The following is a 72,089-nucleotide window of genomic DNA, read 5'->3' as shown; positions in this document are numbered from 1 at the left end:
TGTCAGAGAATTGGTAGAAGACAAACAAGTGAAGTTGGAATACATTCACACAAAGGAAAAAACTACAGATATCTTCACCAAACCATTGCCCAAGGATGCTTATGAATATCTTAGAGACAAGTTGGGGGTAATACCCCTAACTCAAGCAGTTTAAACCAACAAGGATGCTGCCCTGTATCAACAAAAACAAATCATTGAAATATCAAAAGAGTGATGCAGAAGATGATAGCAGGAGCAGAAACTCCAAATTAGTCACAAGCATGGTGACAAAGGGAGAAAACAACAAGAAGCCAAAGCTCATATTCAGCATGATAAAGATGATACATCTTTGGCATTTATGTCAAAGAGGGAGAAATGTGTAGAAACCTGATAAATATATAAGAAAGAGGGAGATATATATAAAAGAGGGAGATATATGAGATCAGTAGTAAAAGATGTAGCAGCAAAGAAATATAGCAAACAATGTATACAATCTTGGTGGTAACTAAGTTGATCAATTGATCAGTTTGGTTTGCCATCAATGCCAAAGAGGGAGATTGTTGGAAATGATTGAAATGATCATAAGAAAAGCTGTTGGAATGATATATGGAACTAGTAAAGAATGTTCTCAATCATTTTTTGGTCATTGATGTCAAACTTGCTACTTGCAGGAATGACAATTGCTTTAGTGATCCAAATACTATCAATTAGTTGATTGTCAAGGAGGAGGCAATCAATAAGATGTAACTAGAACACCTAGAGAAAGGTTGAAGTTCTAATGTTGTAATGAAGTACAAGGATCAACTAATCCATTGATGAAAAAGTGTATTTGATGACATACTATAAGATACAGAGAATGGGCACACTGAAATATATCAAAGATGTAAGGTTTTAGCTAAGACATTTGTAAAGCTCAACTAAGTTCATTAGAGAGAAGGAGTCGAGCAAACTAGTATGTGCTGAGCAAATTCCTAGTAAGTGCTGAGTAAACTTCAAGTGCCAAGCAGAGATAGGTGCCAAGTAACACAGAGATGCCGAGCACCAGTAAAACCAATAGTGCCAAGTAACACAGAGATATCGAGCACCAGTAAAACCAATAGTGTTGAGTAACACAGAGATGCTGAGCACTAGTAAAACCAATAGTGTCGAGTAACACAGAGATGTCGAGCACCAATAAATCAATAATGCCGAGTTACTACATTATTTTGAAAACTGAAGATTCACCATATCTAAGCTGACAAGGTTGTTATCTAGAAGTTTGTGAATTAAAATGGAAGATAAGAATGATGAGCTGGTGGCATAGAACACCATGTAAAATGTTTTAAGGATACAACTGATGAAGTTTGAAGATAAAACAAGATATGAGGTAGATACATTGTATCCTACCTAATCCATTCAAAACCCTAAAATTGGAGAGGGAGAAATGAGCGGCAAAGGAAAATCAGATTTCTATTTAAGGAGTCATAAGTCAATGAAAAAGAGAGAGAGAGAGAGAGGCGGTCAAGCATGAAAGCATGAAATGCTGAAGGAGGTGCTAAGCAGATAAGAGAGAATAGTGACTCTATTTTAGTAAGAATACCCCTGATATGGATGCATTAGTACAATGAGTTAGAAGACTCAAGGAGATGAAGCTTGAGAAGTCAAGCAGTCAGAGCTGAAGTGATTGAAGCCAAGCATTAGGATTGAACTGAAAGTGTGATCTAAAATTTGCAAAGTATGTTGTAAGTTATATCAGATCAAAAGACCATTACCGTTACTTTCTAGCAATAGTAACAGTAAATTTTAAATCCTATGGACTTAGGTTGGTTTAATAGCCATGAGATAAATCCTTTAACAGGGTGACATTCCAAGTGAATGTTCTAAAGTCCTTTAACCATGCCCATTCCTAACAGTTTGGTGAAATCTTCTAACAAGGTCACATTTAACAGTGTGTTGTAATCCTTTAACAGGGCATCACTTTAGAAGAGTGAGAATCAAGTAGCATGTTACTGGTGGTTTTTCCCAAATTGGGTTTCCACGTAAATCATTGTGTCATGTGTTGATCTTGCATGTTTTATCTTTGCATGTTGATTTACTGTAACTTGTTAATATGATGGATGAAAAGTGTATGGATTCATTAAAAGTAGTGAAAAATTATTAATAGGGCATTTGGACCTTGGATAACTAATTCACCCCCCCCCCCCCCCCCTCTCAGTTATTCTAAAGAATTCTAACAAGACGTACTCAAGGTTTAAGTGTCGAACAATGTTATTTAAGGCTTAAATCAGTAATCAGTAATATGCCTTTTCATTGTAGACCTGAGGAATCTTCCCTACCTAGTATCTTCCTTGATGTTCTAGTACCTGATTTAGTCAATTGGCCAGCACCTATAAGGTTACAAATAATTTTGCAAATTGAAAGGTTCATTCAGGAGATGGAAAGTGGTGATTATAGATCTCATAAAATATCTTCTGATGAGAATGAGTATGCTAAAAGCCAAGGTAGTAATGAATACAATGAGTCCATAGAGATAGATAATCTGTCTTCCGAATGTGAAGAGAAGGATTCAAATGCAAGTGAATCAGGTAATTGCAATCAGCATAAGGAAGATGGATATGAAAGTGAAAATAAATTTTGTTACAGTGAATATGAAGTTGAAGAAATTTGTAATAGCGGTATGGGGAATTATTGCTATGATAAGAATGAATGTTGTAATAATTTTGATTTTCTAGATTGTTATACTAATGATCTTGCTGTTGTAAATTCTTCATGCCATCTGGATGATAATCACAATTGGAAGAAGATTTGTGAGGCAGTCTTCTTGAACTCTGATGAAATCTCTATTTTGTTGGCTCATGATTTTGAAAAGCAAGTATTTCTAAGGATCTTCATATTTTCCGTCATAATGTTTCTTCATTTAGTCAAGTTACTTCTCCAAAGTTTGATGTAGAAATAGATGTGGAATCCAAACAATTCTTATCAGATTTTGGAGGTGTAAATGATAATACCTCAAATGTCTTTGCACATGACAATTTGTTGAATGTTGATTATGTTAGTGAAGGGAAGTTTAATTTGTTTCAGATTCTTTTCATGCTGTCTATGCTACAATAAGTTTTGATATTTCATGTGATGAAGAGGAAAATAGTGAAGGTTGTGAATCAGATTATAGATTTTCTTCATGTGCTGATAAGTCTTGTAAAGATAAGTTCAAGGTTCATTCTAACATTCAGTTAGAGGAAGAAAATGATAGTGATCAGCATAGTTTAGATCAACACTTTCAGAATGAGTTTTCATGTTTGGTAACTAATCAATTGTTTGAAGAGTGTGAAGAGGTTTCAGTGAAAGATGAATATGATTTAGTGAATGATATGACTACAAATAGGCAACAATCAGATTCCAAACACTCTTTGCAGCCGGAGACACGAGGTGAGTTGCAAGTTTTTGGTGTTTGTAACTTGGTGAATGATGTAGATTATGAAGTTTTTGTGTTTCCAATCAGCATGCATGAATCATCATTGGATTTTGATTCTTAGTTTAGTTTGTGTAGTCATGAGCATGCTGATGCTTTTTCTCATAGTGAGCGTGAAGATGAAATAGTCTTTGAATTTTATATGCACTATGAGAATGAAGGAAGTTGTTTTGTTTTGTCAAGTAATTTGTTTCAATATGTTGATCTAATTGGTGAAACAAGGGAGAATGAGAATCACACTTTACCTCATGAAGGCGTAAATGAAAATCAAGTATATGACAGAGGTAAAAGTTTTTGCTAAGTTCGAGGGCACTGTTTGTACATAGTATAGTAGTTTCCTATTTTTTTAATAAAGTTGTTCAAGAGAAGTTTTGAAGTCAAGTGTGTGGTCTGCTTCTCCTAGAGATCTAAAATCTTACCATGCCTACAAGGGGCATGCATCCCCAGACAGAGCCACTGTTGGTGCTCAAAATTGTAGCCCAAAGTTTGAGCGCCATTGAGAAATTTGAGGCCTATAAATGCTTTGTGAAGCCTATGTACCCAACTATATCTTTGAACCCCATGAAGTGTTTTATGCTTCTAGCACCTTTCATTTAGTGCATCTAAGTGTTCCACGAAGTTAAAACATCATTCTGACCTATTCTGTCAAGTCTCATTTTGAGCAAGTTTCAAATCTACATTTTACCCTAAGTGTCGAACAGTGATAGGAGGCTGTGTTTTCCATTGAATATCTCGCACCCAGAAAGGTTTTATGACTTTCTACTTTGAGAGTGTCTAGTGTCCATACCTGAGAACCTATGTTTCAAATTTTGAGTTGTTTTGAATCACTCAAAGTTGGTAGTTTACTATTTTCATGCTAGTGCACTTTGCACACATTTCTAGGAAGCCCTGTTTGACGTTCTATAACTTTGACCCAATTGACCAAAATGCTAAAATTCCTTTTCTATTGCATTGTAAACATTAGAGACTTATTATGTTTCAATTTTCAAGTCTTGAGAAATCTATTTGATCAGTTTTCAAATGTGATTCCAAACGCAATTTTTAAATTTTTACTGGTGTCAGCAAGTGCAGATTGTTTGGTACCCCTGTTCGGGGTGTCATAACTTGAGATCTATGATTGGTAAGATCGAATGGATTATAGCCCTATGTTGTCCTCTAAAAATGCTTCAAGTGTGTCAGTTTGTAAGCTTTGAGGAATCTGTCTACACACTTTTCCAGGGTCATTCCATTTGTAAAAAATGACATTTTACTGGTGTCCACTATCCATCAAATCCAGATAGCCAACTTCAGATGCTTTCCAAATTCGACCTGTGATTTTTCATGAGCCCAAATCACACAATCATATTCTCCTTATGACAAAGTACCAGTGCCCCAGTTTTTAGAATCTCATGTACCCATTTGCCTAGTTTTCAGAGCTCAAACCAAACATACTTTTCAATTTTCTAACATGTTTATCTGCAGGTGTTTCTGAGAAGGCAACTTTGACATTGAATATCTTTTGACTAGGAATTAATTATGAGACAATATTTGGCAAGGTAGAAGTGTGCGGAACAGAGAATTAGTATCCTTGATTTCAAAGCCCAGTTATTTGTTTAGATCAATTTTTAAGGACAATCAACAGACCTTCTGGCACCAATTTGACAGTTTGCAGATAAGTGATAAAATGAGGTTTTAGTGATCAATCAATGGTCAAATTTTTATTCTAGCCAATTTCAAAAATTTAATGGATCACTTCACCAGATTAGTTGTTTGGAAACAAAAAAAAATTTAGCCAGACCCTTTTTGGGGTCCGACTAATTACTTTACAATAAAAAATTGATTTGAAATCTTGGTGCAATAGATTAAGAGGGAAATCATTGAATCACAAGGCCAAGGAGTCAAAGGCCCTTATGAAAGGATTGAAGGGTGAAGAAGTAGACTATGGTGGAAAGATTAATGAGTCCCAGAGATGTTTTAATGGATAGAAGGTTAAACAGTCAAAGGATGATAATGATTCTTTCTTGTTCTAGGCATTAGAAAGCTAGTAGTGTTGCTTATTATTTATTTCTGATGGATTAGGACAACGGTGATATTTTCCAATCTTCTTCTTATTCTTGAGGAATCATTTGGAAGCATTTCTTAAAACTAAAAAGAAATGTTAGTGAATAGGATTATTGCATGAAAGATGCAAGAGTAAACCTCTATGAAGCTTTCTCACAAAATTTGTATGATTCTATTGGGCTTTAAGGGTGTGCTCCTTCAATGATTCAGGTAAGCCGCTTTCTTTTAGAGCTTGAAGTGATGCTGCAGTTTTTGGTCCTTGAGCTTGATTCTCTGGAAGAATTGGTGGCTATTCATTTCATGGTTGTGATCTTACCTGTGTCTAGCCAACTCTAACTAGCTACACTCATCCATTAAACACACTGAATCCTCATTGCAAGTTGGAGCAGAAAGTGTTTGGTTTTACACAACCCACACCCTCAAAAAACAAAGAGAGACTCTTCACGCCATTAGTAAGGCAACCTGTGCAACATTAAAAGAAGATGCCAGCAGTTGATTCACAAAATTAGGAGACATATGAGTCACAGAAGGCCTCACGCTAGTCAAGGAAGCTACCCAAGCTGGAGATTGCAAGCTTCATGCAAAGAAATAGAGCAGGCAAGGCATCAACATACCAGAAATAGAGAGGCATATTTTTAAGAGAATTTATGCATTAAAGAACAAGATAGAAAAATCAATGAGGAAATTCATGAGAGAAGCCACAGCCTTAAAAGAACCCTCTCCATGACAACAGAAGCACCAACATTCACATAAAAAGAAAAAGCCACAAGGTCAAAGAAGAGCATGTAAGTAACAGAAGAGAAGCCCCTTTCCTTCCCCTCGACTCCGATTACTTTTTCAAGAAAGTATAAGTTAAACAAGCACAAATTGCATTTGCATTTGCATCATAGTTGCTCGAATGGCTAGCACTCGCATAGTGCCACTTCAATATTGTTGTACTTTTGGGATTTGATTTTATATGAAATGGAAAGTTTGGCATTGGTACGAGGGTTTGGATGGTTCTCAACTTTTATATCTCCCTCTTCATCTTATCAATAGAAAAAGAGTGAGCAAGGGAAGAGGACCATTTAGAGGATACCATGTGGTCAGAGGCAAGATAGATCCACACCATGAGCAGGGTATCAAGACACATTGTCCCACATTCATACACAAGCAGACCTTCTAGGTTTTTAAATACATTTCCACATAGTGAATATACTGTCTTAAGGAATGAGCATTTTTGAAGTGCAAGCTTTCATTGTGGGTCTCGGGTGATGTTAGAAAAACATAAGAAAATTTTAAAATGAAAGTACAACCATGATGAGATGGCCCCAAAAGATGGAGATTGAACGAGATTTTGAAATGTGGCTAAAATTAATGGTATCCACAATTTTGCAATATGAAGTTGCAAGGTAGATGAAAAATTGTGGGAATGTGGATTTTTGCCATGTGGTAGCACGGGCCTAGTTGATGATGAGGTGGCATAGATGACTAGTTCAGATGCGACGCATAGGATGCTGCCACATGGGAAATCTGATGGATAGCGCATTTTTGCAAAATGAAGATGCGCATCGGTTAAATGATGTGGGATTGCAGAATGGTGACACATGGCATGGGTCTTACAAATGATGATGTGGCATATGAGGAGAAGTGGTCAGCCAGTCAGAGGCTGCCACATGGTAGAAAGGCTCAGTCAAAGCTTGTTGACTCAAATTTAAAGGCAGAGGGAAAAATAAAATGTTTTTTTTTAAATTGAAAAATTTAATATTTTTGCTTAAAAAATGAAGTCACGTTCAAAATTTTTAATTCTAAAAGGGCTTTATAATAAAGTTTCAACTTTAGAATTTTTTATTTTTTGAATTTTCAAAGGTGCATCAGACCTGAACTTTCTAACTAAGGGGACAATTTTCAAATTGATATTTAGAGGGTTTTCGGTAAGAAAAATAGGCAATATCATATATCGTCAGAATCAGCAAAATCCAAATTTTACAATTCTGTAGTCAATTTTTGCACAGGAATCAGTTTGTTCGAGCAGTGTGAGGTTTTCTATCAGGTTCCCTTTTTGCAAATGTATTCAAGTATGGAAGTTCAAAATTGATTCCTAGCATAATGACGACCTGGGTATGGTTAAAAGGTAGTGGAAATGCAGTTAGGGTCAAATTTGTTTAGATTGATTTAGTAAAATTTGAGATTTCATTGGCATTTCATGAGGCAAATCAAATATTTTGAATGACTCAACAAGTTTTCATCATCGAACAAGGATATTTTGAAATCAATAACAGAACAATGATGAAATCAAATTAGATCAATGGTAGAAAGAAGAAAGAGGTTTTTTAGTTGCCAGAAGATTGAATTTCAAGTGGGCACTTGTCAAGTAAAGATCAGATCCAAGAATTCATTCATCCTATATCATTCTTTCTTTTTCTCATTGTAAGGGTTCTAATCTTTGGAGAAAAACCAACCATTACTGAGGTACTAGATGTTGGATCCAATTTTGATGTGTTCCCGTACTATGATACCATATATTTTTTAGCATTTGTCTATTGTATTGAGTAGCATGTATGTTTTATGCAAATAGTTCTATTCTATTAGGTGATCTATGAGTTATTTTCTATACGTCTTTCATGTATATGATTTCAAGGAAAACAAATAAAGTGCAGCAAAGGGTTTCAAATTCAGTCTGAATCTTGTCTCCAGTTCATGAATGTGTAATTTCTTCTAATTTGTGAACCAAGAGCATGAATTAGGTTGCATTTTTTTTTGGAATGTATGTGGTTAAAATTTCTTGTAGATGGAACAAAGAGCCATGTAATTGCTTGGTGTTTATCACAGGGTTTGCAGATTTCATGATGGGATAATTTGAGTATGAGATTCAAATCTGAAGCAGATGTATGTTCACAAGGTGAAGGATAGATCAGGGATCTGGATGTAGTAATATGTATGAGATTTCTAGAAGATGTATGGTTATAATTCATTTAATCTCCCAATAGGTAAGGCACTGATTAGAGATAGGATCACTAGATTTTGTTGCTTATATTTGGGTCTTGCTAATATCAACATTATTAATCAAACGCTTTTCCCTTTCATGTTGAAGAGCTATCATAGAATGCCCTCACTCAGCTTATGAGATTCATAGCTTTGCACTTAAATACTATAGATTGATGTTATTTCATGAGTTATCAGGAGAAATAAGGGTTTTATCTACATCATATTAGATTCAATGTATGCTTTGATAACTGGTACCATATAAAGAATCTAAAGGTCCACCTGCCTAGGTTTTGCAGAGCCTAAAGAAAGAAGAAGGGTCTAGCCTTATGGTTGGCTTGGTGTCTAAATGGGCATGTTTAAAATGGGAGTTAGCTTCCCCTAGATGTGTTTTACTCATCAGGGTAATTGGAAACTGGTAGCATTTTCAAAAACCAACACATTGCATAGTATAGTGAAAGAATCAAAGCTAGTGTGAGTGCAATCAGAGTCTTAGGTGGGAAAATTGATGATGTATTAGTGGTTAGAAAGGTACTCAAAACTCTTCTTCCTATTTATGTAATTAGAGTTTTAGCTATTCAAGAAATGAGATGTGAACCTAAGAATGATATAACTTTGGATGCACTAGTAGGAAGGTTAATAGCCTTTGAGTTAGATAACTTTGATAACTATGTTCCTAACTCTGGTAACATTGAATTTTCATTTCAAGATAACATATCACTCAAAAATAAAACTAAAAAATCTAAAATCTAAAGGTTTGACAGTGGAGATAAAGATGGTTCTAATGATGATCTTGAAGTCATTAGAGCATTTCTTACAAAAAGATTTCCCAAAGGCAAGAAAGATTTCAAAAGCTATAAAGACTACAAAGATAAAGGTAAGAAATCTTGTTACATGGCTAAAGATTTTGATAGTAGTGATGAAGATGAAATGATTTATATTATTGTTAAGGATAAATCAGATGATGAAAATGATAAGGTGGTCCTCATTTCTCATGTTAGCAAGAATCTAGTGGTTGTTCTCACCAAATGACTGGTGATAAATTTAAATTTGAGCACTTGAAACACTATGATGGTGGGAGTGTTGGATTTGGAAATGATCAATCTTGTTATGTGAAAGGAAAAGGTTGTATTTTACTAACCAATGAACTTAGATGTGACAATTCTTATTGGATTGAAGGACTAAAACATAATCTACATAGTGTGGCACAATTGAATAACATTGGATTCAAGGTAGAAATCATGAATAGGAAAGCCAAGTTGCTAGATGGAAAAGGAAATCTAGAAACATACAAGAGGTAATCTATTTTACAAAAATATAAATGAAAATTACATATTTCCTAGCTTAAGTATAAAAAATATGGATGGCATAAAAGGTTGGGTCATGTGAATTTTGATAACCTAGTCAACATAAGAAAGAATAAAAGGGTTAGAGGCATTCCAAGCCTAAAAAAACCTAATATGGGCTTGTGTAAAAATTGTAAAATTGGAAAGATGGAAAAGACAAGTTTCAAAAGTAGGAATTATCATTCTACAGAAGTTTTGGATCTAGTTCATACAAATCTTTGTGGACCTATATGAATACAATGCTACTACAAAGATAAGTACTTTATGTTGTTTGTTGATTATTATTCTAAGATTATGACAGTTATGTATTTAAAGGATAAATCAAAAGCTTTTCAAAAGTTCAAGTGGTATATGGCTAGAGTTGAGAAAGAAAGAGGAAAGAAACTAAAATGTTTAAGTTCAAATAGAGGAGGTGAATTTGTCTCAAATGAATTCAATAAAAATTGTAATAAAAAAGGAATCAAAAGATAGGTATCTACACTTGATACACCTCAATAGAATGGCATAGTAGAGAGAAGGAATAGATAAATTATGGATTATGCAAGGACATTGATGATAGAGAAGAATTTTTCTATCAAACATTGGAAGGAACAATCAACATAGTAGTTCATACCTTGAACCAAGTTCAGCTAAAGAAGAACTCAAATCAAACTCCTTATGAATTATGGTATGGTTATAAACCTAATATTTTTTATTTCAAAGTATGCAAAAGAAAATGTTATATCTTGAAGGAGTCAAGAAAAGGAAATTTTGATGTGAAAAGTGATGAAGGCATATTCCTAGGGTACTCCAATAAGAGAAAAGCATACAAATATTTGAATCTATATACTCATAAAAATATAGAGAGTATACATGTAAAGATTGATGAATTTGCAGAAGAGTGTGAAGAACAAAGCAGAAAATAACCTAAAAATTATAGAAACTTTGTCTACTGTGAACCTAATATATTGCTAGATGTTCACACCAATACAATTGGAAATTAGAAATCTTCACCATTTGAGTCCCAAAAGTCCCCAGTACAGCCCAAGTTGCAGCCACTGCAACCCAAGTCATAGTCTAAAGGACCCAAGTCTTAATCAAAAGGACCCGAGTATCAACCAATACAAATTGATTCATCTTATGGACCTGATTCATAGATAGTGGGACTTGAGCATTTTTCAAAAGATCATTTTGAGCAAGGTGGACCGAGTGAAATAATTTCAAAATTCAAAAAGAAGGAGCCTATGTTGGAAATCTTATTAAAAAGCTCATTGTTGTAAAAGATTGTTTTCAATCATTATTTTTCCATTGATGTCAAACCTGCTATATGTAGGGATGATATTCGCTTATAAGATTCATGCACTTTCACTTAGTTGATTGATGAAGAGGATTTGATCAACAAGATGTAACAAGAGAACCTAAAAGAAAGGTTGAGTTATGATATTGTAATGAAGTGCAAGGATCAATTAAGACAATGGTTAAGTAATGTATTGATGACATACTCAAAGATATAGAGGTTGGTCACACTTAGATACAGGAAGAAGAAGTTGTAACAAGGTTGATTGCAAAGCTTTAATTTTTATCATCAAAAGGTGTCAAGAAAGTTAGTTGAAGTCGAGAAAATTCTTAATAGAAGCCAAGTAATAGACATTTTTAGTTGGTGTTGAGTGATCTTCAAGTGTCGAGAAAAAGATCAGGTGTTGAGCATTAGGAAAAAATTTAGTTAGTGTTGAGTGATCTTCAAGTGTCGAGCATCAAGAAAAACATAGTTGATGTCGAGTAACATAGTATGTGTCAAGCATCAGTATTTCAATAGTGTCGAGCTACTGCATTATTTCAAATGATGAAGATTCACCAAATTTGAGCTGACATAGTGGTTGCATTGAATTTTTTGAACAAGTTGGAAGATGACGACGATGAGTTGTTGGCACAAAATCATATGTAAACCATTTTTGGGTGAATTCTAAAGGATTATTCAAGAAGTTTTTAGAGGAAATAGAATATGGGATAGATACAATGTATCCTACCTAATCCATGTGAATTGAAATTGAAAAATGGAAGAATCGAGCAGGAAAAGGAACTCCAAGACTTCTATTTAAGAGGTCATAGACCAAGAAGCAAGGAGCTATATATACTGTTGCTACAGAAGTGTCAAATCTATGGAGTGATTGAAAGAGTGTCAAGAAGAGATGATTGTACTGTTACATTGTACTTATATAAGTGGTCATGAAGAGATGATTGTACTGTTACATTGAGTATGGAGACTCAAAAAGATAAAGCTTGAAAGAAAAGACAAGCAGTTAAGAGTTACAGAGATAGAAGGCCAGGCAAGTATATGAGTAGAGAAGTGGTCTGAAATTTGCAAGATAAGTTGTATGTTATAGTGAGGTCAAGATTTTTTAATACTCTCTAGAAATTGTATTAGATCTGAAAATCCTATGGACTTAGGTTGGTCTAACAGCCATTAGTAAATCCTTTAACAAGGTGACATTCCAAGTGAATGTTCTAAAGTCCTTTTACTAGGCCCACTTCTAACAGGGTGGTCAATTCCTCTAACAACATCACATTTAACAGTGTGTGTTGTAAGCCTTTAACAGGGTAGGCCTTTCATAGGGCATCACTTCAAAAGCATGAGAATTGAGTAGCATGTTACTGTTGGTTTTTCCCAAATTGGGTTTCCACATAAAATCATTGTGTCATGTGTTGATTTCTTGTGTGTTGTACTTGCATGTTGATTTACAATAACTTGCTAATTAGACAAGTTAAAGTTTGCATGAATGAATGATTGAATGGATTTATCACACTTAGTGAATTTTTTGAAAGGGACATCTAGACCTTGAATAATTGATTCATCCCCCCTCTCAGTTATTCTAAAGTAATTCTAACAATTGGTATCAAAGCCTTCCGTTGATTTAGTTTCAAGGTACTAGAAGTAGGTAGATCAAGATGTCAAAGAGAGAAGTTCCCAAGATTAACAAAGACAACTTTGCTACATGGTAGAGTTTGATGAAATTGCACCTTGGATCAATAGGTGACTATGCACAAACTTAAATTAGAATAGAACATGTAACTCTAGCAGGACCTCTTACTGTAGATGATTTGAACAAAAAGAGGAGCAAAATCAAGCAATGTTGGAGATTGCCTATGCACTTAGCTATGTTGAATATGATGATGTCAAAGACTATGACACTGAATTCAAAATGTGGAAAACCCTATCAAAAATCTATGGAGGAGATCAAAATGTCTAGAGAGAAAAGAGAGAAATCCTAAGAGGGAAGTTTGATGACATAAAGATGGAGGAAGGTGAAAATGCTGCTAAGTATGTTGCAAGAATAAAAGAAGTGGTGAGTGCAATAAGAAGTCTAGGTGGTCAACTAGAAGAAGAAACATCCATCAGCAAATACTTGAGAACTCTGCTCCCTATCTATGCTATAAGAGTTTCAGCCATTCAAGAGCTAAGGTGTGTACAAGGAAACACACTAACTTTTGAAGGAATAGTTGGAAGACTGACTGCATTTGAGCTATCCAATTTTGACAATTACAGACTTGAGAACCTTGAATCTTCTTTCAAGTCCAAAATGACAATAAAAGATATTGAGGAGGACACATCAAGCAAAAGAAGAAGAAAAGGAAAACATGCATCCAGTGATAGTAGCATAGATAAGGAAGATGTGGAATAGTTAGAAGCACTACTCATGAGGAAATTTCATAGAGGGAAAAGCAAATTCAAAGGTAAGCTTCCTATCATATGTTTCAATTGTAATGAAGTAGGTCATATAGCTGCAAGATGCTCACAGAAGAAAATTTTTAAAGAAGGAAGCAAGTTCAAGAACAAAAGAGAAGATAATAACAAAGATTACAAGGAGAAAGGAAAGAGATGCTATATTGTTGAAGAAGATTCTAATGAAAATGATGATGAAGTAGTCTATGTAGCCATGAAGGATGAATCAAATAAAGATGAAGATGAAGCAACAACATTGGTTACCTATGTGAAAAAGAATGACAAGTGGATCATAGATAGTGGATGCTCACATCACATGATGGGAGATAAAAATAAGCTCATTACCTTTACTTAATATGATGGAAATAGCATTAGATTTGGTAATAATGCCCCATATCAAATCAAAAGAAATGGCTCTATCAAACTTACAAAGAAAATTTCATGTGAAAATGCATACTATGTTGAAGGATTTTACTACAACTTGTTGAGTGTATCTTAGTTAGGCAATGTAGGTTGGAAAGTGGAATTTGGAAAGAAAACTGCCAAGATCTATGATATTGATGGAAATCTAATAGGGAAAGGTGAACAAACTAGGAGCAATCTATTTTACCTAGATACAAAAGATGCAAAATGTCTTATTGTTAGACTTGATGATGTGTGGTTGTGGCATAAGAGGCTATGTCATGTTAATGTTGATAATCTAATCAACATTAGTAGAAAGAACAAAGTCAAAGGATTGCCCAAGTTAAAGAAACCTAAAAACATAGTGTGTAAACAATGACAACTAGGGAAGATGACTCAATCTAGTTTCAAAAGAAAAGCAGACACTTCCAATGAAGTTCTAGAGTTAGTTCATACACATTTATGCAGCCCAATAGAAGTATAAAGCTACCTAGTAGATAGATACATAATGCTATTTGTAGATGATTATTCCAAAATCATGACTACTGTGTTCTTAAAATAAAAATCTAATGCATTTCAAATGTTCAAGTGGTATTTGGCTAGAGTTGAGAAGGAAACAAGAAAGAACCTGAAATGCCTAAGGTCAGATAGAGAAGGTGAGTTCACATCAAGAGAATTTAAAGTATTTTGCAATGACAGAGGTATCAAAAGGAAAATGTCAACACCAAGAACTCCATCATAGAATGGTATTGCTGAAAGGAGAAATAGGTCAGTGATAGACTGTGTCAGAACCTTGATGATGGAGAAAAATGTTGCACTTAAGTACTGGAGGGAAGCTGTAAGTACTATAGTCTACACACTGAATAGGGTTCAAGTCAAGAAAGGTACAAATGCAACACCCTTTGAATTATTGTATGATCATTCACCTAATGTTAAAAATTTCAAAGTGTTTGATTTTAAATGCTATATTCTAAAAGACACTAGAAATGGAAAGTTTGATGCAAAAAGTGATAAAGGAATATTTCTTGGGTACTCCACTAAAAGTAAGGCATATAAGTGTTTGAATACTAACACCAACAGAGTTGTGGAGAGTGCAAATGTAAATTTTGATGAGCATGCAAAAGTTCAGGATGGAGAGTCAAAGAAAATAGATGATTATAGATCCTTTGTATACTTCTATGAAGGAATGACAGCTAAAGACAATGTTGCAAATCAAGTTAGGAATCAGCAAAGAACTTTAGTATTTGCCGAGTCTTAGCCTATGAATGTTGAGTTACATTTAGAAGCTGAGCTACAGAATGTAGATAATGAAAAAACTCATTCTGAAAGTATTATACATGAAAGGAATGATGAATTATCTGATGAAGAAGAATGAAATGACTCTAAAGCTAAAGGATCAAATGTGGAAAGGACTGAACCCAGATTAGCTAAGTATGTAAGAAGACATCACCCTATAGATCAAATCATTGGTGATAAGGATACTAGAGAAATGAAAAGGAATAGACTTAAAAATGAATCATGTCTATTGAGCAAGGTTGAACCCAAAATAGTCAAAGATGCACTACAAGATGATGACTGGTATAAGGCCATGAAAGAAGAGATAGATCAGATTGAGAAGAACAAAACTTGGTCTCTAGTCCCTAGACTAGATGATAAGAATGTTATTGGTACCAAGTGGGTATTCAGAAACAAACTTGATGAGAATGGTGAAATAACAAGAAACAAAGCCAGACTAGTTTGCAAAGACTATGCCCAAGAAGAAGGACTAGATTATGGAGAAACATTTGCTCCTGTTGCAAGAATGGAAGAAGTAAGAACATTACTTGCATATGCTGCATATATAAAGGTTTCAAAGTTTACCAAATAGATGTGAAGTCAGCTTTTCTGAATGGTATACTAGAAGAGGAAGTCTACATAGAACAACCAAAGATGTTTATTGATGAAAAGAACAAGAACATGGTATGATCACTACACAAAGCACTTTATGGACTGAAGCAAGCACTAAGAGCATGGTATGAAAGGTTGTACAAATATCTTTTAAAAATAGGATTTGAAAGAACAGATGACAATAGAAATTTGTACATCAAATTTGAGGAAAGTAAAGACATTTTGATTTTAGAAATCTTTGTTGATGACATAATATTTGGAGGAAAAGATTTTTTATGCAAAGATTTTGCAAATCAAATGAAGCATGAATTTGAGATGTCAATATTTGGAGAAATCAAATTCTTTTTCAGATTACAAGTACATCAGTTGAAGCATGGCATATTTGTGACTCGATCCAAATACATCAAGGAACTACTCAAAACATTTGGGCTAGAAGACTCAAAACCAGTCAACACACCAATGGCAACTAGACATAAGCTATCCAAGAATGATGAATCCACTAAAGTAAATCAGACGTTATATAGGTCAATGATTGGAAAGCTACAATATATTGTACATAGTAGACCAGAAATTGCATTAGCTATTTCAATAGTAGCTAGATTTTATGCCAATCCAAGAGAAAACCACTTAATGGCAGTAAAGAGAATATTGAGATATTTGAAAGGAACTGATGACTTTGGTTTGTACTACAGAAAGAATAAGAAATTTGAACTGAGAGCTTATACTAATGTAGATTGGGGAAGTAACATTGATGATAGAAAAATCACCAGTGGAGGAGCACTTTTCTTAGGAAAGAGGTTGATTACATGGACAAGCAAAAAATGAAGTTGCACCTCACAGTCTGCTGCTGAAGTTGAATATGCGGCAGCTACTATAAACAATGAAGGAAGAGGTAATTAAACCTGTGACACTTTATTGTGATACTACAAGTACTATCAATATATCAAAGAATCGAGTAATGCATGATAAAACCAAGCATATTGCAATTAAGTATCACTATGTAAGAGAGCTAGTGAAAGATAAACAATTGAAGATGGAATATATTAGCTCAAAGGAATAGATTGCTGATATCTTCACAAAAGCACTACTTAAAGATGCTTTTGAGTATCTTAGAGGTAAGTTAGGGGTGATACCCCTAGCTAAAGCTACTTAAAGAAAAAGAAAGAATGCCCTGCATCAAATAAGCCAAATTTTGAAGATTTTACACATTGATGTGGAGGATGTTCAATTTGCAATCCATGCCTAAAGTAATAGAAGTCATGAAAACTTCAAATCAGTCACAAGCAAGGTCATAGAGGGAGATTAACTAAATTTGTAAAAGCCACATCTGCATATTAAATATGCTAATACATCTTTGGCATTGTTGTCAAAGAGGGAGTAGTGAACAACTGATCAACAAGACTCTTAAAAATAAAGGATCAAAGAAGTAGAGGGAGATTTTAGAGGTTGATCAGAACAATAGAAGATGAAGAAAGATAAAGATAAAGGATATAGTAGAAAAGAGGGAGAAGTGAAATGAATCAATCATAATAGTAGTAGGAGATGTGATGTTACAAATTACTTTTTGGCACTTGACTTAATATTCTAACCTAGTAAGTTTTTTATGGAATAATTTAGTCTGATGGTTGATTAGTTTTGTTTGCCATCAATGCCAAAGAGGGAGATTGTTGGAAATCTAATTAAAAAGCTCATTGTTGTTGAAGATCAAAGAGGGATATTGTTGTAAAAGATTGTTTTCAATCATTATTTTTCCATTGATGTCAAACTTTCTATATGTAGGGATGATATTCACTTATAAGATTCATGCACTATCACTTAGTTGATTGATGAAGAGGATTTGATCAACAAGATGTAACAAGAGCACCTAAAGGGAAGGTTGAGTTATGATATCATAATAAATTGCAAGGATCAGTTAAGACAATGGTTAAGTAATGTAATGATGACATACTCAAAGATATAGAGGTTGGTCACACTTAGATATAGGAAGAAGAAGTTGTAACAAGGTTGACTACAAAGATTTAATTTTGATCATTAGAAGGTGCCGAGCAAGTCAGTTAAAGTCGAGAAAATTCTTAATAGAAGCTAGGTAATAGACATTTTTAGTCAGTTCTGAGTGATCTTCAAGTGTCAAGTAAAAGATCAAGTTCCAAGAATCAAGAAAAAAATTAGTTAGTACAGAGTGGTCTTCAGGTGCCAGGCATCAAGAAAAACATAGTTGATGTTGAGTAACATAGTATGTACTAAACACTAGTATTTCAATAGTGCTAAGCTATTGCATTATTTCAAATGATGAAGATTTGTGAAATTTGAGCCAACATAGTGATTGCATTGAATTTTGTGAACAAGTTGGAAGATAAGGATGATGAATTATTAGCACAGAATCTTATGTAAACCATTTTTCGGTGAATTCTAAAGGATTATTCAATAAGTTTCTAGAGGAAATAGAATATGGGATAGATACAATGTATCCTACCAAATCCATGTGAATTGAAATTGAAAAATGGAAGAATCAATTGGGAAAAGGAACTCCAAGACTTCTATTTAAGAATTCATAGACCAAGAAGCAACGAGTTGTTGATACTGTTGCTGTAGAAGTGTCAAATCTATGGAGTGATTGAAAGAGTGTCAAGAAGGAGAAGGAATAGCATAGAGGCTCTACTTCTACAAGTGGTCATGAAGAGATGATTGTACTAGTACATTGAGTATGGAGACTCAAAAAGACAAAGCTTGAAAGAAAAGACAAGCAGTTAAGAGTTGCAGAGATAGAAGGTCGAGCAAGGATATAAGCAGAGAAGTGATCTAAAATATGTAAGATAAGTTGTATGTTATAGTCAAGTCAAGATTTTCTAATACTCTTTAGCAATTTTATTAGATCTAAAAATTCTATGGACTTAGGTTGGTCTAACAGCCATTAGTAAATCCTTTAGTAGGGCGGCATTCCAAGTGAATGTTCTAAAGTCCTTTTACTAGGCCCACTTCTAATAGGGTGGTCAAATCCTCTAACGAGGTCACATTTAATAGTGTGTGTTGTAAGCCTTTAATAGGGTAAGCCTTTCATAGGACATCACTTCAAAAGGGTGATAATTGAGTAGCATTTTACTGGTGGTTTTTCCCAAATTGGTTTTCCACATAAAATCACTATGTCATGTGTCAATTTCTTGTGTGTTATACTTGCATATTGATTTACAATAACTTGCTAATTAGACAAGTTAAGAAATTCTTACATCCTAGAGATAGGGACCCACATGAGGACATTCCAGGAAATCTCCTAAAGCATTGGACCTCACTCTTTGGTGTCAAGCCATTTGGTAAGTCCTCTTTTCCTTCGGTTAAGGTTGTGTCAGGACTGGAAAAGGGATCTTGCATGATTTCTATTCCAGACGAGATTTTTGATCACAGCATTGCCTCAATGTTCTCAACACTCGTCAAGAAGTTTATTGACCCAAGACCAAATATTGATGTGCTTCGGGCCTACACTTTGAAAAAATGGAGCTTGAAAGGTTAGGTCAGTGTCACAGCAATAGCTAAGGGTTTTCTCTCTTTTGAGTTCACTAGTCAAGAGGACATCGTTGACATTCTATGTGAAAGTCCTTGGAGCTTTGGAAGGGCCACCCTGATGCTTCAAAAATGGTTGTCTCAATTGGACTTAAATGAATCATTCCTTTAGCAAGCTCCTATATGGGTCAGACTCCCGGAGCTGCCATTGGAGTTCTAGAATGAGGATGTCTTTAAGGGAGTGGCCAGCTCTTTCAAAGAGCTTCTCTCTATCGACCCTATCATAGCTTCTAAGAGTAGGCTAATTCATGCAAGGATCTATGTTGGTGTGAGGGAAGGGGATGATATGCCTAAAGTGGTTTGTTTTCAGTCCAAACTTGGCACTCATATCTAGCAGTTGGACTTTGAGAGTGTCCCTTTTGGGTGTTTTTATTATCTAAAAATAGGTCATAAAGCTTTTTAGTGCCCAAAATCTAAGACTGCTAGGAAGAAGAATCCCCCTTCTTCTTCTCAATCGAGGATGAAGAAATTTTGGAAAAAGAAGACCACAGTACAAAGCCAGAAGAGCCTTTCTATGGAGACCTAGAATGTAGCAAATGCTCCTAAGATGACAAACCAAGAGCCTCAGGGAAAGACAAGCAAAGAAGGAGAGTTACTCAAGTCAAGACCCAATTCCTCTCTACCTTTAAATGATTCCCAATAGTTTTGGGATGAACAGGTCAAGGAAAGGACTCTCAAGCCTAGAGAAGAGGAAGGTAAGGCTATCTCACAAAAAGGTTTTCAAGAGGCTAGTTTGGACCTTTTCCCCAGCAAGGAAGAGCCGGTTTTGGGCTCCATAGAAGAGGTAAAGGAAAGAGAAAATAAGGAAATTATCATCTTTTAGGACCTAGAGGAAAACTTGGTTCCCACCAAAGAAGCAGTGACTAGAATAGGAAAAAGGAGGACTTGTTGAAAGATCAGGACCAAAGGGTTGATCTTCTCAGCACCCCAAGGAACAACAATAAGGCTTCTAGATCCTTGAAGTTCAAAAATAAGGGAGAGATACCTAGGAAGAATCAAATTAGAGATCCATCCAAGGCTTCTCTTGTGGTGACTAGGAGCAGTTGCAAACTAGATGTGGGCTCTACAACCAAAGCAGGCAAAAAATTAGAAAGGGAGTCTAGAGAAGAGGAGACCAGAAGGTGCTTGGCGAATGGGCCCCAAAGCATCCTGAAGGATTTTTCTAAGAGTAAAAAATGAAGATCATCTCATGGAATATTAGGGGCCTAAATGGTGCCCATAAATAGGAAATTATTAGGAATCTAATTAGAGACCAGAGACCAGACATTTTGATGATCCAAGAAAAAAAAATGAAAAAGGATTCTTTGAGAAATATAAAGTTTAGTAACATGATGAGCGGGGAGGCTTCAGACTCTAATGGAGCCTTTGGGGGCCTGCTGACTTTATACAAGATAAAAAATTTCAAGGTGGAATTAGTTTTCAATGAAGATAATATTCTTTTTTTTAAAGTGTTCCATATCCATTCCAAATAATTTTGGTTCTTGCTCAATATTTATGCCCCCAACAACAAGAGAGATAGAAAATCCTACTAGTTTAGAGTAGAAGGTCTAGTATAGAATAGTAACACAAATAAAGGCATCATTATGGGAGACTTCAATACCCCTCTTCTACAAAAGGATAAGAAGGGTGGTCTGCCTTAGGACTGGGATAGAAAGTATGACCTTTCTGACTTCATCAATGGATTGGCTTTTCTAGATCTGGACCTAATGGGAGGTGACTTTACTTGGTCCAATAAATGCTTAGGCAAGGAGTGTATTCAGGTTAGACTAGATAGAGCCCTCATTTCTTCTGAATGGCTACAGTCCTCCTCTTGCAAGTTAGCTCTTTTGCCTAGAGTTGGGTCCAACCACTCCCCCATCTCCCTCTCAATTATTCATTTTGATCCTTGTAGACCTCCTCCCTTCCATTTTGAGAAAATGTGGACCTCCCACCCTGACCTTTTAGAGAGAATTAAGGGTTGGTGGAGCATATATGTGGAAGGCACTGCAATGTTCAAGGTAGCTAGAAAACTCAGTAATGTTAAAAGGATGGTAAAAGCTTGGAATAAGTCAAATTTCAATCATTTATTCACTCTAAAAGAGGATCTCTCTACTAATCTCTCTTCTATCCAAGCCTCCATTCAGGAAAATGGGTATGATGCCTCGAGTAGGGAAGAAGAGTTGTCCATCCTATCTAATTTACATGATATCATTAGCAAAGAGGAAAAGCTTTGGAGGCAAAGATCTAGAATCAATTGGCTCAAGGAAGGAGACCAGAACACAAAGTTCTTCCATTTATCCACTCTTAAGCATAGAGCTAATAATAGGATTTCTGGCTTGAAGAAAGATCAGGGTGAGCTAACTAAGGAAGAAGATATTTCACTTGAAGTAGTTTCTTTTTTCTCCTCCCTTCTTTCTTGGGATCCTTTTCTCTCTAAAGTGGACTAGGATGACATTATCTCTTGTACCCCTCAAATCCTCCAACTGCACCATAATAATCTACTCCGAGCCATTCCTTCTGATTCTAAAGTGAGAGAAGCTCTTTTTTCTCTTCTGGCGAATAAATCGCCTGGACTTGATGGTTTTTCCACCTTCTTTTTCCAAATGTACTAGCTTGTCATTATGAAGGATGTTGTTAAGGTAGATCAAGAGTTCTTTGGAGCCAAAAGTATTATGAAGGAAATTAACTCCACATTCTTAGTTCTTATTCCCAAAGTGCCAGGAGCTGACACTCTAGATAAGTTCAGACCCATCAGCTTATGCAACTTGTTTTATAAGATCATCTCGAAGGTGCTCACTTCAAGGATGCTTAAGCTTCTCCCCTAGATTATTTCTCAACAACAATCTAGTTTTGTCCTAGGTAGATAGATTTTAGATTTGATTATCATGGTGCATGAAGTAATTCACTCTATGGAAGCTAGAAAGAGAGAAGAGATGTTACTCAAACTTGACATGTCCAAAGCTTATGATCAGGTGGATTGGTCTTTTTTGGATTTGGTGTTGAAGGCTTTTGGCTTTGATGTCAAATCATGCAAGCTAATCTCCCAGTTAGGCACCACCCCCTCTCTAGCTATTTTAGTGAATGGACCCCCCTCTAATTTCTTCAAACCTACTAGAGGCCTACATCAGGGGGATCCTCTATCACAAATACTCTTTATCATCTCAGCAAAATTTATTGCCAAACTCATGGAGAAGAAAAAGAAAGAAGGGAGGATCAAAGGTTTTAAACCTTCTTCCAAATGCACCCCCTTTACACATAAACAATTTGTTGATGGATACTATTATGGGTGGAGAGGCCTCAGTTAGGGAGTCCAAGGCTATGAAAGACACTTTGGACACCTATTTTAGAGGGTTGGGGCAGCTCATCAATTGGGAAAAAAGCTCTATTTTCTTTATCAACACTCTGGAGGAAAGACAGTAGAGAATCTCCAGAATCTTGGGATGTCAGGTGGGGAAGCTTCCTTTTACCTACCTTGGTCTCCCCTTGGGAATGACCCCTTATAATTCCTTCTGGAATGGCATAATGGATAGGTTCAGTAAGAAGTTGGCTAGCTAGAAAGGAGTCATTCTTAGCCCAACTGGAAAATGTCAACTAGTTAAATCCATCCTCCAAAACTTGCCAATATATGCCATTAGCCTTTTCACCATACCAGTGAAAAATGTTGAGAAGATGGAGAAAATCCAAAGGGATTTTTTATGGATGGGAACTAAAAGGAATAAAAGGTACCCCCTTGTTTCTTGGGACAAAGTTTACCTCCCTAAGAAGAATGGAGGTCTGAGAATCAGGAAGTTCACTCACATTAACAAGGCCCTCCTGGCAAAGAAAATTTGGTGCATCTTTAGTAGCATGGGGGAATGGAGAGACACTGTGGTAAATAAGTATATAAAAAGGCCCTCTATTTAGTTCACTCTATTCATTGAGGATATCCCAAGAAGCTCAGTTGTTTGGAATGGTTTCTTAAAAGCCAGGGACTTGGCTAATTCTAAAGTCTCCTTGAAGCTGGGTAATGGGGAGAATATTCTATTCTGGTCTGACTGATGGCTTTCTTAGGGCCCCTCTCATAAATAACCCCAGCTATGGAGTATGGGCTAATGATTGCATCAACCTTTTTGGGCACAAAGTCAGCAATTATAGGATCGAACAGGGATGGAAGGACCTTTCCATTATCTTAGAGGACCTCAAACCAATCATGATCATGCTTAATTCCTTATCCCTTAGCAACAATAAGGATGAATTGGTTTGGAGGGATAATTCCAATGGGCTTTATTCGGTCACCTCTAGGTTCTCTGCTTTATGGAGCTTAAAAGAGTCTCCCCCTTGGTTGAGGGCCTGGCTCTTGGGCCTAATGCCAAAAGTCAACATGTTTTTTTGGTTGGCTCTTCAGGAAAAAACTCTCACCCAAGAAAATCTCATTAAAAGAGGTCATGTCATGCCTCGTAGATGTGTTTCGTGCAAAGAAGAGTCACAGATAGGTAATCATTTGTTCATTCTATGCTCTTACTCCAACATAGTTTGGGGCTTCCTCACCTAGGACCTTGGCCACAGTTGGTGCTTTCCTTCTAACCTTTTTGACTTTTTCTATCAATGGCATGGCATGTTCAATGGGTTTTCCTTGCAAGAAGTTAGCTCCTAGCTTTTGCCCCATTTTTGTTGGAGCATATGGAAGGAGAGAAACAATTGGATTTTTAGAGATAGGGAGGTGCTGGCTTTAGTTGTTGGAAAGAAGATCTTCAGTAACATAAAGGAAAAATTTTCCATGAGGAAGGGAGGATTTTTTGAGATAGGAGGCAAGAAAAAGGAGAAGGTAAAAGACAAAGTGAGGAAAAGATAGGAAACCAAGTGGCTCCTCCCCCCTAAAGGTTGGCACAAAGACAACTTCGATGGAGCCTCCACGAGAAACCCTAGATCCTCGAGTAGTGGAGGTGTGGTAATGAATGAAAATGGAGATAGTATTGTGGCTTTTTCTCTCCCATTGGGTTTCCAAACAAATCATTTTGTGAAAGCCAACACAGTGTGCAATGTTGTAAAAATGGCTTTTGAAATAGGGGTCACCAATTTATGGCTTGAAGGGGACTCAAATAACATTATAAAGTGCATCAATGGAAATTTGTATCCATCTTGGATGATTGCAAATCTTATTGATGAGACTAGAGAGACCCTTGCCAAATTTAATAAATTCCACGTCACCCATACTTTCCAAGAAGCAAACCCAGTTGCTGACAGGTTTGCGAATATAGGGGTTGGCATAGACCAAAAAATGACTTGGCTTCCAAGAACTTGTTTGCCGACGGATGTGAAAAGTCTGATTGACTTGGATAAAATCCAAAGAAGTACGGAGGAAATCAAGTTTTAATTATGAATATGAAAGGGATAAGAAATAAGGGTACTTTTCATAATAGAAGCATGGGAAATCCTTAATGCAGTAATCCTTTATTGGTTTATCGCCATGCTTTGTGGGTTATTTATCGCAATCATTTTAGGGGCAATAGTAGGGTTATTTTTCTTTGTTCTTTGCTTACTCACTGTGGTCCATTTTAGTCATAGGGTGAAGGGCACATGAGTAAAGTGAGTGTGCAGTGTGTGGAAATGGTGGGTGAGAGATGTAGAAAGGAGCTAGTGGGGGACTTTGAGAAATAGAGAAGTAGGCCGAAAGTGTGAGAAAAGCTTGAAGGGGGTGGGGTTACCAAGTATATCATGAAGTTGCATGGTTTTTGTTGTCACATAGGTTTGCACCCTTGTCCAAGGCCTATGCGCGAGGACAACCTAGTGAAACATGGAAGCAACCTCCAAGCTGTGGGACTTGAACTATGAGGTTGAGTCTCCGGAGGAGGCCGACTTCCTCTTACTATCAGGGCGTACCTATCTATTCTCAGAAGGGAAAGGGAGAAAGAGAGCGTCAAAGCAAATCTACCTAGTCTAATCTAAGGCGGTGATGCACCAAGACAGAGTGTTCAGATTCATTCCTGCCCATATATATACTACAAAACCAAAACAACATACAAAAGTCATACACATCCAGACTTATATCGATCAGTAATCGCATACAGATCAGAAGAAACCAACCGAATGACACTAGGAAAAGGAGATTTCACTTATGTATTATTTGATAGGCCAAAGATAGATACAGTATGCAGATCGTTGATCTCAACAATACACCAATGGGAGGCAAAGTGATGCACATTCACACTGATGGCCAAAAGAGATGACACAGGCTATTACATGGCTCAGAGATAAAGGGGGTTTTACACTGTAAGTCTGCAAGTAGTAGCAGAGAAAATCAGGAAGAATTGACCTCTAGAATAGATCATGAAACTGCCTTTATAGATCAGGCACAACTAAATATTTTTGTGTTACATTCACTTCTTACCTATTGGCATTAACTTCTTGCCTTGAGAATTGAATCAGGGATCTGGATTGAAATCCTGGTCTGCATACTGAGAAATCTCATTTCTTCTAAGAAGAGCCTGGAGAAGATAGAAACGGTGCCACAACATTCCCTAACATGGTAGATGGATTGACCGGATGGGTGGAGTGTCCTTATGTCCTGCATTCATTCTTGGCAGGTCCGAAATGATCGCGAAGATCAGATCGCAAGATACGTCGATCGCCTTTGCATCTTGGTTCATGAATCAAACTGACCTATTAGCCGACCCGATCTCTTATATGCTGACTGGACCAGGCGGGCCAATCATAATCCTTTATTTTGCCACCTGGAGAGTCCTTCTGTGGTTGACCGCCTTCATCGAACTAACCACGCCACCTTATCACCTAACCACTGGCCGTCAGCTAATTGCCACGTTGAAAACTAAAACGCGAGGACACGTGTCTTCCGAGCGCTAACTCGCTATTGTAAAATCCGCATAGTTCCTCCATGGCGAGATAGCACTGACCCTAGATTCCTGCAGATTTGATGGTGGAGAATCCACCCCTTAATGCGTTGGTCGTATCAAGAAATTTGGCCCCTCGACATATCTGTGTTCTGACTCGGCACACGTGGTTGTTTCTGATTCGCTGCAAACTCTCTTTCCTATGACTGGGCCCCATCTGAATTGGCACCACCTCAATGATGTATCTGGTGAGACCTGACCCCACCGACACGTGTCAGTCAGGCGCAATGTCGCCATTGTAAAAATCTTGCAGCTTCACTAAGGCGACATGGCGCCTACCGTTGATCTCTTCAAATCTGACGATGGAGAACCTGACCTTCTGTAACCCTTCGTTCCTATTGATTCATCGGGCCCGCCAACATGTGGCATCCCCCTATTTGTTCGTCAATCACCCCACCCTATCTGCTTCTGACAGCATGAAATGAAGCCCCGCCAGGACACGTGGCGCACGAGTGCTATGTCGCTGATGCTAAAGTCTGGGTAGCTCCTGATGGCGAGATAGTGCCAACCATAGATCTTTGCAGATCTGATGATCAGAGCGACATTGTACTTCACTTGCCATCCCTCCTAAAAACTACTAGGCCCGCTGGTTGCCATGTCCTGACATATACACATGGCATCATCCAGTTGGTGAACCCGAGACTTGATCCGTAGAATGGCCATGCAGTGGATGGGCGCTATGTCGCCATGATAATATCTACGCATCTCTGCCATAGCGAGATGGTGCCATCCATCGATGCAATCAAATCTGACAGTGGAGATCGCAAACCTTGACTGTGCCAACTGTACTGATAGAGACTCCAGCCTGGTTACACGCGGCGGTTCCTCACTGGCCCATCGGAACACCATTGGGCAATCTTGCGACTTGGCCTCACAGGGTGACCACGTGTTGACCAGGTGCCATGTCGCTATGGGAAAATTGAGGTTAAATTTCCATAGCGCCATAGTGCCCAACTGATGATGTGTCCCTATCTGTGCATGTTTCTTTTTGATTCGCTGCTGTGACACGGGCTCCGCCAACTAGGCAGATGAGGTACGCAATGGGGCCCAATATTTTTTTGAATTTCTCGCCGTTTATTTTCTTCGACCTGCCAAACTTTACCCCATCGTCGCAACATTTTTTGGCAACGTGACCTGACCACCGACGTGAGCATCTCTGCCGAGTGCTATGTCACCATGGAGATTTTTTGGTTGACGACTGATAGCGCCATAGCGCCTGCAGCGCCGGAAAACTTTCTGACTGCCCTCCATTGTGACCCACCCGTAGGGCCCACCAAACATGTGTCATTCAGGCGCGATGTCGCCGATACTATCTCCCGTGCAACTTTTGATGATGAGATTGCGCCTACCGTTGATCCATCTAAAATCTGATGGTCACAGAACCTTGGCGAGTCGGGGCATTAAAATAACAATTATTTGGCTAACTGTTGAACAGGCCGCGGATTTGAATTTAAATCTTTTGGTGGTAAAACTAGAGGTAACACTTCTGGTGACTCGCAGGGGGCATGAGCCTGCTCAATGCATGACCAGTGCCTAAGAATGATCCGTTGGGCTATGGAGTCAGAAAGAGGACCAGGAGGCAGAAGCTGAGAGCTCCTCAGTAGCATGAGATATGTCAAAGATGACTCACGAAGAGAGCCATGTGCTCGTGCACTTATTGCAAAATAGAAACAAGCAGGAAGCAACTAGATTAACTATGTACATAGATTCACAACCCTTCAGAAATAGGGCTTCAGATAGATCCCATTGACTGGAATGGGTAGAACTTCACCACTTGGCCTGCTTAGTTGGAATGCGTTGGCCTGTTTGCAACTGGAAATCAGATAAGGGCCACTCCATAATGGGTCAAATTTGGAGTGCCTTCCTGGTTTTGCTCTGTCTGAGTCCCACTTGAGAACTAAATCCCCCTATCTGAAGATTCTGGCCCTTGCCTTCTTGTCAAAATTCCTCTTCATCTGTTGCTGGTGAATCTCTAGAGTTTTCATGGCTTTGTTTCTCTTTTCTTCCAACTCAATTAGTTATGCCATTCTTATTGTCATGGCATCATCTTCAACCAATTCCAGCTGATGAGCCAACTCCAAGGATGGGAACTCCAATGAGATTGGGAGTCTAGCTTCCCTACCATATACTAGCACAAAAGGTGAATTCCTAATAGATCTCTTGGGTGTTATCCTATCAGCCCACAAAGCAGTCCTTAATTTCTTGTGCCAGGTCCTCTGATTGTCTTCTATTGTCCTCTTCATAATTTTGATCAGATTCTTGTTGGAAGATTCAGCCAAACCATTACCCTGAGGGTAGTAGTTCGATGATGTGCTCAGGTAGATATTGTGATTCATGGCCCATGCACAAATTTGGGTTCCAACAAAAGACTTGGCATTATCTGAGATGATAGTAGAAGGAGCACCAAATCTAGATACAATTCCATCAAGGAATTCAACAACTGATGGCTCTGTGGCATCCTTCAAGGCAACTGCCTCTGTCCACCTAGTGAAATAATCAGTAGTAGCCAAGATCCATTTATGACCTGCACTAGATGGAGGATTAATGGGGCCTATAAAATCCAACCCCCACTGAGTGAAGGGCTGATCCACCTGAATAGGATGAAAAGGAAGAGCTGCAAGTCTCTGTTTTCCTGAGAAAAAAGCACATTTCTCACATTTCCTCACATACCTGTAACAATCATGGAACAAAGATGGCCAATAATATCCAGCCCTCATGATCTTCATAGTGGTTGTTCTTGCAGAGAAGTGGCTGCCATCAGGGCCATCGTGGAGTTCTTTAATCACCCTTTCAGCCTAATCCTCTTCAACACACCTCAACAGGGTCCCATTAAAATCCCTCCTGAATAGGATATTGTCAATCACGACATAGGGGATGGATTGTAGTCTATATTATCTTCTTTTAGTTCTATCCAATCCCTGAGGGTATCCATTCCCTAATAAGAAATTCTTCATGTCATTTATCCAGCTCCTTGGACCATCAGTGTACCTTTCCTCCTACTGTTTTTCTATCACCATGGCAACTTCTTCATCTGAGTTCTGATCTGATAACATTTCTTTACATAATCCTCTTCCTCTTACCAATTTTGTAATCTGAATGTCAACATCATATTCCATTACCCTAGTGATCCATCCAGCTCTCTTCTCACTGACATCTTTGTTTAATAGGAAGTCTTTTACACTTGCATGGGGTACCAACAAATGGATCCTATTATGGGATAAGAGGTTCCTGAACTTCTTCAAGGCTCTAATGACTGTAAGGGCTTGCTTCTCAATGAAGCTATACTTATCTTCATATTCCTTAAGCCCTTCACTAAAGAAGGCTATGGGCTGCTCCTCATTCCTGTCATTTGTTTGGGTCAAGACAGCAGAGATACTTGACTCACCACCTAAAGTGTAGAGGATGAAATCTTTCAAAATTTTTGGGTTCATGAGGGTAGGGGCCGATGCTATGGCTGCCTTGATCTTTTCAAAACTCTCCTTCCCCTTCTTGGTCCATGAGAAGACCATATCTTTCTTGAGCATGGCTGTAAGGGGTTTCACCATGGTGGCAAGATTAGGAATAAACCTTCTTACAAAATTTATCCTACCAAGGAAACTTTGTAGCCCTTTCTTGTGTTTAGGGAGAGGAAGGGCAAGTATTGCTTTTGTCCTTTCTGGATCAATGGTCAATCCATCCTTAGATACAATGTGTCCCAATAGTTTTCCCTGGTTTGTAGCAAAGACACATTTGGCTGGGTTGAGAGATACCCCAAACTCTCTACATCTTAGAAATACCTGTCTCAAATGATCACGGTGATCCTCCACATTCTTGGAATACACAGTTATATCATCAAGGTATACCAAGACAAACTTGCCAATTAATCTTCTGAAAGCTACCTCCATTGCCTTTTGGAATGTGGCACCTACATTTGTTAATCCAAATGGCATTTTGCAATAAGCATAGGTGCCCCATTTAGTAGTAAATTTTGTCTTGTATCTATCAGACTCTTTAACCAGCACTTGGTTATAACCTAAAAACCCATCAAGAAAAGAGAATCTCCTTGACCCACTGACCTTGGACAGAATTTGCTCTATAGAAGGGAGAGGATGGTAATCTTTAAGGGAAGCCTGATTGAGATCCCTAAAGCCCACACACAATCTGATTTCTCCATTCTTCTTCCTCACAGGGACAAGGTTAGCTACCCATGATGAGTGTTTGATAGGGAAAATTATGTTAGCCTCAATCAGTTTGGATAGTTCTTTCCTCATTAAAGGTTCAATCTTGGGATTCACTGGCCTCTGTTTTTTCCTTACTGGTTTGACCCTATCAACTAAATCTATGGTATGCTGAAACAAACTAGGTTCAAACCCTTTTAAATCATCATATGTCCAAGAAAATACATCACTAAATTCTTGACATAGATGAATGAAATCTTCTTGCTTAGTTTTAGAACATACCTTTCTCATGTTAAGAGATCTTCCATCAGCAATAGTAACTAGGGCATGTTCATCCTTTTCTGCAACTAGATTCATCCCTTTGCCTCTTGTTTGATCATCAAGATTAAAGACACCCTCCAAGGTAATGAGACCCTTGGGTAGCTTGTTGGAACTGAGATGAATGATCTGATCACCATATTGATCTTGTAGTCTCAGCTGACTTCTCTCTGAAAATTCTGCTTCATTCTGCAAGAAGCTCACAATTTGCTCATCAGACTCGAACACTTGCCAGTGAGTATTATTATCAGGAACAGTAGGCCTCACCACTACCCTTATTTTTTGTTTCTTTTCTTCCTCAAGATTCCCTGGCACATCATAAGATGCACCCACTACTGCAAGTCTATCAGCATGTTTATTTTCTTTCCTAGGAATGCTCTGAATGTTAAATGCATTGAAACCTTCGAGAAAATCCCAGACTCTATGTTTATAAGACTTGAGCAGGCCATTTTTGGTGATATTCTGATTTCTCACTTTGTTAACTACCAACTCACTGTCTCCATATACTTTCAAGGCTCGAATTCCCCTCTTTTGGGCAAGTAGGAGACCTTGGATCAAGGATTCATACTCAGCCACATTATTGGTACAACTGAATTGGAACCTAAAGGAGAAGTAGTATCTTATTTGTGTAGGAGAGATCAACATAACACCAGCCCCTGATCCATTTTTATTCCTTGAGCCATCAAAGTACATTCTCCATACTCCATTTATGTCGTCATTAGTCCTAACAAGGTCAGGAACTTGAACCTCCTTTTCTATTATGCAATATGTACTAAGGCCTGTCTCAAGGGTTTCCGACATAGGTTCAAACTGACATGTATTTGCCCACTCATCCAAGAAGAAATCAGGAATCCCTACTATGGAAGTGACAGGCTCATTTACTACGTTATTTTCATTCACCTCTAGGATAGGGCAATTCATATTGATGAAGTTGGGAGTGTAGGATTCAGTGTGGTGAAGGGCTTGAGGTTCTGCTCTTATTGAAGCATTGGCCCCATATCTGGTCTTAAATGACATGTAAGACCAATTAGCAGATATGAATCCACCAATTTGAGCAGTGAAGTCTCTCGAAAGACAGATGGCAAAATAGGGCTTAACCTTAGCCACAGATATGTCTTGAATCACAGTACAACCAGGGCATGCATGTAGGGCCATTTCCACACTTCTAAGGATGCCTAAAGTTTTGACAGTACTCCCATCTAGTTGTAACACATCCCTAACAATGGGCTCATATTTCATCCCTAAAGCATCAGCAACACACCTAGGCATTACTAAGCTGCTAGCCGCTGAATCTATCATGCAATTATGGACTAATTTGCCCCCTATGATCAGAGAAACATAAAATGGAGGAGGTCTAACCTTTTTATTTGCCTCCACATCTCCCACTGGTTGTACTAAACTGGTGGCACTCTCCATGGTAGATGACTAATCTTTGGGCTCAATCCTTTCCAATTCTTGCTGCAGCATCTTCCTCTGCATTGGTATGGTAACAACAGCATCCCACATGGAAATGTTTACATTGGTCTTCTTAATTTTCTCTACCACACTCAATGGTGCACTAGGAATTTTGGTAGAAATTTTGGGGGCTGCACTTATAAGAGGTTGATATGGGGCAACAAAAGGATCACTTGCATCCTCATTTCTTGTGCCTTGCTTTCGCTGTTGTGAAGTGTTCATCTGCTCTTTTGTTGTTTGTGTGTTAGGTATAACACTTGAAGTTGAGGCCTGCTTAGGAGAAGGAGGAGCAACATGTTCCATAGCTCTCTTCTTGCTTCTTGTGTTATGAGCAACGGAGTCCTGGTTTACATTACAATGTTCCTCCATTTGGTGATTCATAAAAGAGCAATCACCCTGCCTTTGAACACATGAGGTCTCCTTGGGATGATCTTCTTTGTGTGATTGCTTTAATCTGGACTCCTAGACAGTTAGGGCCAAATAAGATTCTACTTTCTGACATAGGCAGTAGGTATAGGAATAGTTGCATGAGGGACAAAAATCTTGGTCTTGGGCCAAGTTATTTTGAGGGACTATAGCTCTATTCTGATTTGAGCTTGAAGTAGAAGCATGACTATTCTGCCTATTCTAATCAAAAGAGCTATTCCACTGATTAGGAGGCCTACCACCACTTGGAGCCTGATATTGCAATTGGGGAGGCTTGCCACCTTGAGCCTGCTGTCTTTCTAAGGCCACCACCTTGTTACTCATCTTTTGTATTACAAGAAAATTATCCTCTAGTCTCTTCCCTTGGTCCTTCAACTCCCTCCCCTACTCTTGTAATTTTTTATCTAGGGTCTTTTCTCTTTTATCTGCATTCAATACTAGACCTTGGAGCATTTCCTTGAGTTCATCTATTCCGTTTGAGGATGTGGAAGCTTGGGGAACTGGAGTAAGGGCTTGTGATGTAGAGATTGTAGGGAGAGGGGCTATTGCTAGTTGGTGGTTGGGAACATCAGGAAAGAAAGGCATGGGAGGCCTTGGGGCCAACTTTCCTCTTTGTATTAGAATGTTCTTAGCTTTTATGGCTATCTCATAAGCATTAGGTAATATATCTCCTCCCATAGTTTGGATTGTAGTGGCAATATCACTGTTAAAAGCTCTAAGGTAATGCAAGAAAGCATTACCAGGGGTAGGTTTCACTATAGTAGGTATTCTATCCCATGTCTTTTGGAATCTGTAATTAAAATCAGTCATACATTCATGGGGGGCTCTTTTTATTGTAGTCAGCTGCTCTAATAGTGACAAATGGTCACTCTTATCCTCAAAATGTTTGCATAATCCTGCTCCTAGTCCATCCCAATCAGTTATGGAACCATGAGTTAAGCCTCTATACCACTGTAATGCTTTTCCTTTTAAAGATGAGGCTAGAAGTCTGACAGCAACATCATCCTCCGTAATACCATGAATATTGCAGACATTCACTACCTCTTGGATATGCCCTAGGGGGGAAATAGAAGTTTCACCAGTAAAATCAGGTATGCTTTTTAGTGCAGCTACTAGTATATCATGTCTTTGGGCTAACAACAGAGGACTTCCACCATTAAAGGTGGCAAAAGGATGAACTCTTGGTTGTGCCATATAAACAAGTGTTCTATTGATGAGTGTTGATGGCAATCTAGGCTGAGTTCAAACAGTAGGAGGAGTAGAGACAGATCTCATAGGTATGTTGATTGTTACTCTACCTCTAACTGGTAATAATGAAGCTCTAGCCCTCCTTCTTGTAGGACTTGAAAGTGAGAGTTCTTGATATTGAAAATTACCTCTAGAAGATGCCCTTGTTTCAGCTCTGGACATGAATTTATGCAACTTTGGCCTGAAACCAGATTTGTTGATGCTCAGAGTCGCCAAGTACTTGATGAATCAGCCTCTTGAAGGCTTGAATACTGAAGCCAGCACTACTTCTTCAGCATTAATCTCATAAACTCTTTCTTCTTTTGACACCAGTAGACATGAAATCTTCTAATATAGGTATCCCACCGGGCGTGCCAAAAACTATTGTCACATAGGTTTGCACCCTTGTCCAAGGCCTATGCGCAAGGACAACCTAGTGAAACATGGAAACAACCTCCAAGCTGTGGGACTTGAACTACAAGGTTGAGTCTCCGGAGGAGGCCGGCTTCCTCTTACTATCAGGGCACACCTATCTATTCTTAGAAGGGAAAGGGAGAAAGAGAGTGTCAAAGCAAATCTACCTAGTCTAATCAAAGGTGGTGATGCACCAAGACAGAGTGTTCAGATTCATTCCTGCCCATATATATACTACAAAACCAGAACAACATACAAAAGTCATACACATCCAGACTTATATCGATCAGTAATCGCATACAGATCAAAAGAAACCAACCGAATGACACTAGGAAAAGGAGATTTCACTTATGTATTATTCGATAGGCCAAAGATAGATACAGTATGCAGATTGTTGATCTCAACAATACACCAATGGGAGGCAAAGTGATGCACATTCACACTAATGGCCGAAAGAGATGACACAGGCTATTACATGGCTCAGAGATAAAGGGGGTTTTACACTGTAAGTCTGCAAGCAGTAGCAGAGAAAATCAGGAAGAATCGACCTCTAGAACAGATCACAAAATTGCCTTTATAGATCAGGCACAACTGAAGATTTATGCGTTACATTCACTTCTTACCTACTGGCATTAACTTCCTGCCTTGAGAATTGAATCGGGGATCTGGATTGAAATCCTGGTTTGCATACCGAGAAATCTCATTTCTTCTGAGAAGAACCTGGAGAAGATAGAAACGGCGCCACAACATTCCCTGACATGGTAGATGGATTGACCGGATGGGTGGAGTGTCCTTATGTCCTGCATTCATTCCTAGTAGGTCCGAAATGATCATGAAGATTAGATCGCAAGATACGTCGATCGCCTCTGCATCTTGGTTCATGAATCAAACTGGCCTATTAGCCAACCCAATCTCTTATATGCCGACTGGACCAAACGGGCCAATTGTAATCCTTTGTTTTGCCACCTGGAGAGTCCTTCCGTGGTTGACCGCCTTCATCAAACTAATTGCGCCACCTTATCACCTAACCACTGGCCGTCATCTAATTGCCACGTTGAAAACCAAAATGCGAGGACATGTGTCTTTCGAGCGCTAACTCGCTATTGTAAAATCTGTGTAGTTCCTCCATGGCGAGATAGCGCCGACCCTAGATTCTTGCAGATTTGATGGTGGAGAATCCACCCCTTAATGCGCTGGTCGTATCAGGAAATTTGGCCCCTCGACATATCTGTGTTCTGACTCGGCACACATGGTTGTTTTTGATTCTCCGTGAACTCTCTTTCCTGTGACTGGGCCCCATCCAAATCGGTGCCACCTCAATGATGCATCCGACGAGACCTGACCCCACCGACACGTGTCAGTCGGGCGCGATGTCGCCATGGTAAAAATCTCGCAGCTTCACTAAGGTGACATGGTGCCTACCGTTGATCTCTTCAAATCTGACGATGGAGAACCTAACCTTCTGTAACCCTTCGTTCCTATTGATTCGCCAGGCCCGCCAACACGTGGCATCCCCCTATTGGTTCGTCAGTCACCCCACCCTATCTGCTTCTGACAACATGAAACGCAACCCCGCCAGGACACGTGGTGCATAGGCACTATGTCGCCGATGCTAAAGTCTGGGTAGCTCCTGATGGCAAGATAGCGCCAACCGTAGATCTTTGCAGATCTGACGATCAGAGCGACATCGTACTTCACCTGCCATCCCTCCTGAAAACTATTGGGCCCACTGGTTGCCGTGTCCTGACATATACACATGGCATCATCCAGTTGGTGAACCCGAGACTTGATCCGTAGAATGGCCACGCGGCCGATGGGCACTATGTCGCCATGATAATATCTGCGCATCTCCGCCATAGCGAGATGGCGCCATCCATCGATGCAATCAAATCTGATGGTGGAGATCGTAAACATTGACTGTGCCAACCGTACTGATAGAGACTCCAGCCTGGTTACACGTGGTGATTCCTCACTAGCCCATCGAAACACCACTGGGAAATCTTGCGAGTTGGCCTCACAGGGTGACCACGTGTCGACCAGGTGCCATGTCGCTATGGGAAAATCGAGGTTAAATTTCCATAGTGCCATACTGCCCAACCGATGATGTGTCCCTATCTGTGCATGTTTCTTTTTGATTCGTTGCCGTGACACGAGCTCCTCCAACTTGGCAGATGAGGTACGCAATAGGGCCCAATATTTTTCTGAAGTTCTCACCATTTATTTTCTCTGGCCCGCCAAACTTTACCCAATCATCGCAACATTTTTCGGCAACGTGACCTGCCCGCCGATGTGAGCATCTCTGCCAGGCGCTATGTCGCTATGGAGATTTTCCGATTGGCGACTGATAGCGCCATAGCACCTGCAGCACCAAAAAACTTTTCGACCGCCCTCCGTTGTGACCCATCCATAGGGCCCACCAAATATGTGTCGTTCAAGCACGATGTCGCTGATACTATCTCCCATGCAACTTTCGATGATGAGATCGTGCCTACCGTCGATCCATCTAAAATTTGACGATCACAAAACCTTGGCGAGTCGGGGCATTAAAATAACAATTTTTTGGCTAACCGTTGAATAGGCCATGGATTTGAATTTAAATCTTTTGGCGGTAAAACCAGAGGTAATAGTTTTGATCAGGATGTGACCAAAAGTATGGTGGGGTCCTAGAAGGATGGTAGGGTTAACATGAATGGTATCTACTTTTGGATAACAAAGGAGGTGATTGCGACTATCACTGAAATCTCTATCGAGGGTTTTAAATTCTTCAGGGATAAGAAGCTCTATGCCAATGCGGTTAGGGACTTTATGGAGAGTGAGAAGGAATTGAAGGCATTGAAAAAGATTGACACCTATTATTTCCCCGACTCCATGAAGAAGAAATGGAGGTATGTTCTGAAAGCTGTTATTGAGTACATTACATTAGACCCAAGGTTTGATAGAGCCCAAAGCCACCACTTTGTCATTTTGAATCATTTCCATAAGAAAGCCAAAATTTCCTTCCCTTATTATCTATTAACCTCAATGAGCAAGGCAGTGGATAGCTTCAAAAAGAAGCCTATCATAAACTCGGCTCTACACGAGGGTCTACTACTACTTATCCATGAGCACTTCAAAGCTCAAACTATAAGCACTGCCCCCCCCCCCCCCCCCCTCAAATAGAGAATGTGGAGTCTAGAAGTTCCAGTTACTCCTCTAACTCGGATGAAATTTAGAGCCTTAGCTCTGAGAAAGGTGGAATCTCTTCTTTGAGGAAAGTAGTGACTTACCATGCTAAAAGATCCCCCTCCCCCATAACCCCAAGCAGAAAAAGCCCTAGGGATCTCAGGCAAAAGCCTACTAAGAAGGTTGAGGAGGGAGATAGTGATGATGAGGAGGAACCAAAGTCTGAGGAGGTAGTTAGGGAGATGTAGGAGGAAATTAAGGAGGAAAGTGGAAGGAAGAAATTCAAGAGGGAGAGTTTGGAGGAAGTGGGCTCTCGATTTGAGGAGGCATTAGTGTTGCCCCTTTGTGATGTCCATCTCCATCGTAAGGAGCAGAAAGAGGAGAAAGTTGGGTATACAAAAGGGGAAGTACAGACCAATGACAGGAGGAAAGTGTGGATCAACTTCAATGTCAAGACTTCCAAGAGGGGCATCTTTAGGGAGGCCATGAATCTCCAAATCCTCATGGATAATCAAGAAGAGCAGCGGCTAGAAGAACTAATTGATCTAGCGATAGTGGCTATTTTGGACAGTGCCAGGGAGATAGGGAGACAGGGATGAACCTCTTAAATAATGCTCACAATAGTATGATTGATAATTTTAGATCAATCAAATGGCCTTTTCATGAGCTTGAGGAGGTTAAAGATCAGGTGAAACATATTGTGGCAACAAGGAAAGGGATGGATGTCAATAGGAGGACGGATTCATCTGACAAGCTCAGTTTGGCCAAAAAAAGGATACACAACCTAGAAACCTACAATCACAACCTTGCAAATCAAATGTTCTCCTTTTTAAGCTCCATTAATAATAACATCATCTCTCTCATGGGCTAGATCAAAGACAAAGAAATGCACGAAGATGAGGATGGAAAAGACAGGGATGATGTCAGAATGGAGGATGACTCTACAAAGGACAACTCCATTCCTAATCAGGACCAAGGGAATCAAAGGGTACAATAGATGGAAATAGAGGAGAATCAACTGGCCTTTAAGGCTGCTCAGGTTATGCATGATCTGGAGGGAAAGAATGAGGAATAACTCGCACCTATTCTTTTGTTTATCATTGTCTTTTGGCTTTTTGTTCTAGCTTTAGACTGTGGCTTTGCTTCTTTTTTTTCCTGGTCTTTTCTTAGAACTCTTTCCTTTGGCTAGGCTTAATGCTTATTATCAGCCTATGAACTTAAGCTTTTTTGGCTAGGCTTTCATGCTTATTATCAACCTTTTTTTGTTTTAACTATTGGGTTCAGGTTCCTTGTAAAACCTGTTTATCAAATCAAAAACATCCTAGACTTGTTGGATATGGAAAAAGGCATCAACAACCTAAGAAAATCATTAAAGATCAGTCAGAAAGAACAATGACAAGGAAAAATTAAAAGGCACATGTTTTCTTACTGACTTTGAACCTAGAAATGTTAAAGATGCATTAGAAAATGAAATTTGGATTGAAGCAATGAATGAAGAGATTGATAAAATTGAAAGGAAAAAAACTTTGGCTCTTGTTCTTAGACCCAAGGACAAAAATGTGATTGGCACAAAATGGGTATTTAGAAATAAGATGAATGAAAATGGAGAAATGTCAAGAAATAAAGAAAGGTTAGTATGAAAGGGTTATGCTCAAGAAGGTTTTGATTATGGATAGACTTTTTCTCCTATTGTGAGACAAGAAGATGTTCACTACTTGTATATGTAGCACACAAAGGATTCAAAGTATATCAGATAGATGTGAAATCAAAATTCTTGAATGGAATCTTAGAAGAAGAAGTCTACATTAAGAAACCAAAAGGTTTCATAGATCCTAACAAAAGAGATATGGTTTGTAGATTACACAAAGCTTTGTATGGTCTCAAACAAGACCCTAGAGCTTGGTATAAAAGATTACATAATTATCTCATAAAGATTGATTTTCAAAGGACTAGTGATAATAGTAGTCTATACATCAAAGAAGGACTAGATAAGAAGATAGTTCTGGTATAAATCTTTTTGGATGATACATTATTTACTGGAAATGATGACTTGTGTAAATATTTTTCTATGGAAATGAGTAAAGAATTTGAAATGTCAATTTTTGGAGAGACTAAACTATTTGTTGGCATGTAAATTCAACAAATGAGGATGGTATCTACATTACTCAATCAAAATACATCAAGGATATATTGGAGAAATTTGGAATGGAAGATTCTAGACCAGTTGGAACATCTATGTCTATTAGACATAAGCTTTCCAAAAATGATGATTCCAAGGAGGTAGACTAGACTAAATATGGATCAATGATTGGAAAACTTCAATATGTAGTGCACACAAGACCTGATATTGCATTAGCAGTTGGTATGGTGGCAAGATTCTCTACTAATCCTAAAGAAAATTATATGATGGCAATAAAAAGAATGATGAGATGTCTAAAAAATATTGAAGATTATGTTTTGTGATATAAGAAAGCAGACAACTTTGAATTGAAAGTATTCACTGATGTTGATTAGGTTGGAAGTGTTAATGATAGTAAGAGAACTAGTGGTGGAGAATTATTTCTTGGAAAGAGGCTAGTATCTTGGACAAGAAAGAAGTAGAATTGTATCTCTCAGTCTACTACAAAAGCAGAATATGTTGCAATAGTAGTCAATTGTTCCAACATTGTTTGGTTCAAATAACTATTGTTAGATATGAAGGAAGAGATCAAGGACCCTATTGTTATCTTTTTTAATAACACTAGTGTAATCCACATATCCAAGAATCCAGTGATGCATACCAAGACCAAGCACATTGTAATAAAATATCATGTATTGAGAGAATTGGTGCAAGACAAGGAGGTGAGATTGGAATATGCGAATACAAAAGAATATATTGCAAACATATTCTCCAAGCCATTACCTAAGGATGCATTTTTATATCTAAGAGGTAAGCTAGGGTTCATTCCCCTATCTAGATCTCACTAAATAATGTTAGGTCATGCATTAGTAGAGAATTTCTAAGATTAGTTGAGTTGATGTAGTATTGACAGAGCAAATTGCATATGAATCAGTACATCAAGTACATGGAAAATACATTAATTGTTGTCTTTGGCATAAGATGTCAAGGAGGGAGATTTTGTCATATCAAAAATTTGAAATTTTGAGTTAGATGTCAAAGAGGAGAATTTTCTATCAAAAAGAGAAATTGAAGTTATAGAAATTATAGATATTGATGTTAGAGGGAGTTCACACTAATAGAGGGAGTTCTCAAGGATGAGAATAAGAATGAAACTAAGGATATTATCCTTACTTCTATCTTTGCTCTAAAATTTTCTTTGTATCATGACATGTTGTGTTGCCATCAATGCTAAAGAGGGAGATTGTTGAATATAATTATTTAATTATATGATTTCTTTTATGTTACAAAAATGTCAATCCTTTTACCAAGAAACCAACGTTTGTCGAGCTCACTCAGGTATTGAAGAAATTTTCTTATGTATGTCAAGCATTCTAGGAAAGTTTGTAGGTAAATAATGTTAATCGAGTTCCTTCGATTACCAAAGGAATTTTGGCATGGAACTCATGTTAGCTAAGCTCACTCAATTACAAAAGGAAGTCTAAAGGAAAGTCTTTTCTAAGTTAGCGTTGACTAAGATGTGCTAGCTAATGAAGGGTTTTATTGTATTAGCATATTGGATCTAATAATTTTGTTGGTTAGTTCTAGCTGACTCAAGGGATGAATATTATTTGTTTGAAAGTGTATTCAAATTGACTTGACAAGGTAAATCATATAAATATAAGTTCAAGTTGAGGACTGAATAAGTGGAATATATGGAAGAGAATAAGATGAACAAAGGAAGAAAATTTGAAGGATGAAAAAGTATTCAGAGTTAATCTAGCTACATAGATAAATCTAATCGAGGATCAAGTATTCAAGCCAAAGTTGAGATCTAAAATCAAAAAAGTTAGTTACATCAGCAATCAAGTCAAATCATTGTTACTCTCTAATAATTGTAGCAATGAATCAAATATCTTAATAGATTTAACCTAACAACTATTTTTCCAAATCCTCTAAGAAGGTGGCATTTCTAGATTGAAGTGTCTAAATACTATAATCAATACAATTAGCATTGATTACACTAGATGTTTAAGGTTAAATGTGGTCTTTGTAAAGTAACTCAAACTTGATTATTACTTTCTTTCCATATCTAGTCCTAAATAGTATATGAGACCAATTTTTTGATAGATAGCCTCCTATCTTGGATATGAATTCTCTTGACAAGCAAAGGGAAAAATATTGGTGCAAATCTATCACAAAGATATCTTGGGAAATAGCAAAAGTAGGACATGCATGAACCATCTAATTGGACCACACCCTTTTCTAAGGGTTCATATTTTAAACCTAGTTAGTCTTATATCTTCTTGGGCATGACAGAGCTTGTAGCCCCACTATCCACCATATAATTATGCACCAAATTATTTCCTATAATTAATGAAACATAAAATGGTGGAAGCTTAACAACCTTACCTTGGGTTTGATTTCTTTTTTTTTTATCACCTTGGGTATTAGCTCCTTGATTTGTAAATATAGCCTTTGAAGGCTCATCCGCAACTTAGCTTGGAATATTTGTTGCCAAAGCTTTCCTCAACAAGCTATCTTGTCCTATAATGGATAGGAAATCCCACATGGACATGGTGATACTCATTCTTTTCATATTTTCTACAATGTTAAATGGCACAATAGCATACACCCTTGTTTGAAATTTAGGAATACTAGGGTGTACTAGCTATTGGGGATGTCCTTGAGTGGCAATAGGAGCACTTATTTTTTGTTCTTTCCTTACTTCAACTGAAGATGGCTTTTTAGTTGGTACATCTTTACTTGTCCCAACATCATTTTCTAGGGATCTCTTCTTTGCTCTAGTGCAGATGCCACTTGTGATATCATCTCTAATCACACCACATTATTCTTCCACTTGCCAATTCATGAATCGAGTATCGATAGGGGGGACCTCTAGTTATCTCTCAACATCAACATCAGATATAGTTTTTGAACTAGAAGAACCTTGAACCATTAAGACTTGATTCATCATTCCATTGGAGCATGTAGCCTGATAATATTTCTGATTACAAGGGTAACACCACTTGTATTCTATTGTTAAGTTATTTTGAGTAGGGACCATATCTCTAGTAGTATTTGGAGGATGGGCAGTATTTAGAGGACTTGGATTATAAGGCCTAAAAGGTATTTGATTATAGTTTTGCCTATTAAGTTGGTATTGATTATAAACATGTTGCTGAGTAGGTCATGTTGCTGAGTAGTTGGAATGGTTGTCTAGCCTAGTATCCTCCCTTTTTAATATTTACCACCTTGATTGTAAGGATTTGCATGAGACTTTCCATTCTTTTCTAGCTATCTCTTAGCTCTTGCAGTTATGATGAAAGACCTGCAATTTTTATTTCTTGGCATGGAGTGGTTGGTAATGAGTTAAAAGGGGGTATAGCTAGACATGCATTAGGTTGGATATCTATATATATAGGCATTGGAGGCCTAGCAGCAATTTTACCCACTTGAATAAGACTATTCTTGGATCTTATGGCTATGTCATAACCTTGTGGTAATGAGTAACCTTCCATTAATTGTATCATAACAAATATATCACTATTCAAGCTTCTTAAATAGTACATAAAAGTATGCTCTTCTAAAGACCTTATCTAAACTAGTATTCCACTCCATTTTCTTTGAAATCTATAATTAAAGTCCATCATCTTCTCATGAGGAGCCCTTTTGATGGTCGTGAGTTGCTCAACTAGAGATAGAAAGTCTAGCTTGTCTTCAAAGTGTTTTTTTAGGACATCTCCCAATGCAACCCATGAAGTGATTGAGCCTACAACAAGGCTTCAAAACCATTGTAGAGCTTTCCCTTTGAATGAGGCTACAAGAAACTTCATAGCAACATCTTGTTCTATGATTTGATGCACATTACATAGTGTAACAACATCTCTAATATGTTCAAATGTTGTTGTCTAGCCCTCTCCAGTAAAGTTTGGTAACTTTTTAGGGTAGGTAGGGGAATATCATGATGTTGATCAAAGAGAAATGGACTTCATTGGTTGAAAGGAACAAAAGTGAGTTGTCTTACCATTGGTACTTGAAAAATTCTTCTTCTTGGGATAGTGACTTGTCTCAGAACAACAACAGGACTTGATGGTGGAGGGGTGGATTGGGCACTTCTTGTTTGAATGAAGGTATCCTAAATTACTTTAGTTGTTCTACCTTTCCTCCTAGGTGGGGATAGTTCTCTATATTCAAATCTTGTAGAGATACTTCTTGTCTACTCTTTTCTCATAAATCATATGCACTTGTCTCTTCCTACAAATAGAGTCACTAGGTGTGTATATTCTATGCCTCTACATAGGTTGATTTACTATTGTACACACCAAAAGCAACAAGAAAATAATCAAGAAAAGGAAGAAAACACTTTTCCCTTCAATCCCATTGGGCATGCCAAAATTTTTATCTCTAAAAGTTTCACCTATGACTGGAGTCTAACTCAGTCAACTTTGAGTAACATGGAAACACTCCTAGGTAGTGGGAAGTAACAAAGTTAGGAGTGAATCTTTGGGTTATAGGTTGAATCTTCTTGATGTTTCACTAACTTGCTTCTTCAAACAAGAAAATAAACTTGAGGGGGAAAAGGGATAGAAGGATTTCTTGGAAATTAAATGCTGAAAAAGTCAAATGGGGTGATACATTAAATGGTAAGATGAAGGTATTGTTAGCCTAATTTGATGAAACACTTTTGGGTAGCTAACAAGAACTGAATATTGAAAAGAATTATCCACATATAAACATTTCACAAGAAGGATACAACTCAAACAAGATGTTGAAGGGAATGCTAACATTCACAATGTCATAACTTAAAGTGAGGTAGAGTATCTTGACTTGCAACCTAAATGAAAAATCATATCTCACTTATAGCTAAAACCGAGATAGAATCTAGGGATTCAAAGAGAAAATCTCAAAAAATTCTATCAAATTAGAAACTTAAGAAACAAGTAGACACAATAAGGATTCTAGGATTGTTCCTTTATTTAGATTTCAAAGGTCACTGAACAAGATTCATCCAAATTGACGATATAAGTGATGTGCTAAGAAAAGCATGAGGGACTCCTTAGAGATCTTGATAGTGCTATCATGCATAAGACTTCGAAAATGCCAGCCCTTTCTCTACATCTTGGGAATCCTTAAATAGACTAGGATTGTAACAAACTTCAAATGGGGAGGGCACCTGTTAGAAAAAATATTAGAAGAGTAAAGACATTTCAAAGAATTACATTCACATTTAAATTTTACATCTTCCCATTATGGGTAACACTAGGAGAATAATCATGGAAAAGTTAGATGCTACATGTTGTAGGAGTACCTTAACTACCCTTTTCTTCTTGTGGAATTCAATTACCAAATCCACAACCACCCTGCCAACATAACATTAATAGTTGCAACTATATTTAAGAAAAGATCATATATTTCTTGGTGATGTCCCATAGAAGTGATATAATCTGAACTCCACCACATCTATACTCAACTGTGGATCTAATATTCATTAAAAATAGGTTGTTTGAACCAGCATCCCATCCCTTTGACTAATGCCAACCCACTACTTCTTTTTTACATTAATATTGTGCCACCTAAGGGTTAAAATTTTACTAACTATCCAGCAAGGTCATATACATAATAGTTGAAAAGTTAATGTTAAACTTTGACTCCCAATCTCTTGATACTATGACCTTATGACATACTAGGGAGGAAAACCCTTTATAATATCTTACCATGAGAACCCTAACTTCACAATATTATGATCATTAGAAATCTTCTTTATATCATAGCATTACAAGCCCATGAAAATAGCTCTATGACCATATGGAAAACCATGTATCATAGTATCAAAACATGCTTTTCAGCCCCTTACAACCTTATAGTCACCCTTTTAATTTATTTGGCATAGCATCAGTAGTTTGATATTTAACCTTCACAATCTCATGACAAACAGTAATTGTAAGATTGTAACCTGCATTAATGGCCCCTAAGATCTTTTGACATATTGGTTATCGTAGTATCAAAGCTTCAAAATAGTACATGGATATTTTCTTTCTCTTATGCTCTTGGGCCCACCTTGTCTAGTCACTTTAAGACTTATGATCTTATGATCATGCTTGTCATGTCATTGGGTCTCCTTTTTTCTAGCTTTGTGATCTTTCAACATATTATGTGTCGTAACATTAAAACCTAAAGACTTTGTCAATCAATACTCTTCTGAAAGTTGAGACTCGTGATGCTACAACAACAGGGACCCATAAGACTAGGCCCACCTATACATGCATCACCTCCTCCCTTTGTCACTATAAGTAATGACCTTGTAACTTCCCAAAGAGAAAAACTAACAACCCTTGATCTGTTGAAGATCAAGGGCCCTCATGGTTTGATTTTGTGACATAAGATGGGACCCATATAACTTAAGGGTTATAATAAATAGAATTTCTGTAACCATAAGCCATGTAGATTTAGAAGATTAAAACCAAGGGATATAATAATAAATCATGGTCAATATTTTTATGTGTCCCCTAATTGCATGGGTATTTAATGAGTTAGGAAATTTCATTCTCACAACCCTAAGAAATATGACTAGTTGACCTATCCATTTTGTGCATGGTGAAAAAAATGGGTAACATGCACAATTTAGAAGTATTATATGTTTAGTGAGTGTAAAATGGTGACGAGTTTAGTGGTTATGGTTTTTATAGCATTGTATGTGATAAAGATGTTAAGTCATAAGTTGTGAAGAAGTTGTGAGGTAGTCAATTCAGAAGGTTTTGCTACTTCATAGGCTTGAAGTGACATTTAAGAATGTGAACAATGATGTGGAGATAAGTGGTTTTGCATCATCACAAGTATCAATCCATGGTTATATTTTCAAGAAGAAATGTTGTGATAAGATGTTAAGTAGCCATTTTTTTAGGACACCATCGTTAAAGAAATAAAAAGCTAAAAGATCACAAAGCTACAAGATAGTCAAGTTCAATGCATTTTACCACTCCGCAGGGTATTGACATGTAGTTTGTTTCAACATTGTGATGTAGTGATAAGGTTAGTTTGATGGTTATCACCACATCTCTATAGTTATTAAAGTGAAATGATAAAGAGTTACAAGGATGTGATAAAGATTTAAATGAATTTTTTGCTGCTTCACAGGTCCACATGGTAACAAGAAGATAGAATTGTGAAGCAGAGAATGACTTGAAGCATGATAGTGCATGGTAAACCTAATAGTTAGAGGATTAGGTGGAGAAGAAATGAAATAGTTAGAATACCCCTTTTCACATGGTCATGGCTGAAAATAAAGAAAAGCAAGGAACCACTGAGAAGTAGAGATACAGGGTTAATCGTCACTTCGCTACTCACAATTTTAAAGGCATAAAATGAGGCTAAAAGTACATGTCTGAGTGGGAAAAAGGGAAATGACCTAGAGGTATGAATAATGTAAAAAGTGAAGACAACATGTATTTTCAAGGACTGAAAGGATTTTAAGAATGCCAATTTAACTCCATTACCATCATGCTCCAATTTATAGAAAAAAGATAAAAAGTAGAAAGAACAAGGATTTTTCATTACCAAGTTGCATATTGTTTGAAGTTTCAAAGTAGAGTTCAAGTTGTAGAGAAGATTCTAGCACACAGAATTAAAAATTGTTGTGATACTCAAAGCTATGGAACAAAAGGAATCAAACTTAATCACATAGGTTCAATTTGAGGAAAATACAATGAAAGGAAAAAGCCCTAGTCCTTTTGCAGATGAGTGGTTGTAGATGTTACTAGGTTCCTCTAATCTCCAATCTACTAATGACCATGCATTCAAAGACCCCTACATTTTTTTGCAGAGATGCAAAGGTCCCTAATAGGAATGGAAGAGAGCTATTTTGGTACTTTAACAAAACTAGGCTAGAAAAGGTTCCTACTTCCAACCCTTGGACTAGGAATTTGGGGAAGTTGATCATGCCTAAGGTCTTTGTAGATGTTGATTTAGTCAAGGCATTGATAAAATCATATGACACGATCAACAAAGAATTCCACAAAAGAGACAAAAGTATACTTTGTGCACTAGACAAAGAAACATTCATCAAAGCTTTTGACTTGGGAGGACCTATGTCATTACCAATTGACATTGATAAATTCAATGAGAATTTTAGTAGTCATAAGAATTTCTACATGGGTAGAGCTATGACCAAACACATCCCAATGTCAAAGAAGGAGAAATGAGAGATACCAATAAAGGTAGGAGACTTTATGACTCTTGAATATTTTAGAGATGTCTTCAAAACACAATGTTTGGACTGAACAAAGTCCTAGGTTTAGATGGAACCATGAATGCCACTAGTGTACACTACATCATGGTATTGAATATTCATAACCGATACACTAATATAGGGTGTGATTATGTTACATACATAACTAGAAAAATTCATGATGAGATTGTTGCAACATAGGAGGGAAGGATGGAAAATTTCAAATTTCATCACTACTCACTACTCATGCACTTGATTATATACAAGAATGTACAATTCATCAATCAAAGTTTCTTTGAGATCATAGAGTATTGGGGAGAGAGATTGCAAGTGCAATGGTGGATAAGGGTATGGAAAAGGTTCTACCCTTATTCAAACACTATTTCTTTTTAAAATGATTTTTTATACCTTGTTATGAACATGTTAGGGGCTATAGTAGAAAAAATACCTAGGAGTGTTAGGAAATTGGGTAAGCCTAACTTTTTTTTATGATGAGGGAAAGCAATTAGGGCATGACTAGAGAAGTGCTTTTATTTTTGAAGATTATATAGTAATTAGGATTTATGGATGCCCTAAACCATTCCACTTTCTCTCAAAATATGTTCTAGAAATGTCATGGATTGTGGCTTTTTACTGGTAGTTAATTTCATTGAATATAGAGTACCTAAGTTGAAATGTTAGGAAGGGAAACTTTTTGTGTAGATGCTCCAAAGTTGGAGATTTTGACATTGGCAAAAATGCAATCAAGGAAACAGATGCCTACTTAAGTGATTATAAATTCCCAACTGCCCATGCTAGAATGTATGACCTTTATGGTGTGGTTAGGACTGCATTAAAACAAATGAGGGGATAAAATATGCCTCCAACCAAGGGTTTCTGGGAAGAGGATGAAATTGAAGATTTTTTAGATGATAATGTGCGTAGAGAGAGGATGATCAAATTTAGAGATGTAATGAGTTTTGAGTAGGAAATGAGAAAGGTTGATCCATCCTTCAAAGGGTTCTAGCATTAGGTGGATTACTAGTCTAGATTCAACAAATGCATAGAAAATTTTGATGAGATTTCATCTCAAGTCCTTGAGGATATTAGAAATAAAGTAGACCCTAAATCTATTGATCATGATATTGTTATGGATGTTAGTGATGATGAGGACTATCCAAAAAGCTCAAAGTGGGCTCATCAAAAGAGAAAGTAGAAAAAAATGGTCAAGATTCCATAGAAGGCTAATGAAAAAGCCTTTTAGATTCTACCAAGGAGCAGTCACTATTTTGATAATACAAGGAGAAGCTACTTGATATCTCAAGCCACTGAAGATGAGTAGAGGGCCAAAAAATTTAGAACTTCAAGCTCAAAAGATTGATGAAAGACTCGTTGAGGCTAATAAATTCATGAGTGATGAAAACTTCATCAAAATACAAGAAACCAAAAAAATTCTATTCAAATTGAAGCAACATGAATTGTCATTGCAGATGAAGCCAAGGAACTTTGATGAAATAGTAGCTGAGATGGTCAAGAATCTACAAGAGTATGATCCTACAAGTGAGACTAACGGTAGAAGAGGCAAGTGAGTTGATACAAAGGAGTGAAATGAGTGTCTTACCAAGATGAGATATTAGTTCTTCATTCCTATTAGATCAAATGTTTTGTATACCTAAGGTCTATAAGGGGGCCTAAGAGGGGTGGAAATTTTCATTAGCTCTCATACTGACATTGATATATTGTTATTTGGAGCTCTAATTTAGATGATATGATGGCTATGTAGTAATGACTAGACCATCAAGTAGATGTGGTATGGTGATTATGAGTGCAACGAACACCAAATCGAATAGTAGGGTCAAAAAACTTTGCCTATTCATTTATGCATTTACTTTTGTATTGTTCCCACAATTTAGAAAATGTTTTCCCATAGGCACGGGTCTGGTAGATTTTCTAGAGGGATTGATGAAACTATGATCCCACAAAGTCATCTAGAGAGTAGGAGTGAAAGTTAGGGTCAGAAGCCATTTTCCCAAGATCACAAATTTGGCAAGTAGTTGTTGCAAGAATACGAATCCCCTAGCAATTTTTTGTGTGGTAGTGAGTTTGCTAGTGAAAATGCATTCTTGATTACAAGAATTTAGTATTGCAATTAAGAGTAGTATTTAGGAAAATGTTAATGTGGGAATAAGGAAAAGTTTCACCATAGGGGTAATGGGTTGGGCATGTTCCTATGGTAAGCTAGGGTTGCAAGAATGTGGGGGTGCATGTGGGATAGTAGGAATGCTAGAAAGGGTTTTTTGGTGAGACAAAAGTCAAAGAGCAATCTTGTGGTAAAATGTAATGGTGAGATCATGGGTGGTGTTTGTTCATTGGAATACTCTACCAAGAATGCTAGGAAAGGGTGAAGTACCAAAAAAAATTGGGAAAAAAAGAACTTGGGGGAGGGAGGGGGTGGGTTGTTGGGTTTTTGAATTAGGGTTATACTATGTAGAAAATCAAAATTGACATGTTATTTTCTTGTATACAATGGTTATTGGATGCATTGGTGTTACGGGAGTGATGGACAGTTATACGACACACTGGTGAACAACTTACACCTGTAGACTAGGCTAAGATTGATGGTGTTGACCTAGCATACCTGGCTAGCTTACCACACACATGGACATATATGGTGATGGTGATAGACTTATGTGAGAGATGGCATAGTGAGACCTACATGTTCCACCTATCAACAAGGGAGATGATAGTGACCTTAGAGGATTTTTATAGGATCTTTTGGTTACCTGTGTGGGGGACACCGGTGATGGCTACCAAGGAGATGATGGGAGAGGTAGTGGCACAATGATTGGTGGGTTCTAGAGTGCAAAATCATATTCAGAGTGGTCTATTTCCTTTAGATGAGTACTTGGATCGAGTAGCTACAGAGACAAGGATCTATTTCTATGTATGTAGGCTAGTTTTAGGATATATTGCCCCAGATACCAATGGTACAAGAGTTATGTTGGCATTGGTACCAATGATTATGTGGATTTTGGATGTCGGAGTCCCTGTGCCATGGGGCTCACTAATTCTTATAGAGTTGTATCATGACCTCCATCAGATAGTATACCATGGTGTTGGACAACAAGGGAGGATTGTGGGGTTTCCTAAATTATTACATGTGTGGGTTTGGGACCATATTGTGGCATTCAGGTAGATTGGGTGGAGGGATAAGAAAGTAGAGGAATTGATTGTGTATAGCTAGGGTGGTCCTATTATCATCATACAGAGGAGGTGGACTACTTGTGAGTTCAAATAGATGAGATTTGGGTTGTTACATAGAGGCCATATATGGGTCTCGAGCCATGGACAGAGGAGAAGTGGCATTTTCCATACACTATTTCACCATGTTTTATTTTTGGGTGGTGAGAGTATATTGCAAAGTAGTACTAGCTAGATAGGGCCCTTCAACAATTTGGATGGCCACAAGTTTCCCCAAGGGAGTTCAACTAGTATCAGTGCATGATGTCAGAGGTAGTCACTATTTTTTGGCCTACACTTGGGAGGGAGGGGTTTCTACAAGCATGGTGAGACTTAGCGCCATAGGATTGGGATTGGTTTTGGGGTGTCATAGATGGAGGCTTAACTCAAGAGTATTGAGATGGTTTTGAGTGCACTAGGCTAGTAGGCTAGGCCCATGTCAGAGAAGCAATAATGGTAGGAGAGATTGCCTGAGTAGTGAGATAGGGGAGATATGTGGATAGGGGGTTATGATAGTGGGCAGAGGTGGCTATATAGGAGGAGGTGCCACTGAGGTAAACATGGAGGGTTGTGAAGGAGGAGAGACTAAAGGAGATTAGGCCATGGCTAGAGAGGGGAAAGGATAGGTCAGTAGAGGAGAGGAGACCATAGGAGGAGGGTGGACAAGGGCTATAGGGGCTAGTAAGTGGAGGGGGAGGTGGAGGTGGCTTATCATCAAGGAGATAGGATGATGGATTGGCTCTTAGGTATGTGTTGCTATAGTAGACAAATGACACGACTAGCCAACTATTGTGGGATATAGAGTAGGAGAGGGATCAACTTAGGATAGAGCAAGATTAGTTCAGACATGAGCATGATGTGGCGTAGGAATAGGCAGATAGAGTAGGGGTAGAGTTGGGGGCACTATGAGAAGAGGCCAGGTATTTGGAGGGGAGATTGGAGGTGGTGGCATTAGAGAGATAGATGTTGTAGGGGAGGATGGAAATTGTTCAGAAGGAGAGGGATAGATTGGTGGTGGAGGTGGTGACCCTAAGGACACAGGTGGCTATAGTTGGAGGATTAGAGGTGTTGATGATGTTGTAGGGGGAGGTGGAGGATCTAAGGGAGAGAGTAGGATTCTATCATAGGATATATCATGTAGTGGTGCCAACTGAGAAGATAAAGCATTATAGATAGCTAACATAGTTAGGTATAGCTAGGACCCATATAGGCATGCATGGAGGGGGAGAGAGTAGATGGAGCACTAGGGGCTCATAGAGGACTGGTGGGTCTCAACACATAGGGCAGAGCCAAAGGCAAGATAGGGGGGCTAGTGGGAGGAGGGATAAGGTAGAGAGCTTGAGTATGGGAGGAGGATAGATAAGGAGGATAGTATGGGAGGAGTATCATGGCAAGGAGGAAATAGATGAGGAGGATTAGTGATATGCTGCATTTTGCATAGTACTTTTTTGGATGTATTTTTGTGGGCACAAATCTAATGTATTGATATGGACCTTTGTACTATATGGATACTAGATATCTAGACTTTAATGGACTTTGGTATTTTTGAAGGGATGGGTGATTTATTCTTTATCCTTTGTAGGTGTGATATATAGATATGATCATTCTTTTTGGTGGGATATGGATGTATAGATTTACTATGTCATGATTTGTTTATTATGTGTATGTGTGTATGAGATGCATGTGATTATATGTAGAAGAGAGACTAACATGGTTTTATGTAGGATGTGATGTGCTTTATGATGAGATCTAGGAAATATTTTATGATGATGTTTATGATAGCTAAAAACAACTAGAAGTGAATCTAGGATATGATGATGGATGTAATGTGTTTTAACTAAATGATGAGAAATATAAATTGAATGGATATTTTAAATGATGAGAATGAAACATAATAAAATATAAACTAGGATGATAAACTCTAAGAAATGAATGTAAACTATGATGATGAAATATGATAAAATGGACTTAAGATTATGATGATGGAACATGATAAATGAACTTAAGATTATGATGATAAAACACGATAAACTGAACCTAAGATTATGATGATGGAATGTGATAAAATGAACTCCAACTATGATGATAAAAAATAATAAAATGAACTCAAACGATGATGGTGAACCATGATAAAATGAACTCAAACTATGATGATAAAACATGATAAAATGAAATCAAATGATGACGGTGAAAGGTGATAAATGAACTCAAACTACGACGGTGAAACATGATAAAATAACTCAAATGATGATGGTGAACCATGATAAAATTAACTCAAACTATGATGATAAAACATGATAAATTGAACTCAAATGATGATGGTGAAACGTGATAAAATGAAGTCAAACTATGATGGTGAAACATGATAAATGAACTTAAGATGATGATGGTGAACCATGATAAAATGAACTCAAACTATGATGATAAAGCATGATGAGATGAACTCAAACTATGATGATAAAACATGATAAAATGAACTCAAACTATGATGATAAAACATGATAAATGAACTCAAGCTATGATGGTGAAACATGATAAACTGAAGTCAAAATATGATGGTGAAACATGATAAAATAAATTTGAACTATGATGGTGAAACATGATAAATTTTTTTGAAGATGGTAAGCTTTGGAAAGGGAGGGAAAAACAATTTTCAAAATTTGAACTCAACAAAGGGCGATATTTCTCTGGAATGCCAGAATTGCGCCCCTAGTTTGGGGCACGAGTCACAAAAGGAGGATGGTTAAGGATCTTTAGGCACAGGAGACCAAATGAAGAAAGATGTTGGGAGCCTAGATGCTCCACCCAAGGTGTCATACAAGATTCCATCAAGTCCCAAGGTGGGTCTACTAGCCTTGCTAAATGGTTGTCACTTTTTGAGGTCAAGCCTATAAGTAAGTCCACTTTCCCATCTATCAAGATTCTCCCTAAGGTGGAGAAAGGTTCCTATGTCATTTCCATTCTGGACAAGCTTATGGATCATAGTATTGCATCAATGGCTTCAACTTTGGTTGGTAAATTCTTAGGGCCAAGGCCAAATATAGATGTTGTGAGATCTTTCATTAAGAAGAAATGGACCCTCAAAAGTCAAGTCTCTATCACAGCATTGGCTAAGGGTTTTTTGTCCTCTAAATTTTCTTGTATGGAAGACCTCTCAAAAATTATTTGTGAGGGGCCATGGATTTTAGGTCATTCCACTCTAGTTCTTTAGAAGTGGTCTTCTAATCTGACTATGAATGACTCTTTCTTTGTGCAAGCTCCTGTCTACATAAGGCTTCTAGAGCTCCCCGTGGAATTTTGGAATGAAGATGTATTTGTGGGGGTAGCTAGCTCCTTCAAGGAGCTCCTCTTAATTTCTCTAATTATAGCCTTGAAAAGATTTTGTACCTACACTCATATCTACATGGAGTAAGGGAAGGAGTTGACATGCTATAAATAGTAAATTTCCACTCAAAACTAGGAGTGCATGTTCAAAAATTGATTTATGAGTCTATTCCATTTGCAAGTTTCCTCTATTTTAAATGTGGGCATAAAGAAAACCAATGTCCTAAAGCCAAGGCAGAAAGGAAAAAGAGCAAGCCTACTAGTACTTCAGTAAAGGGTAAGAAACTAGTCTAGAAATAGAAAATGACCAATACATCAAAGAACAAAGATGGGATTGAAGAAAAAAAACAATGTCCTCGACCAGGAAGGAGATCAAAGCAATGAAGGAGGAAAAGGATCAAAGGTGTTAGAAAACCAAATATCAGAGAACAAGGATGGGACTAAGGAAAAAAATAATGGCGTCAACCAGGAAGGAGCTCAAAGCAATGAAGGAGGAAAAGGATCAAAGGTGTTAGAAACGAAGGACCATGATGTTGAGCCCCAAGCCATAGAAATGGAAAGTAAGAATTACTTGAATGAGAAAGAGGAGGTCAGTACACTAGAGGACCCTTGAATGGAGATCAAGTTGGCAAAAGAATCTTTGGTCCCAACCAGAGAACCAGGTGGACTCCCAAAGGACTCTAATCACAAACTTAATGAAGGAAACAAAGGAGAAGAGGTAAGCCATGTAGGGAAAGAGACAAAAATGGAGGTTCAAAATCAAAGGCTTTCTTTGGAACTCCCTTTGGCTTCTTTGGTGAACCCGCCTGCATCCAATGCCCTAAGGAAGAATTTTTAGATCTAATCAACAACTCTTCCCTAGAATAGATCTCAAAATTGGAGGAATGGATAAATAGTTGCTCTCAAGACAACAAAGGTAAGGGGAGTATGGTTAAAAAGAAGAAAAATCAAAATCAACATCATCTTCCATTATCTCCAGCAATGACCAGAAGCAAGATCAAAGCAAATGTTGGGTTAAAAACTAAGTCTCCAAGAAGAAAAAGTTTGAGTCAGGCATTACAAGAGGAGGCCAGAAAGAACGTGGTAGATGGGAGCCAGAGAACCATCAAGGAATGTTCTCTAGGAAAGAAATGAAGATCATATCTTGGAACATAAGGGGCCTAAATGGTGTCCACAAACAAGAGATAGTCCTAAATATGATTAGAGATCAAAGACCTAATTTTTTACTGATTCAAGAAACAAATATGAGAAAAGACGTGGTAGGAAACTTATCTTTTAGCTATAATATGAGTAGTGAAGACATAGATTTAGAGGGAGCTGTAGGGGGGTTCTGATGCTCTTCAATAAAAAGGCTTTCCAGATATCCATTGTTCTTAATGAAGGTAATGCTTTCCTCTGTAAGGTCTCCCATGTGCATAGTGGTGACTCCTGGTTTATTTTAAATGTGTATGCTCCTAATACTAAAAGGTATAGAAGGGTTTTTAGGGCCAAGATTCTTGATGCAATTCACAATAGTAATATAAATAAAGGTGTTATTATAGGGGATATCAACACCCCCCTTTCAGATAAAGAAAAATTAGGGGGATTGGCTCCAGATCAAGAAAGCAAATTAGACATGTCTAATTTTATTAACAAACTAGCCTTTATGGATGTTGATCTTATGGGGTGATGATTCACTTGGTCAAATAGGAGAACTAGTGGGGATTGCATCTAGGTTTGTCTAGATAGAGCCCTCATTTCCCTAGATTGGATGCAAACCCACATGTGCAGATATTCTCTTCTTCCCAGAGTTGGGTTGGACCTCTCACCCATCTCACTTTCTTTCAGTCCTCTGATAGTCAAACAAAATTTCCCTTTCCATTTTGAGAAGATGTGGATTTCCCACTCAGATTTAGAAGCCAAAATTTCCTCTTGGTAGAATATAGAGGTGGAAGGTGTTGGGACTCAAAATTGAAGCCCCGATTTTGAGTACCATTGAGAAATCAAGCCCTATAAATGCTTTTAAATGCATATGAACCCAACTATCTATTCGAGCCCTATGAGGTATTTAATGTTTCTAACACCATGCATTTAGTACATCTATGTGTTTCATGAAGATAAATTGTCATTCTAAGCCATTCTATGAAGTCCTATTTTGAGCAATTGTCAAATCTGCATTTTTGCCAATCAAATAGCGATAGGAGGCCTTGTTTGCAATTGAATATCTCGCACCCAATAATTTTTTATGACTCACCACTTTGGGAGAGTTTATTTTCCATAGAAAAGAGCCTATGTTTTATATTTCAAGTCATTTTGAGTCTATTTCACTAGGTTTTGAATCCCTCAAATTTGGTCATTTATCGATGTCACACTGATGCAATTTGTTCTGAATTATGGGAGGCCATGTTTGACTTGTTATAATTTTGACACAATTGATCGAAATGAAAAACTTCCTTTTATGTGGCATTTTAGAGGTCAAAGACATGCTATTTTTCAATTTTGAACTTATGACGAATCTGTTTGATCAGTTTTCAAATGCGATTCCAAATGCAATTCTTGGCATTTTACTAGTGCTATTAAGTGCAGATTTGTCAGTACCCATGTTTGTGATGTCATAACTTTCATCCTATGACTGGTAAGATCAAATGGATTGTACCACTATTTTCTACTCTAAAAATACTTTAAGTGCCAATTTTCAAGTTTTGACGAATCCATCTACACACTTTCCCAGGTCCATTCCATTTGCAAAAAATGATTTTCTGTTAGTGCTTCCAACCTGCAATTCTAAGTAGCCTACTTTGACCATTCACCAAATGTGTCCTGTTATTCACCATGAGCCTAAATTGTAGATTCATATTGTCCTCATGATAATGAATCAATGCCATGATTTCTATTTTCCCAAGTATCAGTCTGCCTAGTTTTCGAAGCCAAATCCGAACACAATTTATTATTTTCTGACATGTTTTCTTGCAGGCAATTTTGAGAAGGTAACTTTGATAGTGAATATATTTTGACTAAGAATTTTTCATGAGATGAGCTTAGATAGGGTAAGAGTATGCAGAACAGAAAATCAACATGTCAAAATTTAAAGCCCGATCAAGTTTTTTGGTCAATTTTTAAGGCTAGTCAAAGGACCTAGCATTAAAATGAAGTTGGCAGTAAAAGGTAAAAATGAGGTTTTAAGGATAACTCAATGCTCAATTTTGATTTTAGTCAGTTTGAAGATCTCATTAGATCAATTTGAGGATTGAGTTGTTCAAAAATGAAAAAAATTAGCTGCACCCATCTAAGACCTGACTATTTCCATTCAAATTAATGAAATGTCCCTGGCTCCTAAAGATGTCATGAGCTTTAAAGTAATATTTATTTATAAAGAAGTAACATTGATGAGGAAAGTTGGGATTGGCTACATGAACTTTCCCTTAATAATTCCTCTTTCAAAGTTTTGAACTTCTATATGATAGGACTAGAAAAGATCAATATTAGTGACCTTGAGTTGATAGTAACAAATTGTCCATCTTTAAACTCATTGAAGGTCATTGAATGTGATTTGCTAGAATTAAAAAATGTTCTAAAGAAAGTGACTGCATTAGAAGAGTTTGGTGGTCGTTATTTTGGCAATAGTCAAGAACATGACGTGTTCCAATCAATAGTCTTTACTCCAAAGTTGACCTCATTGCTAGGATTGACCTTTATGGCCAAGACTGAGTTGTTCATTATACTTCCAAGAGCTTCTATCTTGAATAAATTGGACTTGTAGTATACTTTTTTAAGCACAGAAAATCATTTCCAGTTGGTTGGCCTCTACACTAATCTTGAAGTTCTTGAGGCCAGAAATGTAACTAGGGACAAAGGGTTAGAAGTTGTTGCTAACAATTGCAAGAAACTAAAATGGCTTAAAGTGGAGTGAGGAGCCGATGAGCCAAGTTTGGAAGATGAGCAAGGTTGGATTTCTCATAGAGGGATTTCTTCTTTAGCTCAAGGTTGTCCCCCTCTTGAATACATTGTTGTCTATGTTTCAGATATGTGCAACTCAACACTAGAGACCATTGGTAGATGTTACAAAAACCTCAAAGATTTTTGGTTAGTCTTGTTGGATAAGGAATAGAAAATTATTGATTTTCCTCTTGAGAATAGGGTTAAGGATTTACTTCAAGGGTACAAAAAGCTAAATAGGTTTGCATTCTATGTAACCCCTAGAGGTTTGATAGATAGGGGTCTCAACTACATTGGTAAATATAGTACATACATTAGGTGCATGTTACTAGGTTTTTCTGGTGAAATAGATGAAGGGCTCCTTGAATTCTCTAGGGCGTGCCCAAACCTAGAAAGACTTGAAATTAGATGTTGTTTCTTCAGTGAGGTTGCATTGGCGTCCATAGTGCTAAGCCTAAAATCACTCAAGTATATATGGGTTCAAGGTTATAATACAACTATTATTGGTGCAAATCTTCTAGCAATGGTTTGACCTTATTGGAACATAGAGTTCTCACCTAGCCTCTGATTTCCTAGGGAATGGTTTAAGGAAGACATGGATGCCAAAGTGCACCATAAGGGAAAGCATGGATTTCTACTAAAGTCCTTAATCCCACATTCGCTATGTTGGGGTTTTTTTAAGTCTTTAAATGATATTCCACACAATATGAGTGTTCTCTCAAAGACACAACCTTTTGAAAAGGCAGTGCTCATACATGTGGGGCCCATGGATGGCCAGCTAGAGGTGATGATGCAATAATTTTAAATGGAGATGACATGATGACATGGAAGTGTAGGAGTGGAAGGTAGATTGTAAAGGCTTACACTCTTACAAAAATGAAGGTAATTATGGTGCTATAGGTACCCCATGTGGTTGGAAGGAGGTTTTCAAAAGGGTATTGATACTATGAAATTGGGCTTTGTCATAAGAGTGTAAAATAAATTTTAAAGGGCTCTGGTGGTACACATTTCGTAAGGTTGTAAAGAATAATGCAAGCCTATGATTGGGAGGCAAAAATTGCAGCTTCATGGTGCTACAACTTAAGGATTAAGGAGAAATTTAAATATTTCAAATGGAAAATGAATGTGGGACCCAGTCAATGATGAGAGCCAACTAGAATTTGAGACTTGGCATCCATGGATTGGGGAGTATGGAAAATGAATATTGGAATTAAAATTAAAATCTCTCCAACACATGATTTTTCAAATGGAAAAATTTCAATTATTTTAAAAGTTTTTATATAGTTTTAACTATATAAATTTTTTAATTTTTCATTTGAATTCTCTATTCATGGCTTGGGAGCAAAAATTTCAAATTGGTCTTAGGAGGGAAAATTTTATCCAAAATATGCAGTGCAAGATACTGTTGGAATAAGGAAGAAATGAGCTATCCATTTTTGGAACTAGTTTTTACATAGCTGGTCACTAGTGCGTGCTATAGGAGGTTTTTTGTTTTCAATAAGATGCTCAATTACAGGCAATGATTTCATCAATGCAGTTAAAGAATTCAATTGGGATGCATTTTCTATGCTTTGTTGGCTTAGTTTGTTCAAAATTTGATGCATAATGATGTGTTTTGCTGCAAATATTTCATAATTTGCTTGATTTTGATGGAATTTCTCAAAATTCTTTTTCTTTTGAAATTAGTTATGATTTCCATCAAATATCTTAGATATTTTGTGCCTTTGAGAGCCAAAATGATGAAGATTTGATTTTGTAGTTACAAAGAGAGATTAGAGAGATGCTTTTAACTTCTTGAGGAGGTTTTCCAAGTGGACACATGTTAGATGCAGAATAGATCTAAGAATTAACTTCTTCCTATATCTTTCTTTTTCTTTCTCCATGGTAGGGGTTCCACTGTGATACCAGGTGGGTAGTTTTCTCTGTGATACCAACAAGGTTCTAATTTTCACTATGAAACCAAGGTTTTTGATGGTTTGCTTCTTGTCTATTGAGCTAAGCTCTAGTAGTAAAGGCCACACATCTTCTCATGTGCATGTTTTCAATTGATTTCATGTGTTGTTATTCTAAGATAATTAATAGTTGATGATAGACTATGTGACATGTCTAGAGTTTCATTTAGTTTTACTAGTTTATATATCAGTCTTTCCAAGGATGAATATAAAAGTGGATTTACAATGAATTATCTATGTTTTCTTATTTTGTCTCCAGATTCTTCATATGCTATTAGCTTTGTAATTGAGTGAATAAGGTTCATTTGATTTAAGACATCTTGGATGAGTTGTGTATCAAATCTGTTGTTGTTGTTGACTAAAGGAGTTAAGTAAAATGCTTCAATGTTCTAATAGGGTTTCTAGGTGTATGAAGGGGATATTTCATAAGAATGGAATTTGGGAATTTTAATTGACAAACTTAATTGTAAGGAAATCAAGTTAGGTCATCCTGCTAGTAATGACTCTATGTCCCAACAAATAAGGCACTGATCACTAAATTAGATGCAAGCTGATATGAAAGTTATTTGCACAAAATATTTTAATCAAATCAATTCAATATTTCACATTTTGTAGTGGGCTAAAAAGAATTAATCCTCTCTTAGCTTATGAGTTCATAGGTTATGATTTGTAGCTATTTTGTTCCTATGTTATCGCATAAGTATCAAAAGACAAAAGGGTTGCATCTGCTATTATTAGGTTCAGATTTATGTTTAAATTCCACTAGTGCCATATATCAAAACCTCAAGGTTAACCTACCTAGGTCTTGTAGAGCCTAAATTGAAGAAGGAGTTATTCCTTATAGTTGTCCCAATATTGCAGTCAATTGTATCCATCATAAGAATATGCTAGCCTTAGATGCATTGGTCTAGTTTCTTCATTATTTTCAAAACTATTAAATTAGGAGCCAACAAGATGGTGACTCTATTGAGGACTATATTAAATCTGTGTGATAGAGAAACCTTGAGAATTTAAAGAGGATTCAATACAGTAGGAAGAATTTGCTACAGCAGTGAGGTAATTGTGATGTTCTTTTCATATCCTTGCTGAATTTTGTGTTCCCCAATTAAGCTTTGTTCATGGACAATAGTATGTTGTAAGATTGGATGTAAATTGTGTTATATGACTATTATAAGTCTATCTTCAATCAGTTTAGTCTTTGCAAGTGCTATTGAAAAATTTTTAGAGTAAAGAATCAATTTATGAAGTGTATTATCTTTCCAAGGTGTTAGTGATCTACAAGTTTTTCCATATTGAAAGTCTGATTCAAAATGTACAAGTGGTAAATTGTTTCAAATCTTTTCTCACTAAGTGTGAGTAGTGAATCTTGTCTAAATCTATGTACCAATGCATGGTTTATTTTAATATCAGAGGCTTTCAATATTTGTGGGCAAATCTAGTTTGTTGAGAAAGAGGAAGTATCAGTTTCTTGATTGATAATTTATGTGGTTGTATGTATCTTCTAAAATAATTGATTTCAAAAGGTGAACCACTATTGTGATTTCATTTTCCTCTTCAAGGAGGTGGGGCCTCTACAAGTATTCTATAAACAACGTGAAGGATTTCATATTTACACCTATGCTAATCATTAGATTAGAGGTTTCAAATAGCAACACATAAAGGTATTTTTAATTTTTATGTATTTGTCCTTCATGAAAGTTGAATGAACAAAATGGTTTCCTCCATCTAGTGTTTTCAGAACTAATAAAATAGAGGTAGGAGTTTAGCATTGTATAAGATGGATTCAGAGTTTAGGTCTGAAAATGATATGCCAACTCTTGAAAGTGTTAGTGCAAACATTGCTGAGTTGAAGAGAAAGATTCATGATAAGACTGTCATAATGATAAGAAATACAATCGGTAATATTAAGGGTCTTAATGAATTTTAGATTTACATGAAGTTTGAATCAGTAGTTATGAATCTTGATGGGTATATCAGACCTAAGGAGTCTTCATGGCCAATGGTACTCTTAGAAGTTTTTATGCCACATTCAATTGATTGGTCAGCAAAGTCAAGGTTAGATAAGATTTTTGAATTCCAAGATTTTATCATGAAGATTGCAAGTGCTTTGAATGCTAATGAATATAATGTTAATTAATGCAATGAATACATTAAAAGTGATATTAAATACAAAGAGTCTTAGTTTTATGAATTAGAGGACAATAATCATCAATTTGATGACATGCAAAATGTGGATTCATCTGGTTATGATAATGGCTATAAAGAAGAAGAAAAGTGTAACAGCGGTAATATTCTTTCTTCTAGTGATGAATGTGAATGTGCTACGATATCGATTGTTGAGGTATTGATTAAAGAAGAAGATGTATGGGGTGATTAGAGCTCTAATTTTTTAGAATGTATTACTAAGGAGTCTACTATTATAAATGTGTCAAACTATCTAGATAATAATCATAGCCAAGGAAAAGAAACTAATAATGAAGTCTTGTCAAGTGTTGATGAGATTTCAGATTTGTTGGCTCATGATTTTGAAAGGTATGCTAATCTATCCAAGGATGCTTGTGCTTTGCCACATTTTGCATTTTCATATGGTGAAGTCATTTCCCCTAAATTTGATGTTGAAGAAGATATAGTTTTAGAATATGCTCTATCAAGTTTGGGAGGTGTATGTGATGGTAATCCATATATCAATACACATAATGACTTCTCTATTGAGAATAAAAATGTAGAGATAAGGTCTATTTCTGGTTCATTGTCTTCTTGTTTTCATGAGGCTGAGATACATTGAGATTGCTCATGTGATGAAGAAAGTAATACTAATGAAGTGATTTATTCTAGTGAGTTATTTGAGGAAAATATTGATACAGATTAGCATATTGTGAACATGCAATTTCATGATGATTCTTTTGATTTGATATCTAATTAGTTCTTTGAGTGTGAAGAGATTGCAGCAAATGTTTAGTTTGATTTATGGAAAACTGATATTATAGACAAGGAGAAATCAAATTTTTCATTCCATTCATATCTAGATGCACAAGGTGAGTTACAAATTGATTCATGTAACTCTTTGAATGAAGTAGAATATCAAAATTTTATGTTTTTAGTTGAGGTTCTCCATGAATCAGTTAGTGGTGATCAGTTTTAGTTTGATATTAGTAGTTATGATCATGCTAATTCATATTTTCATAGTGAGCAAGATGAAGAAAGTGTGTTTGGTTTTTATATGCACTATGAAAGTGATGATAATAGTTTTGTTTTTTCCTAACAAAGTGATTGAAAGTGTCGATGTGTTGGGTGAAATAAAGGAGACTGAAATTTTCAGCTTACCTCAAGAAAATGTCAATGAGAATCAGGTTTTTGACAGAGGTAAAAGTGTTTGTTAAAGTTCAGTGGCCCAAGGTCATTGCTTGTACATAGTAGGAGTAGTTGTTTCTTGCTTTCAATAAAGTTGTTCAAGAGAAATTTTTGTTGTCAAGTGTGTGGTCTACTTCTTCCAAATATATAAATCCTTTCCATGCCTACAAGGGACATGCATCCCCAAACAGAGTCACTGTTGGGACTCAAAATTGAAGCCCCGATTTTGAGTACCATTGAAAAATCAAGCCCTATAAACTCTTTTAAATGCATATGAACCCAACTATGCCTTTGAGGCCTATGAGGTGTTTAATGTTTCTAACAACATGCATTTAGTAATTCTATGTATTTCATGAAGATAAATTGTCATTCCAAGCCATTCTCTGAAGTCCTATTTTGAGCAATTGTCAAATCTACATTTTTGCCCAAGTATCAAAAAGCAATAGGAGGCCTTGTTTGTAATTGAATATCTCACACCCAGTAACATTTCATGACTCAATAATTTGGGAGTGTTTAGTGTCCATATCAAAGAGCCTGTGTTAGATTTTAAGTCATTTTGAGTCTGTTTAACTAGTTTTTGAATCCCTCAAAGTTGGTCATTTATCGATGTCATGCTAATGCAGTTTGTTCTAAATTCTAGGAGGCACTGTTTGACTTGTTATAATTTTGACCCAGTTGATCAAAATGAAAAAATTCCTTTTATGTCACATTTTAGAGGTCATAGACATGCTATGTTTCAATTTTGACCTTATGACAAATCTATTTGATTAGTTTTCACATGCAATTCCTAGCTTTTTACTAGTGCTATAAAGTGCAGATTTGTCAGTACCCCTGTTCGTGATGTCATAACTTTGATCCCATGATTGGTAAGATCAAATGGATTGCACCACTATGTTCTACTCTAAAAATACTTTAAGCGTGCCAATTTTCAAGTCTTGATGAATCTGTCTGCACACTTTCCCAGGTCCATTCCATTTGCAAAAAATGATTTTATGTCAGTGCTTCCAGCCTGCAATTCTGAGGAGCCTACATTGACCATTCACCAAATGTGTCATGTTATTTTCCATGAGCCTAAATCATAGATTCATATTTTCCTCATGATAGTGAATCAACACCCCAATTTTTATTTTCCCAAGTGTCAGCCTACCCAATTTTCGAAGCCAAATTTGAAAACAATTTATTGTTTTCTGACATGTTTTCTTGTAGGCAATTTTGAGAAGGTAACTTTGAAAATGAATATATTTTGAGTGATAATTCATCATGATATGAGATTAGACAAGGTAAGATTATGTAGAATAGAGAATCAACATGTCAAATTTTAGAGGATTAGGTGTTTTGCTTAGTTTTTAAGGCTAGTCAAAGGACCTTCTGGCATTAAAATGACAATTGGTAGTAAAGGGTAAAAATAAGTTTTCAAGGATAATTCAATGCTCAATTTTGATTTCATTCAATTTGAAGATCTTAGTAGATCAATTGAGGATTTAGTTGTTTGGAAACAAAAAATTTGTTAGTCAGACCCATCTAAGGCCCAACTAATTCCATTTAAATTAATGAAACGTCCTTGGGTCCTAAAGATGTCATGAGCTTTAAAGTGATATTGATTTATAAAGAAGTAACATTGATGAGGAGAGTGGGGATTGGCTACATGAACTTGCCCTTAATAATTCCTCTTTGGAAGTTTTGAAATTCTATATGACAGGACTCGAAAAGATCAATATTAGTGACCTTGAGCTGATAGTAACAAATTGTCCATCTTTAAACTCATTGAAGTTTAGTGAATGTGATTTTTTGGAATTAAAAAATGTTCTAAAGAAAGTGACTACATTAGAAGAGTTTGGTGGTGGTTGTTTCAGCAATGGTCAAGAACATGATGTGTTTTAATCAATAGTCTTTCCTCCAAAGCTAACCTCATTTTTGGGATTAACCTTTATGGCCGAGGCTAATTTGCCCACTATACTTCCAAGATCTTCTATCCTAAAGAAATTGGACTTGCAGTATGATTTTTTGAGCATAGAAAATAATTTCCAGTTAGTTGGCCTTTGTACTAATCTTGAAGTTCTTGAGGCCAGAAATGTGATTGGGGACAAAGGGTTAGAAGTTGTTGCTAACAATTGCAAGAAACTAAAATAGCTTAGAGTGGAGTGAGGGGCCGATGAGCCAAGTTTTGAAGATGAGCAAGGCTAGATTTTGTTGGTCTGATTTTTCACACTTGCAAAAAAAAAAATTTAGAAAAATTATGGTGAGAAATCATTTGAGTTTTTAGGTTGCCCTAGTCTTGCCCTGTTTCATGTGTTATCAGAGTCTATTGATTTCTCCAGGTTGATCTCCTAAAACAGCCATGAAATTGTCCCAGGTCTGAAATTGATGGCATCCCTTTTGAATTTCTCAGAAGGAGTTGTAAAGTGGTTTAAGTTAGTCTTTTATGTTCTTACGGTGTGAGGTTTCACGTAACAACAGAATGCCTTTATCTCTTGGTTTTCGTGGCCACGCTTTCTAATACAGCGAAGAGGCATAAAGGATTTATCGCGCTTTGAAAAGCTCTTGTTACGGGCTTATGAGTAAACACCTTGAGCGAAGGAGCGGGGAAGCCTGCAGTATGATCTACACATATACGTTTCAATGGGTAGCGTAAAGGCATAAAGCGTGATCTAAAGGGCATGCAAGGGTATTATGATGTTACAAGTAAAGGATTTTTCATAAGAGCAAAGGCAATATTCCATGGTGTTTAAGTGTCTATGATTCTTGGGTTTGCAGACGACCGTAAAGCTTTGTTTTAGCGGTAAAGGAATCATGTGGGACCTGTTGTAGTGTCAAAAGGGCCCAGTTGCAGAAAATTCGATGGAGGCATGACATTTATGTCAGATGGGCCCATCCCTTGTGGCACATGACTTAAGTTTTTGATTTTACGCCCTTATGTTTGTAAGTTAAGCGTATGAACGAAGAGTTGTTTTTTTTCTTTTTTCATGGATACAGGTCTAGTCTTAGCGTGTAAGTGTAAAGAAGTGAAAAGGAAGATCAAGAAAAAGGGCTTTATGCTTATACAATATAAGGAAAATGTGAGACCGCAATAGCAGTTGAGAGGGCTCTTCGGTGATACAAATAAAGCTAAGTCGTAAGAGCAGAAGATAAGTTTTGAAGCCTTACGGTGTCCTAGGAAATGAAGTAAGTAGAACAACATAGAGGGAATTTCCAAGGTCTTCGTAGATACGTGCACGTAGGAGCGTAAAGGATAGAAGGACGCCTTGAGTGAGGGTTTTACGCTCACACAAGGAATGTTGAATCATAAGACCGGAGATGTTAGTAGAAAGGTTTTTGATGTTTCGGTGTAAAGGGTTATGTGTAAGCATAAAAGGTAATAAGACAGAGTTAAGGATCTTTACGCTTATACGGAAGAAGCTTAAATTGTAAAAGTAGAAACATACAGTAAAAGGGCTTGAGATCCTATGGGGTAAAAGGTTCCGTAGGAACGTAAAAGGGATTTGCAAAATAGTGTAAAAGCATCATTACGTTCCTATGATTAGGGCATTTTGAAGCTTCTCCGAGTGAGCGTAGAGATCCATCGAGAGCATTTTCGGCATCATGAAGATTGAAGGTTTGACTCAGCGTAAGAATGAAAGATAGTCATATAAGAAAGAACCTTTGATGTGTCATGACAGATAAGCAAAAAAGGACAAAATTACTATAGCCAAGCAAAATAAGGCTTTGAAAAGTACAATCAAAATCCAATTTTGCAGCTGATATACCCTAATGGCGACCTGTGATCATAATTTTTAAAGCTCATGCATGCTAAATTTATTAAAAAGGTTGGCAGATATATAATTAAAACATCAAGGATTTAATTGAATTGCCAGCCTCAAGAATCTTGTTTCTGTGTTGTTCTAAAGTTTTGAAAGCTACAGAGCTCTATGTATCCTGTGAAATTGTAGAAGAATTCAAAGTATAGTAAAAAAAAATGGCCGACCAAGAAGTTGAAGAGGTACACGCAGAAGAATTCAAAGTCGAAGATGAGGGTGATGATGTGGTAGAAGTCACACCAGAAGGAAAAAGGAAGAAATCTATTGTCAAAACAGAAAAGAAGACAAGGGTCAAAAAACCAAACAAGCATGCAAAAGACTAGCTAAAACTCCTTCCAGGGTCATCAAATGCAATTTTTGCAAACGATCATATATTCAGAGACCCTTATGCTTTTGTTTGAGATGCTGAATTCCCTAGAATTACTAGTTATGATCTTTTCATGTACTTTTATTAGAATAGAATAGAGAATGTGCCAGTATGTAACCCATGGAATAGAAATATGGCAAAATTAATTGTTCCAAAAGTATTCGTTGATGTTGACCTATTGAAGGCCCTAATAAATTCATACAATCTAGTAACCAAGACTTTCCACAGGCATAATGGGAGTGTATTTTGTACATTAGACAGAACTTCTTTTATTGAGGCTTTTGGATTGATGGGACAAATGGATGTACCTATTGACATTGCGGACTTACAAGGAAAATTTGCTAGGAATAAAACCTATTTTGTAAACAATGTCGTGCTACCACACATTCCTTACAAAGTTAAGAAGGCAGGGTTAATTCCAAAAAAGGTGGGAGACTTTTTACCTTTGAGTAGGTTCAAAAATTATTTCAAAAACATAGTGTATGGGTTGCACAAAGTATTGGGAAGTGATGGTGCAGAGGATTGTGTATATGGTTCTCTTTTTCTAATGGCATGCGACATACAAGATCCTTTTCATCATAAGGAGTATGATTATCTGGCCTTTATCATTGACAGTATGCACATGCAGATTTGTGATGCTAAGAAAGGAGAACTGAAAGACTTCAAGTTCCACCATTATTCATTATTGATGCACCTTATCCTGTATAGCAACATTGGGTACATCAGTGGAGACTTCATTGATCAAACTTCTCATGAATTTGGTGAGTTACCTGTGCAACTTTGGACTCGTATTTGGCATAAAGATTTTTTCTATTCAAATGCCCTAGTTTTTTTCAATTTGTTCAGTTTTGTTATTATGAGGCAGCTAGATCATACTTTCTTTTGGGCACCCAATGTTTTGAAGACTCTACTTAGGCCCTCTTTCTTAGATGAAAAAACAAAATTAGATCATAACTGGGGAAGCATATTTTTGTTTAAAGAATGTACTTTAATCAGAGTTTTTGCATGCCCACAGCCTCCTCATCTATTGCCTAAATATCTACCCCCTAGATTGGCCATTATTGAATTCTTTTGGCAATTCTTATTAATGAATAAAGAAATGATCCCTCCCTCTCTGCATAAGCCTACTTTTGTATGTAGAACATTTAAGGTAGGAGACTTTGAAGTAGGCAAGAATGCTTTTGAGGAATTGAGTGACTATTTAGGTCAGTATAAATTTGCTACTGGGCCCTATAGGATGTATGATCCTGACAGTTATATTGCAAATGAGGTTAAGGCCATTAGGGGTTTTGTTCTGCCTCCAAGTAAGCCTATCCCTATAGAGGACCTAATTGCCAACATAGTAGCAATAGGGGAGGCATATGAGTTATTGAGGAAGTATGAAGAAATATGGAAAGTGGAGAATGCTTTGAAGAGGACCAACCCTAATTTTAAGGGTTTTTATACAGAAGTTCCATATCCTAATAATCTGAGAAAAATGATTGAGAATTTTGACCATATTATGTTACAAATGCCTCATGAGCCAGAGGGAGAAGAAGCCATTGTAAATAGAGAATCCCCTGAACCAGATGCACAATTAGAAATTGATTTAGAAGAAGAGCAACCATCAACTTCAGCTTGGGTGCCACAAGGAAATAAGAGACAAAAGAAAATGCACATCCCTGAAAAGGTGGTAAGCATAGCTATACAAGTCATGTCTGGAAGTAGTGAGTATTTTGCTGATATTAGGCAAAATTATTTTCACCAAAGGGCTACTGAAGTAGGAAAAGCTTCTACTGACATGCAAATTGCAGCATCAAGGTTGGATGACAGGCTCATTCAATCTGAGAAATTCATGGAAGATGATGATTTTATTAAATCATCAAAATTTAAAAAAATTCTCTATAAAATCAAACAAAATGAACTCACATTGAGTCTCATGCCAGGAGAAGATCCAGAGAAAAATAAAGAGTTAGTTGAAAAACTATTGGCTTATGACCCTGAAAGTGAAACAATGACTGTTGCAGAAGCTAGGGAATTAGTACATAGGAGTGGCATGATTCTAATACCACATTGGGATATTGAGAAAGCCTTTGTGTTGGACCAAATGAGAAGACAAGATAAGGCCATCAGTTATGAAGCCACTAGCAGTGAAGGCTTTAAAAGAGGGTCAGGTTTTAATGTGGACACTAAAACCCTAGCAGTATGGAGTGTGGCCCCTGACACCAAGAAGCCTAAGATGATGGATATAGAAGAAACTGCTTAGGGCAATATGATTGTGTGGACATTGGAGAGCACTATTGGGAAGGAAATCTCCAGTTTGGTAAAACATTTTGCTCTTATGAATGAGGAAAAGGTTGATGAAATTGAGGATAAGACAGCTACAATATTCAATGAATGCCTTGATATTAGGAGAACATATGAAGAAGAGCTCAAAATGAGCCATGTACAGAAACAAAGAATAGAAGAGTTAGAGGAAAAAATTAAGATTCTAGAAATAGAAATAAAATCCCTCAAAGAACAGCTCAAGATAGTAGCAGAGGTAGAGCATGCACCAAGGCAAGAGGAAGAAAGAAGGCACGTAGTAGAAGTAGAGGCCCAAATAGAAGGAATACTTATGGGAACAACAATGTCAGTTCCTGTGATTAGTGTGGAAACAAAAGTTTCCCAGGTTGACAATAGTACCAAGAAAAATGCTTTGATGAATGTATTAAATCATAGAATCAGCATTCTGAAAAGAATATCTCAGGATATTTATAATACATTCATCAATCTACAATCTGCAGAATAGGTATGCATGGGTGTAGTTAGATGGCTTGAGCCTATTTTCCAACAGTGGGGACCATATATGCAATTTTTTGACAGGTTGATAGCCTTGTTAGCCAAAAAGCCAGATCTCCCAGATAAAGTTATTACTGTGAAGGAGGGTATGGACAAAGTGAAAGAATTATTGCAAATCTTCACAAGGAAGCTAGTAGTAATTCAAAGCAAATTGAAAATGCTAACAAATGGTTTCTATTCTTTGATTCCTTCTGTTATTGATTCCAATGATAAGCTAAAAGATTTTGATGAGTAGTCTAATTCTTTTGATCACATTATAGACTTGCCACAAGTGGTATCTGTTCTCCAAGATGGTATTGATGAATGTCTTTTCAATGAACTAATTGATACCCTTTTCAAGATTGAAACTAAAGTGAATAGGTTTATCATAGAAGGAAGGGTGATTACTAATGCCAGGTGGCAGAAAATTGTAGATGAATTAACAACAGTTAAGGAATGTGATTGGCCCACTAAAAGAGAAATATTTGTCTGGGAAGCAATCACTGAAATCAAAGCACTGCCAATAGGGAGCAGTTAGAGAAAAGGAAAAAATTGAAGATGTTATGCTCCAGCTATCATCTGCCTTCTATTTTATTTATTTTGTTTTGTTTGTTCAGTTTTCTTTTGAAAAGGGGTAATTTACCCAATTTTTGTAAAAGGACACCTGTCATTTGTCTTTAGCCTGAAGCTTGTTGCATCTCACAGTACTTAAGTGAGATCCCAAGGCTAAAGAAGGGTCTGAATTCTATTTCTTCTAAGTACTATGCTTAGCCTAGTTTTTGGTCCAAATTTTGAAAGCAAGTTTGTAATATATTTCTTCTATCAATTCTCTGAGAATACATGAATATAGAATGAGCTGTGTTTCTTTCTGAAGGCCATTCTGAGTCTATTGTAAAGGATATACCATTTTCAAAGGAAATGAATACAAATTATGAACTGTCCCCATATCAGTTCTTTTTGAATTTTGTCTCCTTTTAAATACTTAGCTACCTTGATGTTGTATGAGTAAAAGCTTGTGCAATTGAATGCAATCTAGTTAGGTCGTATATCCATTTATCATTGCTGTTAATTCAATGGATTAAATAAAGGCTTTGATGAATGTGATGAGATTTCTTAAGTATTGAAAAGGATTTTGAATGATAAATTCTGATAAGAATTGCTGATAGAATTTGTTGTAAGGCAACAAATTAGATCTAAGAATTTGCTATAGACTTTGAACCCCAATGGATTAGGCACTAATCAAGTTTTTTCAGCTGAAGGAGAAATATATTATAAATGGTTATTCAAATGCATCATCAAATCAAATTTTACTTTTATTTCTTATAGATCTTCAAAATTGGCCAGCACTTGTCTGCATGGAATGTTTTAACTTTAGTTAGCCATTGTTGTTGAAAACATCTGCAGATCTATAGAAGAATTCTTGGCCACATCTGTTTCATGGAATGTGTTTATCTAGTTAGTAGGAATTATGTATATGTTTGGAGGATTGTGAAATGAGAATCATAATTAAATTAAGAATAATCCTCATACAGTTGTTCTAGTTTTGAACCATGCCTGGGTATACCCACCCTGGTTTTACAGAGCCAAAAGAGTAGAAAACCATCTGTGGTTTTTTTGAAGTTGGGACCAAATACCTAACATATACAATTGTTAATAAGAATAGGCTAGTCTTTAGATTGTGTATGTACTGTCATTCT

The 72,089-nt window shown here is 37.0% G+C and overlaps 2 pseudogenes; both read left to right on the top strand.

Annotated features, from left to right (window-relative positions):
- Window positions 1-36,765: 36,765 nt before the first annotated feature.
- On the top strand, window positions 36,766-58,697 carry LOC149532001 (coronatine-insensitive protein 1 pseudogene; annotated as a pseudogene).
- Window positions 58,698-62,333: 3,636 nt separating this feature from the next.
- LOC149532000 (coronatine-insensitive protein 1-like) overlaps window positions 62,334-72,089 on the top strand; it is a 10,387-nt pseudogene continuing 631 nt past the window's right edge.

Source organism: Cupressus sempervirens, chromosome 11 (genome assembly GCF_028749045.1).
Source record: "Cupressus sempervirens isolate cs-2001-9-10 chromosome 11, ASM2874904v1, whole genome shotgun sequence".
NCBI lineage: Eukaryota > Viridiplantae > Streptophyta > Pinopsida > Cupressales > Cupressaceae > Cupressus > Cupressus sempervirens.
The sequence above is the reverse complement of the archived record's forward strand: the minus strand, read 5'-3'. Positions and strand labels throughout refer to the sequence as shown.